At 46.3% G+C, this 72,089-nt stretch overlaps 2 long non-coding RNA genes and 1 pseudogene across 3 annotated transcripts; 2 read left to right on the forward strand and 1 right to left on the reverse strand.

The window, feature by feature from the left end:
• Positions 1-13,587: 13,587 nt before the first annotated feature.
• Positions 13,588-17,889, reverse strand: LOC123061465 (uncharacterized). Of its 2 annotated transcripts, none has more exons than XR_006429049.1 (2): positions 16,971-17,889; positions 13,588-14,501 (listed from the first exon to the last, which is right to left on the reverse strand). It is a non-coding gene; the product is annotated as an uncharacterized lncRNA (long non-coding RNA). The 2 variants fall into 2 exon arrangements; XR_006429050.1 differs by having other exon boundaries at positions 14,931-17,889.
• Positions 17,890-18,686: 797 nt separating this feature from the next.
• Positions 18,687-21,148, forward strand: LOC123061466 (uncharacterized). The gene is made up of 2 exons (XR_006429051.1): positions 18,687-19,382; positions 20,479-21,148. It is a non-coding gene; the product is annotated as an uncharacterized lncRNA (long non-coding RNA).
• Positions 21,149-30,506: 9,358 nt separating this feature from the next.
• On the forward strand, positions 30,507-35,926 carry LOC123061467 (histone-lysine N-methyltransferase 2D-like; annotated as a pseudogene).
• The last annotated feature ends 36,163 nt before the right edge of the window (positions 35,927-72,089 follow it).

Genomic DNA, 72,089 nt, shown 5'->3' on the forward strand with positions numbered 1-72,089 from the left:
GTTTAGTTGATTTGGATCACTTGATCATTTAGATGACTAGAGGTATGTCTATCTAAGTGGGAGTTCTTAAGTAATATGATTAATTGAACTTTAATTTATCATGAACTTAGTCCTGATAGTATTTGCATAACTATGTTGTAGATCAATAGCTCGCGATGTAGCTCCCCGTTTATTTTGATATGTTCCTAGAGAAAAACTATGTTGAAAGATGATAGTAGCAATGATGCGGACTAGGTCCGTGATCTGAGGATTATCCTCATTGTTGCACAGAAGAATTATGTCCTTGATGCACCGCTAAGTGACAGACCTTTTGCAGCAGCAGATGTAGACGTTGTGAACGTTTGACAAGTTCGGTATGATGACTACTTGATAGTTTAGTGCACCATGCTTTATGGCTTAGAAGCGGGACTTCAAAAAATGTTTTGAACGCCACGGAGCATATAAGATGTTCCAAAAGTTGAAATTGGTATCTCATACTCATGCCCGTGTCAAGAGGTATGAGACCTCTGACAGTACTTTGCCTACAAGATGGAGGAGAATAGCTCAACGAGTGAGCATGTGCTCAGAATGTCTGAGTACTACAATCACTTGAATCAAGTGGGAGTTAATCTTCCCGATAAGATAGTGACTTACAAAGTTCTCTAGTCACTATCACCAAGTTACTAGAACTTCTTGATGAACTATAATATGCACGGGATAATGGAAACAATTCCCAAAGCTCTTCGTGATGCTGAAATCAGTGAAGGTAGAAATCAAGAAAAAAGCATCAAGTGTTGATGGTTGACAAGATCAGTAGTTTCAAGTAAAAGGGCAAGGGAAAGAAAGGGAGCTTCAAGAAGAATGCAAGCAAGTTGTCACTCCCATAAAGAAGCCCAAAGCTAGACCCAAGCCTGAAACTGAGTGCTTCTACTGCAAAGGAAATGGTCACTGGAAGTGGAACTGCCCTAGATACTTGGCGGATAAGAAGGATGGCAAAGTGAATAAAGGTATATTTGATGTGTACTTTACTAGTGTTTATAGCAAACCCCTCGGTATTTGATACTAGTTTAGTTGCTAAGAGTAGTAACTTGAAACGGGAGTTGCAAAATAAACGAAGACTAGTTGAGGACGAGGTGACGATGTGTGTTGGAAATGATTCCAAGGTTGATAAGATCACCATCGCACACTCCCTTTACCTTCGGGATTAGTGTTGAACCTAAAATAAATGTTTTTTGGTGTTTGCGTTGAGCATAATATGATTGGACCATGTTTATTGCAATACGGATATTCATTTAAGTCAAAGAATAATTGTTATTCTGTTTACATGAATAAAACCTTCTGTGGTCATACACCCAAGGTGAATGGTTTATTGAATCTCGATCGTAGTGATACACATATTCATAATATTGAAGCCAAAAGATGCAAAAGTTAACAATGATAGTGCAACCTATTTGTGGCACTTCCGTTTAGGTCATATTGGTGTAAAGCGCATGAAGAAACTCCATGCTGATGGACTTTTGGAATCACTTGATTATGAATCACTTGATCCTTGCGAACCATGCCTCATGGGCAAGATGACCTAAGACTCCATTCTCCGGAACAATGGAGCGAGCAACTGACTTATTGGAAATAATACATACTGATGTATGCGATCCGATAAGTGTTGAGGCTCACGGCGGGTATCGTTATTTTCTAACCTTCACAGATGATTTGAGCATATATGGGTATATCTACTTAATGAAACATAAGTCTGAAACATTTGAATAGTTCAAAGAATTTCAGAGTGAAGTGGAAAATTATCTTAACAAGAAAATAAAGTTTCTACGATCTGATCGCGGAGGCAAATATTTTAGTTACGAATTTGGTCTTCATTTGAAACAATGTGGAATAGTTTCGCAACTCACACCACCTGGAACACCACAGCATAATGGTGTGTTCGAACGTTGTAATCGTACTTTATTGGATATGGTGCGATCTATGATGTCTCTTACCGATTTACCATTATCGTTTTGGGGTTATGCATTAGAGACAGCTGCATTCACGTTAAATAGGGCACCACCTAAATCCGTTGAGATGACACCGTATGAACTATGGTTTGGCAAGAAACCAAAGCTGTCGTTTCTTAAAGTTTGGGGTTGCGATGCTTATGTGAAAAAGTTTCAAACTGATAAGCTCGAACCCGAGTAGTGTGTCTTCATAGGATACCCAAAAGAAACTGTTGGGTACACCTTCTATCACAGATCCGAAGGCAAGATATTTTGTTGCTAAGAGTGGATCCTTTCTAGAGAAGAAGTTTCTCTCGAAAGAAGTGAGTGGGAGGAATGTAGAACTTGATGAGGTCATTGTACCTTCTCCCGAATTGGAAAGTAGTTCATCACAAAAATCATTTCTAGTGATTTCTATGCCAATTAGTGAGGAAGGTAATGATGATGATCATGAAACTTCATATCAAGTTACTACCGAACCTCGTAGGACAACCAGAGTATGGTCCGCACCAGAGTGGTACGGTAATCCTTTCTGGAAGTCATGTTACTAGACCATGACGAACCTACGAACTATGAGGAAGCAATGATGAGCCCAGATTCCACGAAATGGCTTAAGGCCATGAAATTTGAGATGGGATCCATGTATAAAGAACAAAGTATGGACTTTGATTGACTTGCCCAATGATTAGCAAGCCATTGAGAATAAATGGAACTTCAAGAGGAATACGGACGCTGATAGTAGTGTTGCTATCTACAAAGCTCAAATTGTCGCAAAAAGGTTTTTGATAAGTTCAAGGTGTTGACTACGATGAGATTTTCTCACTCGTAGCGATGCTTAAGTCTATCCGAATCATGTTAGCAATTGCCACATTTTATGAAATCTGGCAAATGGATGTCAAAACTGCATTCCTTAATGGATTTCTTAAAGAAGAGTTGTATATGATACAACAAGAAAGTTTTGTCAATCCTAAAGGTGCTAACAAAGTGTGCAAGCTCCAGTGATCCATCTATGGACTGGTGCAAGCATCTCGGAGTTGGAATATACGCTCTGATGAGTTAATCAAAGCATATAGTTTTATGCAGACTTGTGGAGAGCCTGTATTTATAAGAAGTGAGTGGGAGCTCTGTAGCATTTCTGATATTATATGTGGATGACATATTGTTGATCGGAAATGATACTGAATTTCTAGATAGCATAAAAGGATACTTGAATAAGAATTTTTCAAAGAAAGACCTCGGTGAAGCTGCTTACACATTGAGCATCAAGATCTATAGAGATAGATCAAGACACTTGATAAGATTTTTCAATGAGTACATACTTTGACAAGATTTTGAAGTAGTACAAAATGGAACGGTCAAAGAAAGAGTTCTTACCTGTGTTGCAAGTTGTGAAGTTGAGTAAAGACTCAAAACCCGACCACAGCAGAAAATAGGAAGAGAATGAAAAGTCATTCCCTATGCCTCGGTCATAGGTTCTATAAAGTATGCTATGCTGTGTACCAGTCCTATTATATACCTTAGCATGATTTTGGCAAGGGAGTACGATAGTGATCTAGCAGTAGATCACTCGACAACAGTCACCATTATCCCTAGAGGACTAAGGAAATATTTCTTGGTTATGAAGGTGATAAAAGAGTCCGTCGTAAAGAGTTACGTCGATGCAAGCTTTTTTACATCGATCTAGATGACTCTAAGTCTTGATCTAGATACATATTGAAAGTGGGAGCAATTAGCTAGAGTAGCTCCGTGCAGAGTATTGTAGACATAGTAATTTGCAAGATACATATGGATCTGAATGTTGCAGACCCGTAGACTAAACTTCTCTCACAAGCAAAACATGATCACTCTTTGGGTGTTAATCACATAGCGATGTGAACTAGATTATTGACTCTAGTAAACCCTTTGGGTATTAGTCACATGGAGATGTGAACTAATCACATCAAGATGTGAACTATTGGTGTTAAATCGTACATGACGATGTGAACTAGATTATTAACTCTAGTGCAAGTGGGAGACTGAAGGAAATATGCCCTAGAGGCAATAATAAAGTTATTATTTATTTCCTTATATCATGATAAATGTTTATTATTCATGCTAGAATTGTATTAACCGGAAACTTAGTACATGTGTGAATACATAGACAAACAGAGTGTCACTAGTTTGCCTCTACTTGACTAGCTCGTTGAATCAATGATGGTTATGTTTCCTAACCATAGACATGAGTTGTCATTTGATTAATGGATCACATCATTAGAGAATGATGTGATTGACTTGACCCATCCATTAGCTTAGCACGATGATCGTTTAGTTTGTTGCTATTGATTCCTCGATAACTTATACATGTTCCTATGAGTATGACATCATGCAACTCCCGAATACCGGAAGAACACTTTGTGTGCTACCAAACGTCACAACGTAACTGGGTGATTATAAAGGTGCTCTATAGGTGTCTCCAATGGTGTTTGTTGAGTTGGCATAGATCGAGATTAGGACTTGTCTCACTCCGAGTATCGGAGAGGTATCTCTGGGCCCTCTCGGTAATGCACATCACTATAAGCCTTGCAAGCATTGTGACTAATGGTTAGTTGCAGTATGATGCATTACGGAACGATTAAAGAGACTTGCCGGTAATGAGATTGAACTAGGTATTGAGATGTCGACGATCGAATCTCGGGCAAGTAACATACCGATGACAAAGGGAACAATGTATGTTGTTATGCGGTTTGACTGATAAAGATCTTCATAGAATATGTAGGAACCAATATGAGCATCCAGGTTCCGCTATTGGTTATTGACCATAAGCGAGTCTCGGTCATGTCTACATAGTTCTCGAACCCGTAGGGGCCGCACGCTTAACATTCGGTGACGATCACTATTATGAGTTTATGTGTTTTGATGAACCGAAGGTTGTTCGGAGTCCCGGATGTGATCAAGGTCATGATGAGGAGTCTCAAAATGGTCGAGACATAAAGATCGATATATTGGAAGCCTATGTTTGGACATCGGAATGGTTCCGAGTGGTTCGGGCATTTTTTCGGAGTACCGGGAGGTTACCGGAACCCATCGTGAGAAGTTATGGGCCTTATGGGCCATAAGAAGGAAGCACACCAGCCCACAAGGGGCTGGTGCGCCCCCCTTGGGCAGGAGGCCGAATTGGAATATGTTTGGGGGGGGGGCTTTCCTTCTCTCCTACTCCTCCTTCCCTTCCTCTCCTACTCCAACTAGGGAAGGGGGGAATCCTACTTCCGGTGGGAGTAGGACTCCCCTAGGGCGCGCCATAGAGAGGGTTGGCCCCTCCCCTCCTCCACTCATTTATATACAGGGAGGGGGGTACCCCATAGACACACAAGTTGATCATTGATCTCTTAGCCGTGTGCGGTGCCCCCCTCCACCATAATCCACCTTGGTCATATCGTAGCGGTGCCTAGGTGAAGCCCTGTTCTAGTAGCATCATCATCACCGTCATCACGCCGTCATGCTGACGAAGCTCTCCCTCGACACTCTGCTAGATCGTGAGTTCGTGGGACGTCACCGAGCCGAACGTGTGCAGATCGCGGAGGTGCCATACTTTCGGTACTAGGATCGGTCGATCGTGAAGACGTACGACTACATCAACCGCGTTGTCATAACGCTTCCGCTTATGGTCTACGAGGGTACGTGGACAACACTCTCCCCTCTCATTGCTATGCATCACCATGATCTTGCGTGTGCGTAGGATTTTTTTTGAAATTACCGCGTTCCCCAACACCATGGAGGAGGAAGCACAAAGGGGAGACCCTCTCCCCCCTCTCTCGGTGGCACCGGAGTGCCACCGGGGGAACCATCGCCGCAGTGATTGTCTTCATCAACATCACCATCTTCATCACCTTCCTCATCTCTTTTACGTGGTCCACTCTCCCGCACCCCGTTGTAATCCCCTACTTGAACATGGTGCTTTATGCCACATATTACGATCCAATGATGTGTTGCCATCCTATGATGTTTTGAGTAGATTTCTTTTGTCTTTTGGGTTGATTGATGATCTAGATTGGTTTGAGTTGTATGTTTTATTTTGGTGTTGTCCTATGGAGCCTTCCGTGCCGCGCACACGTGAAGGATTCCCATTGTAGGGTGTTGCAATACGTTCATGATTCGCTTATAGTGGGTTGCTAGAGTGACAGAAGGTTAAACCCGAGTAAGGGGGTTATTGCGTATGGGATAAAAGGGACTTGATACTTTAATGCTATGGTTGGGTTTTACCTTAATGATCTTTACTAGTTGTGGATGCTTGCTAGAGTTTCAATCATAAGTGCATATGATCCAAGTATAGAAAGTATGTTAGCTTATGCCCCTCCCTCATATAAAATTGCAATAATTATTACCGACCTTGTTAACAATTGACTAGGATAATTCCGCACACCTATCCATTATTATTCCACACTCGCTATTTGTAATATATTGTGATATATTCTAACTTTGTGTTAACAATACCTACTTTTATATTTTAGTTCTATGATATCATGCAAAGCTATCCTCTTCATACCCACAACGTAGTTTTATTTCTCGTTTCTAGATGGAAGTAAACGTTCGGTGTACGTATAGTCGTATCAGTGGCAGATAGGACTTGAGAGAATATTGATCTTACCTTTAGCTCCTTGTGGGTTCGACACTCCATATTTATCATTTCCACCTTTGGAAATTGCTACAATGATTCCTTGCACTTGGGATTGTCAGGTGGACACCTGCGTGAAGGAGTTTGTGCGGTAGAGTAGTCGGCTATCGGGGCGGTCGGGGCTGGACGAACGGGGTGAAAAGCGGGTGGATGGGGAATGGAGAAGGCTAGAACACGAGATAAGGAGACGATACCGACGATGGCCGCAAACCTTTGCGCGACGATGCTGTAAAGGAGAATGAGAGAAAAGAGATGAGATGACAAAGGATGGGATACAGTCAAAGGTGACCAAATGGGCCGGTTTGGGTGTGTCGGCTTGAAATTCCTCTTGCCCGACCCGTGGCCCGTAGGGTTGTGCCCTGGTCGTGAGGCCGGGCACGCATGCCGGCACGAGATAGCTTGTTTATTCTTTTGTATACATCACAATAGCCTAATTATAGGCCCAAAACAGCCTAATAGGGCAAATTCTATATGGGCCAGCGTGCCTAACGTGCTGTCGTGGCGGCCGGTATAATAGGGGTCGTCCATTTTCTGTTTACCGTATACTAGTAACCATGCACGTGCAATGCACGTCTCATTAGAATTCAAAATTCAAATTGTGTATTTTGGATGCATTTGTAGATTTGCATATCGGATGCATCTAACCAACGTCAAAGAATCATAACTGGAGCAATCACTTGTTAGGGGCCTGATCTAGATCGAGAGGGAAGGAGGTAGGTGGGGAATTTCTTAGAGGAGAAGGAGGCCAGGAAGGAGAAGGACAGCTTCTCTTATGAGTATATTCGATTACAATAATTCTCGATGCCTCTCATCGATGCCCAACTGGCTACTTAACGACCGCCAGCCCGCACCCTCCCAGCCGGACCGCTCACGCGGCCATTGAGCCACCCTGCTTCTCTGCCATGGTGACCCCACTCGTCAGTACTGGTTCCATGGCCAGGGCCCGCCTGTTAGTCGTGACATTCCTCCCTCCTTGAGAACCGCCTTGACCCCAAGGCGGTGACGACGGAAACTTCTCTTGAAGCTTCTCCGGATCCTCCCAAGTAGCCAGGTTAGTAGGCAGGTCGCTCCATTGTATTAGGGTGCGGAGCTTCATCTCGCCTTGGAAGCGAACCATCTTGCATTCCAACACCTGGTCGGGAGAGTGAGATGCCTGCAAAACAGACTCAGATGGAGGTAATTCTGCACTGACTGGAACTGTTGCTCCCACCGCTTTCTTCAGCAGCGACACATGAACTACTGGGTGAATCTTGCTAGTTTCTGGCAAGTCGAGGCGATACCCCACTGCGCCTACTTTGGCTTGAATGATGTACGGTCCATAGTAGCGGAACGCCAGCTTCTGAAATGGCCGTCTTGCCACCGAAGTTTGAATGAAAGGTTGTAGCTTAAGTAACACCGCGTCTCCCACCTCAAAAGACCGGTCAGTACGGTGACGGTCTGCCTGTTTCTTCACACGGTCCTGAGCTTTCTTCAGCTGCTGATGTAGATGGTCCAGCAAGATTTCATGCTCCTGCAACCACGCTGCTAGGTCCGGTATAGTACTGTTGTCCACCTGATCGATGCCGAACTCACGTGGCAGTTGCCCACAGATCACTTCAAACGGGGTGCGCCCTAGCACCGAGTGGAAACTGGTGTTGTACCAGTATTCCGCCAACGAGAGCCATTTTGACCAGTTCCCCGGGAAGGAGTGCACCGAACAGCGCGAGTACGTCTCCAGGCACTGGTTGACTCGCTCAGTTTGCCCGTCCGTTTGCGGGTGGTACGAAGAGCTCATCCGCAGTTCGGTTCTGCACAGGCGAAATAGCTCCTGCTACACTTGACTCGTGAAGATGCGGTCTCTGTCCGAAATAATTCCCAATGGCATCCCGTGGAGCCTGTAAATCTCATGCATGAAGGCCTTTGCAATGTCCAGGGCCGTGAACGGGTGCTTCAATGGCACAAAATGTGCATACTTGGAGAATTTGTCGACGACCACCAGGATAGCATTATAGCCACCTGATTTAGGCAAGCCTTCGATGAAGTCAAGGGATATCACAGCCCACGGCCTTTTTGGAATGGGAAGTGGCTGAAGCAACCCGGCCGGTGACACTCTCTCCGTCTTGGCTTTTTGACAGGTCAGGCACTGCTTGACAAACTCTTTCACTTGTTGTTTCATTCCCTTCCAAGCAAACAGGTGTTTAATGCGGTTGTATGTTGCGTGAAATCCCGAATGCCCACCCGTGGCACTGTCATGCAGCGACCTGATGACATGTTGTTGTGTGTCAGTGTCCGGTCCAAGCCAAACACGCCCTTTGAACCTCAGCACTCCTCCTTGGAGCTGATAATCTGGTTCGGCACTCGGGTTCAAAGCTACCCTCGCTAGCAATTCTTTGGTGGCAGCATCCTCTTGGTACCCTGCACGCACTGCTTCCAGCCAGACGGGTTTGCATACTGACAAGGCTGCCAACTCCGCATCCTGCCCTTGTGCTTTTCTGGATAATACGTCCGCTGCTCTGTTCGAAATACCCGCTTTGTATTGGATCACATACTGCAGCCCGAGCAGCTTCGTAAATGCTCGCTGTTGGATGGGTGTGTTCAAGCGCTGGTCGGTCAGATGCAGGAGACTTTTTTGATCTGTGCGCACTATAAACTCTGCGTGTTGTAAGTATGGGCGCCAGTGGTCAATAGCTAGGAGCAAGGCCAAACACTCCTTCTCGTATGCCGACAGTCCTAAGTTGCGAGGAGCCAAGGCTCTACTGAGGTAAGCGACTGGGTGGGAATCCTGCATCAACACTGCACCGATCCCTGTTGCACTGGCATCAGTTTCGACCACGAAAGTTTTGGAGAAATCCGGTAGCGCCAGCACGGGTGCCTCAATCAATGCTTTCTTGATAGCACAAAATGCCGCATCAGTTGTGGGCGTCCAGACGAACACCACGCCTTTGTGCAATAAATCTGTTAGTGGCTTGCTAATGATTCCAAAGTTCCTGACAAACTTGTGGTAGTACCCTGCCAATCCGAGAAACCCCCGTAGCTCTTTCACTGTCTCAGGCACCGGCCAGTCCCTCACATTGCTCACTTTGGTGTCATCCATTGTTACTCCTTGCTCGCTTATAACGTGTCCCAAGTAGCTGATTTTTCTCTGAGCAAAGGCACACTTGGATCGTTTGGCGTAGAACCCGTTCTGTTGCAACAGTCCCAGCACTTGCGACAGCAAACTCACATGTTTCTCCAAGGTTCTGGAATGGACTAGAATGTCGTCCATGAACACTAGGACTCCTTCTCGCAGCATGGGTGACAGCACTATGTTCATGGTACCTTGGAAGGTAGGGGCCCGCCCGTCACTCCATATGGCAGCACCCGAAACTGAAAGTGGCCATGGTGGGTCTTGAAAGCTGTTTTGTGCTCGTCCTCTGGCAACAACCTGATCCGGTGGTAGCCTGCCCTGAGATCCAGCTTCGAGAACCAAGTGGATCCTGCTAATTCGTCCAAGAGCTCGTCGATCACTGGCATTGGATACCTTGACTTGATGGTTATTGCATTGAGGTGTCGGAAGTCAACGCAAAATCTCCACGTCTGATCCTTATTTTTGACCAGAAGTACCGGGGAAGAAAACGGACTCACATTGGGTGTGATAAGCCCCAGTCTCAGCATCTCTTTCACTTGTGCCTCAATCTCATTTTTCTGCTCCGGAGTGTAACGATATGGCCTAAGGTTCACGGGTTTTGTGCCTGCCACCAAAGGAATGGTGTGATCCCATGGTTTCCGTTGTGGCAGTCCTGATGGCTCATCAAACACCACTTGAAACTGGTCCAAGACTCGCTGGATAGAAGCTGGAAGAGCTTCCTGTTGTTCCTCTTGCCCTGACAAACAGAGCATGACTACGCCAACGATTGCATTCTCCTGCTCCATTTGCTCCAATTGTTCCACTAATATCTGTGCTGGTTGCTGAACCTCCTGGCGTAATCCTTGCATCTGTATCAACTGCCCTTGGTGGTGTAACTGCAATGTTTTCTCAGTCCAATCGATCAACATCGGTCCACAACTTTCCAACCAGTCCATGCCCATCACCATGTCATAGCAGCCCAGAGGAAGCACCCGCAGGTCAGTACTGAACTTGTGCTGTTGCGCCTGCCACTAACATTCTGGAATGTATCCCGAACAAGTGAGTTTTCCACCATCTGCCACTCTGACTGTCACGGGCTTCAGTTTGCAAATGCGATGGGCAAAGCGCTCTGCCACTGACTCACTGATAAAGCTATGGGAACTGCCTGAGTCAACCAATATCAGAACTTCTTGCTTGTCAATGCGCCCTAACAAACGGACCGTGCGAGGCGTTGTTTGCCCAGTGGTGGCCAGTTTCGAGATAGACATCAGTTGTTCTTCCTGCTCTTCCTCTGCCACTTGCTCCTGATGATCATTTCCCTCAGCTTGAAGCAAATCCAGTAATTCCTCCACCACATGGAGATGTACCTGGCGGCACACTGGTGGCCTTGACCCCAGCGTTCCCCACATTTAAAACACAGCCCTCTTGCTCTGCGGTAGTTGCGCAACGCCGCCATGCGATCGTCGCCCCGTCCTTGATCCGGTCGCCGATCTGGTGCGTGTGCTCCTTCAACGCCGCGCCTGTCCTCTGCGGCGGCTGGTGGAGGAGGCGGTACGGCACGCCGTGGAGGCGCTGCCAGTGCCAGCAGAGGTCGCTGCTGAGCACGCCCAGGCTCCGGGTGCCTGAATTCCTTGCGAGGCATCGCGTCCACTATCTCCTCCTGTAACAGAGACAAGGAAAAGGCAGTATCCAAATCTTGGGGTCGATGTAACGCAACACCTGCTCTAATTTCCACACACAACCCATCTAAGAATTTAGTGGTGAAATACACTGGATCAAACCCAGAATTGTGGGCTAAAATCTGATGCATCAACTCCTCAAAGCGTGCCATGTATTCAGACACTGTCCCAGTCTGACTAAGTGCTGCAAATTGACGGAGCTGCGCTTGTTACTGGTCGCGTCCAAATTTGCCGCACGGAGCAGTGCAAAGCTCCCCCCAAGTGAAGGATTGTGTGCTTAGTTCGTGCAATTGCAGCCAACGCGCCGCGTTGCCTGTAAAGTGCAGCGGAGCGACCCGCACCCACATCTCTTTGGGAATTTCGTACACATCGAAATACTTCTCGCATTTGGATCTCCAGAACTGTGGGTTTTCCCCGTCGAATTGCGGAAAATCCAACTTCGGAAGGGCCCAACGAGTCTGGTGCGAGTCATGGTACTCCTCCTCCGGGACACGACTCAGCTCTAAGCCGCGGGAAGTAGAATTTACGACAGGAGGAGAGAACGCACCCTTGACCGGAGGCGGTGCCAGGGTGGTGACCACCCCGTGTACCATGCCCCCGGAGTTGTTGATGACGTCGTGGCCACTTGGCCCGTGGTGCCCCGGTTCGGGCGCTGGGGGCTCCTCCCCAGTGAGCGCCGCTTGCCGGAGATCTACTGCTTCCCGAGCGAGATCCACTTCCGCGCTCGCCGAATCTGCCAGCGCGGGGTGGAGGGCGATGCGCCCTACTTGGGTGCGGAGCTCGTCGAGCTGATTCTGCAGGTTCATCACCGTCGGGCGCCATAGCTCGAGGGAGGTCTGGATCGCGTCCAGACGAGCGTCGTTCGCCTCGCGGCCCTCCTTGACCGATTGGATGAGCGCTGCGAGCTGCTCTTCCATGGCCGCCGTCTTCAACGCCTGCTTGGTGGTGTAACGTGGTCGGGGATAAGCCGTCTCCAGGTCACCGGATCACTGGACCTCTGATACCAACTGTTAGGGGCCTGATCTAGATCGAGAGGGAAGGAGGTAGGTGGGGAATTTCTTAGAGGAGAAGGAGGCCAGGAAGGAGAAGGACAGCTTCTCTCATGAGTATATTCGATTACAATAATTCTCGATGCCTCTCATCGATGCCCAACTGGCTACTTAACGACCGCCAGCCCGCACCCTCCCAGCCGGACCGCTCACGCGGCCATTGAGCCACCCTGCTTCTCTGCCATGGTGATCCCACTCGTCAGTACTGGTTCCGTGGCCAGGGCCCGCCTGTTAGTCGTGACATCACTATGCATAAAAGAATTATATGAAAAGTTGGTTAATGTGTTTTGATATACTTGCATGAGAAAAATGTATGATCATTTGTTAGTGTAGTTCCAGAATATACAAAAATGACGTAAAACATGTGTTATCCAAGCTGACCACATGAAAGACTCACGTTTGACACAATATACAAAACTCGGATCATTTTTGACACGGGCAATCTTGTGCATCCATAATTAACAGATCTAATGGCTCTCCATCACAATGTCTCAGGCTCAAGAAAACGTCCCCTCGGCTCTGTAGCCATACCCTCTCTCCCTGGCATTTTCTTTACTTGCAGAGTCTGCCTAATTTAAAATGTGTAGTTAGAAAGTGGAATGTCAAAGTTTATTTTACACTGTTTGTCCTATCAAGAATATAGCAGTTGTATGGTAGAGAAGTACATGGATGAACCCGGGTACATATGAACCCATTTTGAAAACACATTTCTAAATTCTAAAAAAATCTGAAAAAAAATTGCATGAGTACGTCTCCTTGTTTTATATGCGTGCATAAAGTTTCACGGAGAAATAACTTTTTTTATGGCCTGTGCAAAAAAGACAAAACATTATGTCGTGAAACACTATTTAGAAGCACTGAAATTTGTCTTTTTTGCAGAGGCAAAACAAAAAGACATTTTTTCATAAAACTTTGTGCGGCGCACACACATTTGAGAACTTGTATGCGTGATATTTTCTTTTGATTTTTTTGACATTTTAAAACATGCTTAAAATGCATTTTATGAAAAGTGGGTGCATATGCCCATGGGTTCAGATGGTGCCCTCTCCCATAGTTATCCTTCAGAACAAGAGGAAAGAGACTGAAACATATCGGTCTGCTCTATCTTCACTCCCTAGTAAAGTATGCGCAGTCAAAAGCTTCAACAGTATTGCATATGTAGCAGAAATGTGCGGTATGTATAATTCTTTGCACTGGAGGCAAAAGTTCAGTGGTGTGTGGTAGAAGGTAGAGTAAGTGGAAAATACAACATCAAGCTTTGCTGTCCATATAGACATTGTCGATTTCCAAAATTGGTGACTAATTTTATCAGCATCTCCGAGATGTCTGCGGACAAGAAAAAAAATAGTACAAACATCATGATACTCAATGATGCATAAATTAGAAAAAAAAAATCTTGCTGGAAGCAGACCATACTTGATGGTCCAGAGGAATGTTCTGACCCTTGAATTCCAGAAGATGCATACTGGAAGCAGTAGCAGGGGAGATCATTGATTGCTCAAAATGAGTAGGAGAAAGGCAGATAGAAAAAAATCAGATCTTCTCATGTCATTATTCAGTATAGAAGTTAAGGACAAAACGTAAAGCTCTACAACCACTTGGTTTAACATGATATATGTATTCTGAAGATTATTCAGTATTTGAAACTGCAAACATAAATATTTTCTCTCATAAGATACAACTGCCATGCATCTTTTTCAGAAAGTTCACATTCAGCTTGTACACAGTACCTTGCTAGTTGATAAACATCCTTGAGTAAACTCTTTGTATTATTATGTAGAAAAGGTCCCTACTTTATATTAGCCAAACAGAACTGTTGAAGTTGGCACATAACATGCACAGAAATCCGGAAAATAAATAAAAAATAATCACATTAAAAGCAGATGAGAAACATTCCCTAAAAATATACAATAAAATAAATGGATTGACATGAATGGAGAACAATCTAGAGGGATCTGTCTTTATTTGGCTTGGCTAAAACCTGAGTGGTTGTAGAACCTTACCAAGTGAGACTTCTTTAAACGGGGAATACCCTCTCGATCTTGACAAAGAACCGGCCTCCTGATTTTCTATCTGCAAGCAACCATGAAGAATCAGATGACAGATGTCATATAAAATATGCGCCATCCAGTAGACATGGATCTTTGTAAAAATACGTTCTTTGCATGCATTAAACATAACTTCTCATTACAGATTCTTTGCTATGTAAATTCATAGTAATTAAAAAGGCATAACTCTTAGCCCATATTTAGTCATTGCATAGCTAGAAAAAAATAGAACATAATTTCTCATTACAAATTCATTTTCTAGGAAGACATTTTCATCACCATGCCATGTTTTAAAATCTACCCATGCCCAAAGGCTATATACTATACTTCTTGGAGAACATATGAACCTAACTTTGATTCGTCGTGAAAATTAGCAATACTTAGTCATCATCTGACTGGCTGCAGTACCAAATTATCAACCCAACTAACTTAAAATCTAAAATTGGTGCAATACCTATATGTTGGGAAGGCAGTGAAGTCGAATGATTAGCTTCAACATCACTAATCATTGAAATTGTAAACGATGGCCTACTTGCTCATAGTTCCGACCTATTTGCTCACAGTTCCGATGATTAGGCATCTGCGGTAGGACAAAATAGTTCAACTGGGAAGAAATTTGTTAGAATGTATTTGTGAGCTACGGCCGAAAGCTTATCTAGCTCGCTTCTTCGTGCATGCTAGTCTCCCAGAAATCAATCAACATGCCTGCTTCCAAGCACTTGTATGCGCATGTTGCTATGGCTGAAAGCACTCCGCTCCGGGTCCCCCGCGTCGTCCGCTCCGGGCGACTCGGGGGCGATACCCTAGCCGCCCCCAGGTTTCCCTCGCCTCCCCTCCTCCTCCCCCGCCGCCGCCGGCAGCCGCCCCCGCGGCAGTAGGCGACGGCGGGGCTTCCCCGCGCACCCGCCTCGACGTGGAGACGCCCCCTTCCCGCATCAGACGCTGCCGCCCGCCTCCTCAACTCCTGGTGGCCGCCGAACTGCCAGATCAGACCGGAGCGGCCCTGGATCGGGGCTGGCTCCTCTCTGGCGGCTGGTGGGCCGGGGATCGCCGGATCCGCCCGGATCTGGCCGGCGCGGCCCTGCTTCGTCGCCCGGCTAGGGTGTTCGCGGCGTGGTCTCCCTGGTGGCGGCGATGTGGGTCGTTCTCCGTGTCTTGATGGGATGTGCGCGGTGGGTGGATGCCGGGGCGGCGGCCTCGGACGGCGTGGACGGCGTGGCCTCTTGACGGGCGACGGCCGTGGGAGCTGGTGGTCCGCGACTTCGGCTGTGCGGGCGGCGAGGTCTCGGTGGACGTCTACTACGGTGGGTCGGGGTGCCCCGTCACCCGGCGTGCCTGCTACGATGAAGTCCGATGCCTTCTCCGGCTGCGGGCGCTCCCCTGGCCAGGTCTTTGGCCGGGTGGTTGGGACGGGGGCGGGATCGGGGGAAACCCTTGGCCGTCGGCGGAGGCCACGACAATGGCGGCGCCTTGTGGGCGTCGGTTCCCTTCTTGGAGGCCTTGTCGAGGTCCTATCCCGTCTCTCACTGTGCTCTTCATTTGGGCAAAAGCTCTAGTTCCCCTTGCGGGCAACGGCGTCGTCCCTTCATCGCGCTCCTTCTTGAAGGCGTCGCCTGGGGTCCCCGGAAGCACGGTGGGCGCTTCGTGGTGCGTGTGAGGTGTTTGGCGGCGGCAATATGTGCGGCGATTTATCTATTCTACCGCTGATCTTCGTCCTGTGGTAGCGCTCCATCTGCTTGGTGATGTTCTACCGTAGGTGGTGGTCGTCATTCGGCGTCATGGTGGCGTTGATGGCGGAGGGCCTGCCAAGGATGGCACCTCAATCTGCTTGGAGATGGACCAGTGGAAGATGGTGGAGACGACACCTGTGAGTGCGTCAGACCGGTTTATGCCCCAGACCCGGTATGTGGCTAGGCTAGGGATTCCGGCTTTCGATGTTAGGTTTAGGTGACTGGTCTGGGTAGGGGCCCAGCTAGCACCCCTTCATCATATGGATAGGAGTAGCGGCATATGTTGCCTAGTTGGTGGATTCAGGCTTATTGTTGTAACACTTTGTAAGGTCCTCGGGAATAATCAATAAAGTGGCCGTATGCATCTTCCAGATGCAGAGGCCGGGGGTCATCCTCCTTTTCTAAAAAAAAATGGCTGAAAGCACTTCAGACCTACGCCATTCACAAATACATGATCTAAATCTGTTTGAATCAAAAAATCAACTCTAAACATAGTGAAGAGACCTCATGAGGTTATATTTCACTTATTGTAATTAACTCTAAAAATCAGCTAGATTGATTTGCACAGCAAATTGCAAACAAATTACCCAGATCAATCAATAAGTGTAAAATGATGTGGCCAGATTGATTCGTCAGATTTTTATGTTCTGTTAGGATGTGGCCAAATCGGTTCTTCACAAAATAAATTCCATTGCAAAAGGGCACTCGACCCAACAAAGACATGAACGGGACTGATTCTAATTAATAAGTTGTAGCAACCGTACCCATAAAGCGGACTGGCAGCCAAAGATGACGGCAGCCGACGAACACCTATTCAGCTTTTGCTATAACAAAATTCCCACATAACAAACTGAAACAATCATTAGCCAGCAAGAAAATATTGTTTACCCCTAATCTCCAACTACCATAAACATCGGTACAAACTTGAAATAATTTTTTGCTTGACTTCTTGTAGGCATTATAACAAACACTTAAGAGGTCAGAAAATGCTTGTTGAACCTACCACGGCAGCCACTGATGCCATGGGAGAGGGTCACAGCAAGCTAGTAGTGGTGTGTAGGGAAAATATCAGATGCTACCAACACTTAGGTGATACCATGATATAGGCTTCTGGGCCGTTGGATCTCAGATCCGACGGCGCTCTCGAAAGTCTATTGTACCTACGCGAAATTTTAAGACTCCTGGATGACCTTTTTGCAAAATGCTCAAGAACTCCGGGGAGCCGTCGGATCTGAGAAGCTCGTATCATGGTATCACCTAATACATGGTATCACCTGATATCTTCCCGTGGTGTGTAGGAGTGCATGGGGTGGGTGGGGCAGCTTGGCGAGCATGTGGAGTGCGCCTCTCCTTGAGGAGTTGGACGCCGACAAGCTCCTCGCCTCCGGAAGCAGGAGCCTCTCACATGGCGGAGGCGGCCAGTGCACTGCTTCTTCCTCTGCAGCGACATGCGCGCGCTCTCTCGGTTGACCACAACTACGTGCGCTGCTCGTCCTCCCTCGAAAACGACTCCAGCGACTCGTCGTTCTTCAGGCCGCCGTCCCCTCCGGCGCCGGAGGATAGGTCCCCCCGCCTGGGGTTCCACTATAGGAGGTAGCCTGGGCCTGTAGGATGATGACGGGAGCGCGGGGCATGTGTAGGGGAGGCACGGGAGCGCAGCGGTGGTAGGGCAGGGCGGAGGGGACTGCGGAGGCGGAGCGATGGATCTGGAGCATAGAAATTAGTGGGATAATCATCGTGGAATCGTTGCGTAAATTAGGGTGTCATAGGCGGGGCCACGGAGATTGAGGGATGCGGAGGGCGACCGTTCGCAGACAGCGGCGTCTGCTCCGCAGAACATTCGATTTGAGCCGTTGATCTTGGTTCGCGTAATATAAGCTGTAGGATATGTTTAAGTTGATTTAATCGGAAGGTATGGGTAACCCCGTGTACAGTTTATTGTGTGGCTTGAGACAAGATTATGTTTGCTCTTTTAATAGTAGTATAGAAGTATATCTCTATTAATAAACCAGCTATTGCTTCGGGTCGTATGTCGTCGGCGGTTTTGCAAAATTGTCCTTGTGGTTTAGAGTATTCAACCCGCAGTCCATATAAAAGTTAACCGAACCGGTATGAGATAAAAGAAGAGGAAATCCCCTGCCTCCCGATCTCATCTTGACCTCCAGGCTCGAGCGCTTCGCCACCTCCCGCCGGCCGCCCCCCTCTCCCCTCGCCGCCGCGCGCCGCCACCGACGCCGTGGCCATTGGCGGCTCCCCCCGCCCCTGCTACCATGGTGCCGCCGGGACTCCTCCCCGCTGCTGAAATTCCCCATCGCCATCCCAAGGGCCTCGCCCGCTGCGCTCCCCTGGACCCTGAGCGCCGCCGCCCCAGCCACCCTCGAGCCTCCACCAGGTGACCCCAGGCGCCGCTGATCTTGTGTGCTGCTGCTCGAAGATTCCCCTGCTCGCTGCCCTCTCCCTCCCACTCCATGGTGCACGGGGCAGGGGGAACCGGATGGCGGCGGCGGCATGATCTCCGGTAAGCGGTGGGGCCGGGATCCGATGGCGGCGGCAAGCTCCTGTAAATAGGCGGTGATCGAGAGAGAGGGATTGAGAGAAAGCGAGATGCAGGGGAGAGAGATGGGAAGGAAGGAGAAGAAGATGAGCATGGGCAGTGGGGCGTACGAGACACAGAGGGCGGAGGGAAGGAGGATAAGGACAAATGGCAGGGGCGGCCTGTGTGATTGCTTCGGTGATGGCGTCCGGCGTCGGTTCATACCTCGGCGCGCAGCCGCAATCCCTCCCCTCCACCGTCTCCAAGTGGTGTAGGCTGCTGCAATCTCGCTATCTCAGCGATGTCCCAGCTGTGCGCCAGAGCCAGCCAACAAGACCACTATGTAGCTCAGGCCCAGAATTGGTCAATTTTATGCAACTGCAATACACAACGACACACAAAATAGATGCTCCTAGGCTTGATCTTTCAACTGCAACTAAACATACTCGCCCAATACTTATTATCGCACTTTTCTCAACTAAACATACTCTGTCCCGTGAGGAGGATTTCAGGGGAGATCGACTACTGTAAGTCTGCGACGATAACAAGAGGGTGATATTTGAGCTGGACTCTTGCGAACAACAGGTTCAGGAGCTCCAAGCCAACCCGGTCAAAAAAAAACGGCCATTGCCTTGAAAAAGATGTAAGATTTCTACTATCTAGCTTCTGTCACAAGATTTGCTGTAGCCTGTTATTTTGTATGGCAGTCAGTTTTGTTGTAAGAATGAGTAATAGATCTATTGTTCAATTCTTGTTTGAGATAGAATACAAGTTATGTTAAATATTCAATGTTTATTGAACATGACCATAGTGGAAAAGGCTTTAAAGATCAAGAGATGAGATATTTTTTCCTTTAACAGTTCAGTTTCTGAAAAAAAATCAACACAATAGCCAAATTTATTCCAATTTTCACATATAATACTTGCCGCTAAGAACTTATAGTTATAGGTATATGCTTTCACATGCAGGCCTGTCTTTGCTAACACGTATAGTGTCAGTTTAGAAAGACCTACGTAATGTTGTTTTGATTCTTAGCTTCAGGGAAAAAGGGATAGGTTCGAAAAATATTTATCTAGGATAGATGTATATTTATCTACGAGGATAGATGTACTTACTTGCAGAACTACAGTTTGTTGCAGTTGCTAGGGACTGTAAATTACGATTCTAATTCATTCTTTTGCATTTCAGTCTGTCATTCATTGTTACTTGAATGTTTCTCTTTTTGTGATCTCCCGTAGAAGCTTTTTGTTTGTTTTTTCACTGGAACAGCTCTACGCGCCTTGTGAAATTTCTGATGTAGTTTGGAAATATGAGTGAGAACTGCAAGTACGTTGATACTGCCCTCTATGTATCGAATCCAAGGATTTTTTTAATATATATTCTTTTTGTTAATTTCAAGGGAGGAAGAGAACTCCAGTACTATGGTAATGTTCTTGATTCTGATTCTCCATGGTTGATAATGTTGTTTAGGACCCTAAGCTTTGTCATGGCTGATTTAAATAGGCAAAGTTGGTTTAGAAGGAAAGCACTGCTACTAATTTTAGAACTAGGATGTCATTTTTGACAGTTGTCAGGTATTGCTTATTTGCATTGTAAGATCACAATTCTAAGATTAGTCTGTTTAGTTGTGTAGCATTGCATATTTGGGTCCTTGATTTTTTTCCTCGAAGATCAACACATTTGGTCAGATTTGGCTTATTTAATAATTAGCAAACAATAAATATTGAACATCTATGCAGTGCGACATTTCTTATGGATGGTCAGGTCGACACCGGCAACATCGTCTTCATTGTACCAAGGTTCTGCTGCTCCTACAACGGCAACCTTCTACTTCCCGAACATGACCATTGCAGCTATCCTTGTTGCTGTAAATTTTGTTTCTTTTCTTTCCCATAAATTATGGATATATGGGCATTCTGATCAGGTAATGTTCTTCTCTAAGATTTGATATTTGAAGCATGATGTTTGCGATCAGGTAATTTTCCTAGGGTCCTTCAGATGTCGATGTCGATGTTGATGGAAAATACACATGTTGCATACCTTTTTTGAAATCAGAAGTGGATACTAACATTTCACATCATGATATTGTAGTTTATAGTGCTAAGCTTGACTCCTCCATGGATAATAGGGGTGCACTACTTTGTTGGGAGGGAGATAATTGGTTGAACGGATAGCGTCGATGCCTTGCAAAGTTCCGCAGAGAACAAGCTATCTTGGAATTTCTTTCAAATGCAGAAAGTTTCGAGCAAGCAAAACTATACTCTGTAAATAATCTTCCTGAACCAGAGTTCTTAATTTTTCTTTCTATTTTTACCTTTTCCTGTACTGGATTTTAATGTACTGAACACTCTCCTTAATCAATGGGAGCAACACCTGATTGCCTTCATATAAAGAAACACAATGTAAACACATACGAGGCGATGTATAGCCAGCAGGAACAGGAAAAAAATGCTGCTCGAAGGTGAGTGGAAGTGCATGATTTTCTAGAATTATTTTCTTGACAGAAGTTACTATATTCTCAATATACATCACAGTTGTAATCATCTAAAAACAGAAAATCACTTCTAGAGTTGTAGTAATGCAAGTGACTAAAATCCCTTGCTAATTAAAATTGTAGTTTCTTTTATTTCACCGTAATGCTTTTTTGGGGAACGATCATGCATGTTTCTAATACATAGGTTGAAATAAGTAGACGAAGGTTAACTTTGTGTCGGAATATATTTACTCTCTACCAGTTTCTGTGTAAACCATCACTGAATACACGAGTATGACATCCATATCATTTCCAGTAAAAAAGTGTTGAGATATTTAGCTCCCGTACAATCAATATGAATTTATATCTATATGTAAACAAATAATTTCAGGCTGAAGATCACTAGAAGCAGCATGAAAAATTGACCTCTCAAAACATGAAAACAGTGGCTTACTTCAGCAGTCAAGCTTAAGAGATGGTTCACAATTAACAGCTGAGTTCACAAATGTGGCTCAACTTGAATTGTTTTATGTTAGACATTATAATTTTTGTGAGGTTTTGTTGTTCGCCCGTTGCAACGCACGGGCACTTTTACTATAGATATAGAAGTATAGAAGTATAGATATAGATAGGGCCGTGCCTGGCCAGGGAGCCAGGCACACAAGCCGGCCAAATCCTATTCGGCGCCTTAAGCGCCGAATACAGGCCAATCGGTACAGGGCGCACACACCCCCTTACACAGTCTTATAGCGGGCCGGCCCATCCTGCTTTCCTTTTCTTAAGAAAACCATCATTGAATACACGAGTATGACATCCAATCATTTCCAGTAAAAAAGTGTTGAGATATTTAGCTCCCGTACAATCAGTATGAATTTATATCTATATGTAAACAAATAATTTCAGGCTGAAAATCACTAGAACCAGCATGAAAAATTGACCTCTCAAAACATGAAAACAATGGCTTACTTCAGCAGTCAAGCTTAAGAGATGGTTCACAATTAACAGCTGAGTTCACAAATGTGGCTCAACTTGAATTGTTTTATGTTAGACATTATAATTTTCGTGAGGTTTTGTTGTTCGCCCGTTGCACCGCACTGACACTTTTACTATAGATATAGAAGTATAGAAGTATAGATATAGATAGGGCCGTGCCTGGCCAGGGAGCCAGGCACACAAGCCGGCCAAATCCTATTCGGCGCCTTAAGCGCCGAATACAGGCCAATCGGTACAGGGCGCACCCCCCTGTACACAGTCTTATAGCGGGCCGGCCCATCCTGCTTTCCTTTCTTAAAAAACCATCATTGAATACACGAGTATGACATCCATATCATTTCCAGTAAAAAAGTGTTGAGATATTTAGCTCCCGTACAATCAGTATGAATTTATATCTATATGTAAACAAATAATTTCAAGCTGAAGATCACTAGAACCAGCATAAAAAATTGACCTCTCAAAACATGAAAACAGTGGCTTACTTCAGCAGTCAAGCTTAAGAGATGGTTCATAATTAACAGCTGAGTTCACAAATGTGGCTCAACTTGAATTGTTTTATGTTAGACATTATAATTTTCGTGAGGTTTTGTTGTTCGCCCGTTGCAACGCACGGACACTTTTACTATAGATATAGAAGTATAGAAGTATAGATATAGATAGGGCCGTGCCTGGCCAGGGAGGCCAATCGGTACAGGGCGCACACACCCCCTGTACACAGTCTTATAGCGGGCCGGCCCATCCTGCTTTCCTTTTCTTATAAAACCCCCAAAAAATGAGCGTCCACCGCGACTCGAACCCCACTCGTTCGTTCACGTAGCTTCCGCACAAACCAGTTGAACGATCATGCATGTTTCTAATACATAGGTTGAAATAAGTAGATGAAGGTTAACTTTGTGTCGGAATATATTTACTCTCTACCAGTTTCTGTGTAAACCATCACTGAATACACGAGTATGACATTCATATCATTTCGAGTAAAAAAGTGTTGAGATATTTAGCTCCCGTACAATCAATATGAATTTATATCTATATGTGAACAAATAATCTCAGGCTGAAGATCACTAGAACCAGCATGAAAAATTGATCTCTCAAAACATGAAAACAGTGGCTTACTTCAGCAGTCAAGCTTAAGAGATGGTTCACAATTAACAGCTGAGTTCACAAATGTGGCTCAACTTGAATTGTTTTATGTTAGACATTATAATTTTTGTGAGGTTTTGTTGTTCGCCCGTTGCAACGCACGGGCACTTTTACTATAGATATAGAAGTATAGAAGTATAGATATAGATAGGGCCGTGCCTGGCCAGGGAGCCAGGCACACGAGCCGGCCAAATCCTATTCGGCGCCTTAAGCGCCGAATACAGGCCAATCGGTAAAGGGCGCACCCCCCTGTACACAGTTTTATAGCGGGCCAGCCCATCCTGCTTTCCTTTTCTTAAAAAACCATCATTGAATACACGAGTATGACATCTATATCATTTCCAGTAAAAAAGTGTTGAGATATTTAACTCCCGTACAATCAGTATGAATTTATATCTATATGTAAACAAATAATTTCAGGCTGAAGATCACTAGAACCAGCATGAAAAATTGACCTCTCAAAACATGAAAACAGTGGCTTACTTCAGCAGTCAAGCTTAAGAGATGGTTCACAATTAACAGCTGAGTTCACAAATGTGGCTCAACTTGAATTGTTTTATGTTAGACATTATAATTTTCGTGAGGTTTTGTTGTTCACCCGTTGCAACGCACTGACACTTTTACTATAAATATAGAAATATAGATATAGATAGGGCCGTGCCTGGCCAGGGAGGCCAATCGGTACAGGGCGCACACACCCCCTGTACACAGTCTTATAGCGGGCCGGCCCATCCTGCTTTCCTTTTCTTATAAAAACCCCAAAAAATGAGCGTCCACCTTGACTCGAACCCCACTCGTTCGTTCACGTAGCTTCCGCACAAACCAGTTGAATGATCATGCATGTTTCTTATACATAGGTTGAAATAAGTAGACGAAGGTTAACTTTGTGTCGGAATATATTTACTCTCTACCAGTTTCTGTGTAAACCATCATTGAATACACGAGTATGACATCCATATCATTTCCAGTAAAAAAGTGTTGAGATATTTAGCTCCCGTACAATCAATATGAATTTATATCTATATGTAAACAAATAATTTCAGGCTGAAGATCACTAGAACCAGCATGAAAAATCGACCTCTCAAAACGTGAAAACAGTGGCTTACGTCAGCAGTCAAGCTTAAGAGATGGTTCACAATTAACAGCTGAGTTCACAAATGTGGCTCAACTTGAATTGTTTTATGTTAGACATTATAATTTTTGTGAGGTTTTGTTGTTCGCCCGTTGCAACGCACGGACACTTTTACTATAGATATAGAAGTATAGAAGTATAGATATAGATAGGGCCGTGCCTGGCCAGGGAGCCGGGCACACGAGCCGGCCAAATCCTATTCGGCGCCTTAAGCACCGAATACAGGCCAATCGGTACAGGGCGCACACCCCCCCTTACACAGTTTTATAGCGGGCCGGCCTATCCTGCTTTCCTTTTTCTTAAAAAACCATCATTGAATACACGAGTATGACATCCATATCATTTCCAGTAAAAAAGTGTTGAGATATTTAGGTCCCGTACAATCAGTATGAATTTATATCTATATGTAAACAAATAATTTCAGGCTGAAGATCACTAGAACCAGCATGAAAAATTGACCTCTCAAAACATGAAAACAGTGGCTTACTTCAGCAGTCAAGCTTAAGAGATGGTTCACAATTAACAGCTGAGTTCACAAATGTGGCTCAACTTGAATTGTTTTATGTTAGACATTATAATTTTCGTGAGGTTTTGTTGTTCGCCCGTTGCAACGAACGGACACTTTTATTATAGATATAGAACTATAGAAGTATAGATATAGATAGGGCCGTGCCTGGCCAGGGAGGCTAATCGGTACAGGGCGCACACACCCCCTGTACACAGTCTTATAGCTGGTCGGCCCATCCTGCTTTCCTTTTCTTATAAAACCCCCAAAAAATGAGCGTCCACCGCGACTCGAACCCCACTCGTTCGTTCACGTAGCTTCCGCACAAACCAGTTGAACAATCATGCATGTTTCTAATACATAGGTTGAAATAAATAGACGAAGGTTAACTTTGTGTTGGAATATATTTACTCTCTACCAGTTTCTGTGTAAACCATCACTGAATACACGAGTATGACATCCATATCATTTTCAGTAAAAAAAGTGTTGAGATATTTAGCTCCCGTACAATCAATATGAATTTATATCTATATGTAAACAAATAATTTCAGGCTGAAGATCACTAGAACCAGCATGAAAAATTGACCTCTCAAAACATGAAAACAGTGGCTTACGTCAGCAGTCAAGCTTAAGAGATGGTTCACAATTAACAGCTGAGTTCACAAATGTGGCTCAACTTGAATTGTTTTATGTTAGACATTATAATTTTTGTGAGGTTTTATTGTTCGCCCGTTGCAACGCATGGGCACTTTTACTATAGATATAGAAGTATAGAAGTATAGATATAGATAGGGTCGTGCCTGGCCAGGGAGTCAGGCACACGAGCCGGCCAAATCCTATTCGGCGCCTTAAGCGCCGAATACAGGCCAATCGGTACAGGGCGCACACCCCCCCTTACACAGTCTTATAGCGGGCCGACCCATCCTGCTTTCCTTTTCTTAAAAAAAACCATCATTAAATACACGAGTATGACATCCATATCATTTCCAGTAAAAAAGTGTTGAGATATTTAGCTCCCGTACAATCAGTATGAATTTATATCTATATGTAAACAAATAATTTCAGGCTGAAGATCACTAGAACCAGCATAAAAAATTGACCTCTCAAAACATGAAAACAGTGGCTTACTTCAGCAGTCAAGCTTAAGAGATGGTTCACAATTAACAGCTGAGTTCACAAATGTGGCTCAACTTGAATTGTTTTATGTTAGACATTATAATTTTCGTGAGGTTTTGTTGTTCGCCCGTTGCAACGCACGGACACTTTTATTATAGATATAGAAGTATAGAAGTATAGATATAGATAGGGCCGTGCCTGGCCAGGGAGGCCAATCGGTACAGGGCGCACACACCCCCTGTACACAGTCTTATAGCGGGCCGGCCCATCCTGCTTTCATTTTCTTATAAAACCCCCAAAAAATGAGCGTCCACCGCGACTCGAACCCCACTCGTTCGTTCACGTAGCTTCCGCACAAACCAGTTGAACGATCATGCATGTTTCTAATACATAGGTTGAAATAAGTAGATGAAGGTTAACTTTGTGTCAGAATATATTTACTCTCTACCAGTTTCTGTGTAAACCATCACTGAATACACGAGTATGACATCCATATCATTTCCAGTAAAAAAAGTGTTAAGATATTTAGCTCCCGTACAATCAATATGAATTTATATCTATATGTAAACAAATAATTTCAGGTTGAAGATCACTAGAACCAGCATGAAAAATTGATCTCTCAAAACATGAAAACAGTGGCTTACTTCAGCAGTCAAGCTTAAGAGATGGTTCACAATTAACAGCTGAGTTCACAAATGTGGCTCAACTTGAATTGTTTTATGTTAGACATTATAATTTTTGTGAGGTTTTGTTGTTCGACCGTTGCAACGCGCGAACACTTTTACTATAGATATAGAAGTATAGAAGTATAGAATAGATAGGGCCGTGCCTGGCCAGGGAGCCAGGCTCACAAGCCGGCCAAATCCTATTCGGCGCCTTAAGCGCCGAATACAGGCCAATCGGTACAGGGCGCGCCCCCCTGTACACAGTCTTATAGCGGGCCGGCCCATCCTGCTTTCCTTTTCTTAAAAAAATCATCATTGAATACACGAGTATGACATCCATATCAATTCCTGTAAAAAAGTGTTGAGATATTTAGCTCCCGTACAATCAGTATGAATTTATATCTATATGTAAACAAATAATTTCAGGCTGAAGATCACTAGAACCAGCATGAAAAATTGACCTCTCAAAACATGAAAACAGTGGCTTACTTCAGCAGTCAAGCTTTAGAGATGATTCACAATTAACAGCTGAGTTCACAAATGTGGCTCAACTTGAATTGTTTTATGTTAGACATTATAATTTTCGTGAGGTTTTGTTGTTCGCCCGTTGCAACGCACGGACACTTTTATTATAGATATAGAAGTATAGAAGTATAGATATAGATAGGGCCGTGCCTGGCCAGGGAGGCCAATCGGTACAGGGCGCACACACCCCATGTACACAGTCTTATAGCGGGCCGGCCCATCCTGCTTTCCTTTTCTTATAAAAACCCCAAAAAATGAGCATCCACCGCGACTCGAACCCCACTCGTTCGTTCACGTAGCTTCCGCATAAACCAGTTGAACTAGATGACCACATGCCCTATAACCGTTCTTTGTCTTCTCTTTATAATATGCGAAAAAGGAAGCTGTTTTCCCTGTTTCTTTTCCTTTTTTCTATCTTTTTTCTCTTTCTTAAATGGCGTGAACTTTTTCAAAAGCCACCAAATTTTCGCAATATCGGTGAACTTTTTTTCAAATTCTATGAACTTTTTTCAAAATTGATGAACTTTTTCAAAAATCGATGAACTATTTTTCAATTTGATGAACTTTTTTTTAAACTCGATGAACTTTTTTCAAACTCGGTGAACTTTTTCAAAATCGATGAACTTTTTTTTAAAATCAATGAACTCTTTTTCAGATCGATGATCTTTTCTTTCAAAATCAATGAACTATTTTCATTTTTGTGATTTTCTTCAAAATTGATATTCTTTTTATAGGGATTTCACAAAGAAAAACTTTTTTGCGGGAGTTCGATCGAGAGCGAACGTACCTTTTTTTCTATATTACTATTAAACAAGCAAACATTATCTTTCCTAAGCGCACTCCGTTTAACGTACACACAACAAACCAGAACAATTAGAGCCTCACGATCACCTCATTCATTTAGATCTAACCGTTAAGATAACAATCAAATCTCAGCAGAAGTACGTTTAGCAATTTTGAGGAGCGGACGAAAACTCTGCCTGCCATCGAAGGGATGGAAGATTCATTTGGCAACCACGTGATTCTACCCCCAATTAGCGCTAACTTTCCACCGAATCCCACCATAAAATTAGCGCTAACCAAAATTAACCACGCGTCCCAGTTCTCGCCTTCTCCTTCTGCTGCCGCAGGCCGATCTGCTTGGCCCCGATGCGACTCACGCGCCCGGCCGCCGCCAACGCCCCGTCGTCCCCGTTCCTCCGCCACTATCGGCCGCCGCGTCGGCTCCTCCGCTAACGGTACGTGCCCTCACGGATCCCTGCATTGCCGCCACCCACGCCGGCGCGCAAGCGATGGTCCGAGCGCCGCTGCGCCAACCGGGGCCTCGCCTGCCTGCTCCCCGCTGCGCCACGGGCACATGTGCCAGTCCGAGCGCCGTTGCACTACCCGGGTGCAGACCTCCCCGCAGCTCCACCTCCTCTTCGGCTGATTCTTGGGGTCAATCACGACGGACACCTGATATATACAAGTTGCTAAATTTAAAATTTTATTGCGTGTTGCTGTGTTGAGAACTTGAGATTGGGTGCAACAATTTCGCAACTCCGGGAAAAGCTTCTGCAGGATGGCATCACCTGCGGGGTCACCTGCATCCACTTCTTGTCGATCACCGTTCCGAGGATGTGAGACCGACTGGCAAAGCATGGCACCAGTGGTAAGTTCACCCAGTTGGTCCACTCGCCGTTCCCTAACTCTGGACACGTGATGCTTCCCGTGATTTTTATACTTGGCTCAAGGTATGCATGTAATTAACTTATTGTTTCTGTTGAGGTGGAGGCTGTAAATGATTGTCACAACTCAGTCCTGAATTATTCATCGGTCGAGCAGTTGCACGGCCATCTTCCTCCGTGGGACTTCAATGCTTCCTTGCGTTCATCTCTATGAACATGTGCAACTTGTCCAATGAATTGCCCCAAGTGGTTGTATTTAAAACTCCAGAACACTGTTGTAAATTAGTCATTACCATTTCTTTGAAGAGATTTTTGTAAATTCTGATATAGGACTATGCTCATTGATTCATATATATTCCCGAAAGTTTCTTTTGCAGAGATGGAAATAAGTATTTGTGATATTGTTAGGTTCCATTTTTGGAATCATTAACACACACGTGGATTTTTTGCAATTAGAAACATTGTACATTGTATTCTTGAGATAGGTTCTATGACAATATCCAGAAGTTGAAATGATTTAATATATAGACCAAGTCCAGGACATAGTTCAGTGGATGCGATAAAGCGTGTGCTAGAAACCCTTTCATGTACATGACCATGGACAAGAAATAATATGCAAGCAACAATATCTAATATATTTGCTGTTGCTTCTAGATTGCAAGTAGTTACACTCTTTCCTGAAATTGTAGTTCTTAGTGGCTGAGCCTTATGTAATCCGAAGAGTGGCAGAGGCGAGCTTATTGGGTCACATAATTATTATTTATAAGCACCTAGGACATGTCAATAAGTTAACATGGCAGATTTATTACACTAATATGTCTTGGCCATGTATAATTCTGTGCACGATGATGGTCATGATGCTTGCTGACTCCTTTGATCAAAACTATCTTAGTATGTATAGTGCCAAATACAGAGCATGGATGTTGATTCTCAAAACACAATTTTTGGTGCACTTCCATGAGTACATCAAGAATGAAGCTGAAGACAACATCCATGAGAACCGCATAAGCTTATCATGAATACTGAGATAATTACTTGTGTTGTTGCTTGATGCATATAATTGTAAGTTATAGCATTTCTTAAAGCTCATTCATATTATATGTTGATTTGTAGTATTCTTACTGCTATCAAATTGTTTTTCTATGCATGTGATTTCTCACGTCTGATTGTAAATCCGTCAAAACGTGCGTTGCACGTGCAAGCTTACTAGTTTTTTTAGAAAAGAGCGAACATACCTGCGCGCGATGGAGAGCGGTCTTTTCTTTTCCGAGCGAGTTGCGAAGGATGCTGCGCTTTTTTAATGGGCCGGCCCAATTTCTCGTGCGTGTAGGCGCCAGCAACGGGATCGGGCGCATAGAGCGCTGACGAGGAGGTCTCCACGAGCCGGCCCAACACAACCTTGGCGTGCCTTGCCTGGCCGGTATAGCCCAGGCTGTGCCGGGCCATGCCGGGCCGGCCCATCTGGCCAGGTTTGGATGCGAGCAGCGAAGGCCCAACCTAGCGAATTACCGACTGAAAAAAGAGAGCCTCAGAAGCACTGAAACACATTCTTGTCGCTACCAGGCTGAGCGTTTTCTCCTTCCCAGCGCCCGCCGCCGTTGACGGCGCCGAGGCCTATGCTTAGCTCACCGGAGATAGGGCCACCGTCGGAGAACAAGCCGATGATTTCACCACCACTATTCCCTTCCGCAGCACCTCCCCAAGAAACCCCCCAACCTACCACCGCAGATCCGCTGGAGCCAGCCCAATCTGATCACGCCGAGTCGACTCCACCGCCGCATCCAGGCGTCACCGCGACGTCTCCGGAAGCTTACGAATCTACGGTGTCGGCGCCGGTGCATATTGACGGAAAAAAGCGAGAGGCGGGCAGGCCGCCTTCGCTCTCCGCCTCACCTGCTCTCGAAGCCACCAAACCGGAGCAGCACGCTTCGCCTTTGCCGCCGCCAGCGGCCGAGGCTTTCCCCGAGGCAGCGACCACGGAGGCATCGCCTTCTCCCTCGCACCAAATCGTGGCGGCCTCGGTGGTGGAAACTCCGTCGCCGTCAACCCCATCTAGCCCTCCAGCTTCGACCGCAGGCGCCCTGTCGGATGGGTCAGTCGCTGATTCGGCCGCAATGGTGTCCGAGGAAGCCGGCCGGCTACCCGCTGCGCTCGAATCGATGGATGCCAACCGGCCCACTGCTCCTGCACCGCCGACGCTACCATTGAAGAGTGAACCAGAGGGGTTGTTGCCACAACAGCATCGGCGACCACCTTGGCCTACGGTGCTTCCAGGGTGTGAAAATTTCGAGCACTCACAGCCGCCTTCTCCTCGCCCTCCCCAGGTTGAAGCTGCACATGGCTTGCCAGATGCGGCCCAGACCAATGCAATTGCAGTGACCTCGGAAGAGCCTGGCGCGCCGTCAGCATGGAAGAGTGACTCTGAGGGGTCATTTGAAGTAGCAATGCATATACCACTTTCTTCCCCAACGGAGGCTGAACCCTGTTCGCCGGACATGGCGCCTCCCGGGTTTGAGAAATTTAAATTTTCATGGCCGCCACTACCCCCTCCCAACCTGTCAGTCAAAACTGCACACTCATTGCTAAATCCGGCTGTGCCGGAGGGGGTGGCTAAACCACTGCCTGTATTGGAGACTATGGACACAAAGGCAGTTGCTGCACGTAACCTGCCACTGCCATCATCGGAGAGTGGGGCAGAGGAGCCATTGTGGCAGCCACTGCTGAGATCACCTTCTCCCATCACACAAGCTGAGCCCTGCTCACCAGATATGCCACCTCCTGGGTTTGAGAATTTCAAGTTGTCATGCATGCCACTATCCAATGAAAACACATATGCCTCATCCGATGTGATTGCCGCCAAGGCAGTGGCAGTGGCACCTGAGGAGGCGGTGTTACCAGTGCCAACATTGAAGGCAATAGATGTCGAGACAGACAGTGCGTGCAACTTGCTGCCACCATTGGGGAGCAAGTTGGAAGGGTTATTGAAACAGCCATCATTGAGATCAACTACTCCAGTTGCAGAGTCTGGTCCTTGTTCACCGGAGATTGCACCGCCCGGGTTTGAGAGTTTTAGATTGTCATGGCAACCATCATCCACGCCTCCGTCTGGGACTGCATATATCATGCCAGATGCTGCTGTGATGCCATTGCCCGTGACATTGGAGGAAGCAGCTGGATCACCACCTGCATTGGAGGCAATGGATGTGGACATGAATGCCATACATCCACTAACAGTTCCTTTAGAGAGTGGAGTGGAAGGATCGCTGCAAGAGCCACAGCCAAGGCCACCTTCTCCTATTTTGCAAGATGTGCCCAGTTCACCAGATATGGCACCTCCAGGGTTTGAGAATTTTAAGTCATCACGGCTACTGCTACCTTCTCCAGTCTTCTCACAGACTGCATACACCTTACACGATTCAACCACCACTATAGCTGAATATGTGTCGGAGGAAGCAGCTCAGCTATCACCTGCATTAGAAGCAATTGATGTGAAAATGGAGACATCACCGGAGAGTGGAGCAGAGGGGTCATTTACCACAACAACTGCACTGGCGGCCATCTCCTAAGGAGAATAGTACTGCTTGTTCACCAGAGATGGTGCCTTCAGGGCATGAGAACTTGCAGCCTTTGCCATATCCTGCTTTTCTTCCTCAAGCTCAGACCCCAGATGTAGTTGCCACTGGGGTAGTCATAGGGGCATTGGACCAAGTGCGTCATCCAGCGCCTGTACTGGGGACAATTGAAGAGGGCACATCACCCATTCTGTCACCACCGTTGGAGGGCGGGTCATTGCCACAGCTAGAGCCACAGATGAATTCTGTTACGGCACATGTTGTGGACACCCCGACGCATGTACCTACTACAGATTGTGTTGCAGTTAACTCAGAGGGAACAGTTCTGCCACCGCCTGCATTGCAGGCGATGGTTACAAACATGGACAGTGCAACTACATCGCTCCCGCGATTGGAGAATGGAGCAGAGGGGTCATTGCCCCAGCTAAGGCAGCAGTCATCTTCTCCAAATGTTCAGGCCGCACCTTGTTCATTGGATGCGGTGGAACTTCTGCCACCACCACCACCTCCTTTCGTTAACAAAGGTTACTAATGTTCCATTTCATTATTTTTTGGCTGCATTTCATGTATATTACAAAATTACCGTGTATCTTAGCTAGTACCCCCTCTGTAAACTAATATAGGAGCGTTTAGATCACTACTTTAGTGATCTAAACGCTCTTATATTAGTTTACAGAGGGAGTATTTAATGGTCATCTATGGAGTTCTTGGCGGTGATAATGATTGGATATGAGTGCTGCACAATTAAGATATTAGTATATAAAGACATGAACACGATGAAAAGCTCCAAAAATTTTTTCCATGCGATCCAGATTGGATCGGGTTCCACTATCAATCAGATAATGGAACAAACAAGGTCCATCGCGTCCACAGCGCAAAACAGGCAACAAACGAAAAGGCCCCAGAGAAAACATGATTCTCAGAAGGAGGCCAAACTGCTGCAAGCACCGCTAGGGAGGGAGGGGGCGGGGGGTACAAGTTCATAGCAAACTAAAACAAGACGCTAACGAAAACAAACACAGTTCTAGAGACACTCCAAAGGCCCCTATTCTCAACCCAAAAGGGGGAGAGAAACAAAAGGTTCGAAGCACACGCAGGTGCGCACAAAAAGCTTCCTCCAGGAGGCCAACCAAACTCATCTTGCTTCAGGCCGTTTCATCGGCGTCTTCATCCATTGCATCCTTACATCTTCATCCTGTTGTCCTCCACCATCACCCAGCATGAGAGTCTCTCTTGCATTTGCCCTTGGACTGCTATCATGAGCCTCCAGTGCTGTTCTTGAAATTTATTATCGTATTTACTCGAAATGGTTACATGGTTGTGGGTGTTTACATACATGTAACCTTGCCATTTGAAAGTCAATGAAATGGTGGGGTTTGGTTGCCTAGCCTCCTTCGGTACCTGATCTGATAACAATGTTCAAATTCAACAAGGAAAACCCAGTTATAATATATTGTATATTTAAGAACAGCAATAGACAGAAGAAATTGTGTTGCACACATGCACAATCCAGATTTACGTGCATTCATCTTACACGTAATATCCATAAACGATAACAAACTTCTCATCTGGGCTGTTATAGTAGCAAACCACATGCAGTTCTGAATTAAAGAAGCCAACTGTACCTACATAGAAATCAAGGGTGGCAACCTTCATAACAATGTTCGATATGTTAACTTTGTGCAGAAGTAGGTCAAATGGTGTGTGGAAGCTGCCGTGAACTTATTGCTTATCCTAGAGGTGCTGTTCATGTACAGTGTGCTGCCTGTGGGACAATAAACCTAGTATTGGAAGGTACATACCATTTCTACTTTGTTCAACAGTTCTCTGCTTTCCCCATTTTCTTGTCATTCATTTTGTTCCTGTATTTTTTTAAACCGCCAGGGAGGGTAAAAGTCCCCAGTTTCATTTTCACTCATTTTCTGTATTACCGATCCAACTTTTTCTTTGGTCATTGAACATCACGTCTTGTCTCTTATTCTTTATTTCCCATACAATAGTTTTAAGGCTGCCCCTTTTCTCCCCAGTTCTTCTATCATGGTCTAAAACTTTATGGGGGTCCTCTATATCGACACTAGCTCACTTGACAGAGATTTGAGGATTCCAAGTTGCTACTCTGCTAGTTCTGGATGGCCATCGGCTCAAATATATCTAAATTAAATATCTTTTGAAACATGGACGCCCTTAATGTTTCATTTTATACAAAAAAAAAATCTTGTAGCATGATTTTATCCATGTGCATTCTTACCCTCGCATGGGTGTTGAAACATAGCACCTTCTTATGCTTCCAAGGGTATCTTACCTTATATTTGTGTTGCAGCACATGAAGTTGGGAATGTACACTGTGGACGATGTGAGATATTGCTGATGTATCCTTTTGGGGCTCCTGCTGTTAAATGTTCTTTGTGTCTTTTTGTCACTGAAATTGGAGTAAGTGAACTATGACTACTCATGTAATTTATTTGGCACACGTGCTTATTTGTGTTATATTTCCGAGCAAGGAAAATTTTATTGCCACTGAAGAAAAATAAAATAGCACCAATTGTCTATGCATGCACCTGTGTGCCAGCTCCTTTAATAAACATGCTGCCATCCCTGAATCCCAGCCAATATAAAAAGTTTTTCTCTTCCTCTGTCTTTTATAATCAACCATAGCTTTGTTGTAGATATGATGCTTTTCTGCTCTAGATCTCTGTGATCGTTATTATGTTAAGGCTTTCCTATCTGTAGGATTACAGCAATGGCAGTACACTCATTCTCTTCAATTTCCTTATTTCAGGAGCGGAACGTTCGTCGTCGGATATCAGTCGAGCAGGTTACACCTCACCAACAAGAGCTGGCTAATCAGGTCTAGGTGAAGTTAATCAATATTGGTCCTGTATACCTGGTTTACTGTAATCCCAAGAAACTTCAAACGCCATCTATAAAAACAAAAGGAAAACTTGAAATGCTGGTGTGGAAATTCTTGCAGTTTTTGGCATGGGCATTTTGCTCTCCTGGAGTCAAACAAGATAGATGCCTTTATTCGAAATGGAGGCAAAAGATTTGCCCCATTCATTTTTTTTTAGAAAAGCCCCATTCATTAATTAAGGAGTTTGAATAAAGTTATAAGAGCAGAAGAGCCCAAAGGCAGGGAAACACCATTACAAGGTCTACTCTCCCGGCAAGATTTCACCCAAAAAATTTGCGCCCGCGATGGCCCAACGCGTGGCCTCTTTCTTGATGTTATGTAGGAGGATAAACGGTGGAGCAGCAATGTTCCGAAAAACATGAGGCCCCGCTTGGATTCCCTGTAAAGTTTTACAAGTGTATATTGATTACCCCTGTAAATTACTGGAGATCAGTAAAATACAACCGGATATACAAGGGGAGTCTACAGCGCGCTTGGTTCGTCTTGTTTCTCACTTGGTTCAGGGAGTGTTCCCATGCGTTGTGTCCCCATGCGTTGTGTCGTTGGCGGCGGGAACACAATGAACTGCAAGGCCGGCGGCCGACGGTGCCAACTAGACGCCCCCACCATGCCCGTGTTCCTCGGCCCTCCTTGTGGCGGAGCGGGGCCACGACGGCTGCGGGATACGGCTGCAGTGCCGGCGCGCGGAGGTGCTCCGGCGGCGGTGCGAGAAGGCGCTCCGGCGACGTCACGGACGCGGCGGCAGCGTCAGCCCGAAGCTCGGCGGCGATGTGGCAGGACTGCAAGAGGCGACGGGCTGACGGCCCTTGAGTTTGACAGTGGTGTCTCCGGTGAAAGGCGGCGGCTGCGGAGCTTGCTTTGGTTGCTGATACGAGGAAAAACGACGGAAGGAGCAGTGTTTTGGAAACAGGCGGATTACCAGCGGATTACAACTGTAACGTAAAACCAGGGGTAAAATTTACAATGCGGAAACGACAATCCAAGTACTCCGGAGGTATTTCGTTACGGAGGTATCTTTTCCACGTGTAATTGGCTGCAAAACGACCAACCAAGCGGGGCCTGAGAGTTACGCTCATCCCGAATCGTCTTAGAAACTAGCATGGTTATAGTAGGCAGAGCTCTCCCGTGGATCCTTTGGGCGGAAGCCATCTGAACCCACCAATCTCGGATGCTCGGCGAAATAGCCCAACCGAAAGTATCAACGTCGATGAGTTGTAGCCACTCCTTGACCAGAGTCCGGAGCCTCAAGGTGTAACGACACTTGAAGAAAAGGTGCTCGGCGGATTCATGCTCCCTTTTATAAAGCGGGCGAAGGCCACGGTTTCCAAACAGACGGAGGTCCAAATCCTATTTCGGATGGTAAGCTAAGCAAAAAATTTAACTTGCAGGGGTGCCTAAGCTTTCCAGACGGTCTTGCACATGTTGATGCGGGTGATAGTCAATAAGTGCACTTTATAGGTGGATGACGTAGAGTAGGTCCCATCCATCATGTATTTTCACAGGGTCTCGTCCTCCACCTCCTTGGAAAGGGTAACCCCGTGAAGAGCATTCCACAATGTGACAAACTGGCAAAGGTGCTCCAGGGTGAAGATGGTCATGATGTTGATTTTATTGATCCAGGCGCCATTATGTAAAGCCTCCTTTATCTTCCAATTCTTTCTCTTGGAGGCCTAAAAATTTAGCAACTCGATGTCCTTAGGCTTGCAACCATCCATCCATGGGGAGTTTCGGAAAGGGGCGCGAGCCCATTGCCAATGGTGATAGTAGTGGAGGCATAAAAAAGCCTTGTCATTCTCATCGCATGGGTTACTCAATCCCACCCACAGCCGCCCGGGCTCTTTCCATTCGTACCATAACTACCGCAAATGAAGAGCTTCACTAAATTTATCGAGGTTTGGCACCCCAAACCGTCCTAAATCCTTGGGTCGATAGACTTGTCCCAGCCCACCTTACATTTGGCACACCTTGTTTTGTTGGAGCCGGCTGACCAGAGGAAGGCTCTCTCCATTTTGGTGATGTTGTTGAGGGAACCAGATGGAATGACAAGGGACATGGCAGTGTACACCACTAGAGTGAGCATCGACGTGACCAACGCCATCCTGCCAGGTGCAGTGAAATACCTCCCTCCCAAGGCACTAACTTAGCCGCCACTTTGTCTTCAAGGTATTGAAAGTCAAGGCGTTTGAGCTTCCACACTGAGAGAGGGAGGCCCAAGTACTTCATTGAAAAAGCGGACACGAAGTAGGAAGCCCCTGAAGGATGGTGTCGAGGTCCAGGTTCTGGCAACAGATGGGGGCAATGGAGCTCTTCTGAAAGTTGGTGCGCAGCCCGGTGACCTCGCCAAAACATTGCACAATATTGGCGAGATTGGCGACACCCTTTTTTTATAGTGGAAGCCATTGCTGTTAAGTGTGGAATGAACCTATCCCGAACTGTTGGATGCAGTAAGATTGAGATTAAGTCAGATAGTGCGGAGGTAGCTCCAGCCTTGAAAGATGGCAATTCTTCCTCATTAGCAAGTGCCATATTTGTTGACTCTTATTTCAGGGCCTTAGATTTATTCATGTTATCTATGCTCATTGTAATAGAGAGAATAATCAAGTAGCTCATGAACTGCCTAGGATAGCTAGATTTTCTCCTCCTAATCTGTGGATGGATTCACTCCTAGTGATATCTATAATTGTAAGGTGCTACTGTTGGAAATATGCCCTAGAGGCCATAATATTTGTTTTTTATTTGTATTTCATATTCATAATTATAGAGTTTCTATTCTATGCTATAACTGCTATGATCCTGGCATATGCGATTTAGTGGGAAACTCATAAGCACGTGTGGAATGATAAACAGTTAAATAAAAGGTACCTAGCCTTGCCTCCAAGACTAGCTCAAGTGTTGTTGGTGATTAAGTTTTCCGGATTTTAGGATATCATTAAGAGTAGTGATAGCCCTAAAACAACATTGAGATTATGGCTTTAGAAGAACGATCATATTGAATCGACCCAATCTTATATGCTATGAGTTGAGTTAATATTGTTTGTAATAACACAGAGTATTAACATGTAATTTTGCTTCTTAGACCATGAGAGTATCGTAGTCACTTCTTATCATATGATGGGCTTTGGGGTTGCTCAAACATCACTTATAACATGGTGATCATAATGACACCTTACGGGTTTATTGGAAAGTTTGACAAGGGACTAGATAGCTCGAGAGTGGGATTTGCTCCTCCGACAATGGAGAGATATTCTTAGGGCCCTCCCAGTGTGACGACATCAATCATCGTCTGGCCAGACACATGTGTCGGATTTCGGGTTCCGGCAGACCCTTAAGGTTCGAACTCTCGGGTGCGCACAGAGATCTTCCCCCTACCGACTCGCGCCTCTATGGCTCGCAAGGAATCTAGGCTGGAAAGAAGAACACACAGAGGACACGAGGTTTATACTGGTTCAGGCCACCGATGTGGTGTAATACCCTACTCCAGTGTGTGGTGTGATGGATTGCCTCAGGGGCTGATGATGAACAATACAGGGGAGGAACGGCCTCGCGAGAGGTGTTCTAGAGCTGCTGTGGTATGTTCTACTTGGTCCGGATCCCCCTCTCTCTATGGTGGCTAGTCCTACTTATAGAGGCCCTGGTCCTCTTCCCAAAATGCGAGCGGGAAGGGCGCCAACAATTGGCCATTTTGAAGGGGAACATCTAGTACAAGTTATCCTGACCAAAGGTGGTCTTCGGCTATCAAAAGCACTGGTGATGACGTCGTCTTGGGCGCCATGATGACCTCTGTCCTGCCGCTCTGCTGGTCTTGGTCTCGTTGCACCGGAATGGTAACCTTTGCCCGATGCCTTGGGATGTGCTTGTTCCCTTTGCACCGAAGGGGAAACAAGGACACTACACAGGCCGGTGCCCGCCTGACGCCCGTCTGATCTGGATCGTCATGGCTTGCGTCACGGGCTCCTCGCGAGGTACCCCTGCCTTGATCTCTCCGCCTCCTCGCGAGCCTGCCTGATGAGGATGCTCCTAAGGAAGCTTCCCGTCGTCCGCCCCGCAGGGCTTGGCCCCTCGCGAGGGTCTTGAGTTTGAGCAGATGAAGCTGGGCCGCACTGGGCCCCCACTCGTGCCACGCCGCAGGCAGGCAAGTCTGGGGACCCCCGTTCTCAGAACGCCGACAGTAGCCCCCGGGCCCGAGGCGCGCCCGGGCTGGGCCTAGCAGAGAAGCGAAGGGGCAAGCGCGAAGCGCCGCGGGCCCCAATAGCCTGCGGCCTTGGGCGCCGCGTGGCGACAGGTTGGTCGTGGGCGTATGCGCTTCCCCACGACGCCTTGGCAACCGCACGACTTGGCAGGTCCCTGCATGCAGAGAAATGGGTCAGGATTACCTACGATCGTGGTGGTCGGCGGTTGGCCTTCTCCAGCTATAAGTACAGGACTGTGCGAGCCTCGTTAGCGTATCCCTTCCTGCTACTCCTTTTCTTCTTCTTGGCTACTCGCCATTCCCATGGCTCCGCCGAAGAGATTCTCGGCCGCGGAGAAAGGAAAAGCTCGTCCGGCAGGGCCAGACTCCCCACCGATCAAGCGCGACCGGGGCCGCCCTCGCAAGCACCCCGCGGTCCCCGTAGTGGCCTCCTGTGGCCATGAAGGCGGTTCCCTGCGCGGTGGTGAGCGCCCGATTACCGATGGGAGGCACGACGTGGCCGCGAGGCCCCGCAGGCTGCGCTTTCGCTCGGCGGAGGTGCTGCCGGAGTTCGTCGTGTGGTCGGCGGATCCGACCAACACCTGGCTCCAGCTCCCCCGTTTCTTCGTAGGTGAACTGCCGGCCGGCGCTCGGGGCGGCCTCTGGCTTCAGGCAGATGGTTGCTGCAGCAGGGCCTCCTGGGCTTCACTGGAGGTCTCCGCTTCTAGGGATGCGGCCCTGACCCGCGGCTGGCAAACATTTTCCCGTGCGCGCGGCCTGAGCCGGCAATGCACCCTGCACTTCAAATTCGATGGCGACGCCACCCTCTATGTGAGGGTGTTCGGGGAAGACGGTCGCCGCGCTGGGTGCTGCCCCGAAGACGATGACCGCGGCTTCCTGCCCAGCCCCGGTGCTGACCAGGATGAAGACGGCGGCAGGCGTGTAGGCGGCGGCGCTTGGGGCTCGCCAAGCTTTGGCGACTCCTTCTTAGGCAGCAGCTCCTCCAGCGGTGACCGCGACCAGCCCCCGCACCTTCGCGCCCGCCTGGGTGAAGGTAGCGGGTCAGCCCCCCGTCGCGCCCCGGTGAAGTGAGAGGAGGGATCCGCTTGAGCCCCCTGAGGCAGCTCGAGCTTTCGTCGCAAGTTGGTGCCGGGCAGGTTGTGCCCATTTTGTCTTTCTTCTTTCCCCGCGCAAAAAAAAGAAGGTAGTATAGGGCCCTACGGGGGCGTGTTAGAACTGTTGCTGTTAATCATTGTGCTGATTCTGCTATTTCTGCGTTATGTTTCCGAGCCGCGTGCCCATGTGCGAGAATTATTTAGCTTAGTGGGGCTTGACGCGGTCCTCGCCTCCCGAGGCTGATGCCTCGCCGCGCGCTTCATGTCCTGCAAGGATTAGCAGGAGGAGTAGCCTTCGGTCTGGTTGCGAGGGTAATCAGCCCAGGTCCCGCGCTCGTGTCGCGATGCCCGTGGGGCATGGACTGGGAGGGGTGCTCCCGCAACGGACCCGGACAGGAAAGCTTCAAACGATCAGGGCAGAAAACACTCGTGAGGGCGCCCGCGAACCTCCCTCGTGAGATTTGCGAGAGAAAACGAGGCAAGTGAGTGAAAAGGACAAAGAATCACAAGCCTGGGACAGCGACAGCTCTAGTAAAACTTCAAACAGGAACGAACAAGCCAACTACAGAAAGCAAATGAAAAAGCCGCGTCCGGCACCTATTCTAGTCTTCGACGTCTTCTCACCAGCGCGGAGCTAAGTGTTGCCACTGGGCGTGGGCGGCACTCCGGAGACTCCGGGGCGTGTACAGCCCCAGTCATTATTATGTGAGAGTGTCACGGGCGGCGAGCTTTACAGGCATTGGCCTTCTTCACAGGCACCGGGCCTTTTCCAAAACGCGGCGGCTTCACAGGCACCGGGCCTTTTCCAAAACGCGGCAGCTTCACAGGCATTGGCCTTCTTCACAGGCACCGGGCCTTTCCCAAAATGCGGCGGCTTCACAGGCATTGGCCTTCTTCACAGGCACCGGGCCTTTTCCAAAACGCGGCAGCTTCACAGGCATTGGCCTTCTTCAAAGGCACCGGGCCTTTTCCAAAACGCGGCAGCTTCACAGGCATTGGCCTTCTTCATAGGCATCGAGCCTTTCCATAGACGCTAGGCCTCACTCAGGGATAGAACCTCCGGAGATGTTGAATGTTCCACGCATTCTGGACGGGTACTCCCTCCGGGGTCTCCAAGCGCGCGGAGCCAGGCCTGGAAACATGAACAACCTTGAATGGGCCCTCCCACATGGGAGAGAGCTTGTGCAGTCGCTCCCTGGAGAGAACCCGTCTGAGCACGTGGTCCCCTACCTCAAGAGTTCTGTGGCGGATGTTGCGGCAGTGGTATCGCCGCAGCGCCTGTTGATACCTTGCCGCTCGTAGCGCGGCTTCTCGACGGTGTTCCTCCCCCAGCACGAGATCCGTCCCCCACATGGCGTCCTGCTGCGTCTCGTCGAACGCCAGGACCCATGCGGAGTGACGCCTGACCTCGTGAGGGAGGACAGTTTCTGCTCCGTAGACGAGGAAGAACGGGGTCTCGCCAGTCGGCTTGGCCGCGGTTGTGCGGATAGACCACAACACGGACTGGAGCTCTTCGTACCAGCCCCTGCCGCAAGCCTCCAGCTTCTTCTTGAAGGTCCTGGCTTTGAGGCCCCTCAAGACCTCCGCGTTGGCCCGCTCGGCCTGGCCGTTGCTCCGGGGGTGCGCCACCGAGGCGTAGCATATCTGCGTTCCAAGGTTAGCACAGTACGTTTTGAAGAGATTACTGGTGAATTGCGAACCGTTGTCGGTGATGATGCGGTTGGGCACCCCAAACCGGCTCACGAGACCCTTGATGAACTTGACTGCGGAGCCTGCTGGGATGGTGCGGACAGCTTCAACCTCAGCCCACTTGGTGAACTTGTCCACAGCGACGTAGAGGTAGCGATAGCCCCCTGGCGCCCGAGGGAATGGGCCCAGAATGTCTAGCCCCCAAACTGTGAATGGCCACGAGAGGGGTATAGTCTGTAGACCCCCCCCGCCAGCTAATGGATCTGCCTAGCATGGAACTGGCAGGCCTCGCAAGCCTTCACCAGCTCAACGGCGTCGCTGAGTGCTGTGGGCCAGTAGAATCCACTGCGGAATGCCTTTCTGACGAGGGTTCGCGATGATGAGTGGTGCCCACAGTCTCCGCCGTGTATGTCCGCCAGCAGCTCCTTCCCTTGCTCCCTGGAGATGCAACGTAGGGACACGTCATTTGGTCGCTTCCGGTAGAGCTCCCCATCCTTGATGCAGTAAGCCGTGGCCTGCCGCGCTACACGCTCTGCCTCCTCCTCGCTCTCCGGCAGGGTCCCTTGCATCAAGTAGTTCTTGAGCTCTGCGATCCAACACCCTTCCTGAGGCTCTAACGCCAGGAGCAGGCGTGCCCCTGAAGCCGGGCCGCAGGCCGGAGCTCCCGAGGTAGGCGGCTGAGGGAGCTCCTCCCTTGGTTGCGCCGTGCTCGATAGTGACGGTGCCGCCGAGGGTTTGAAGAGCCGCTCCTCGAAGACGCCAGGCTCCTGAGGCAGCCGCCTGGATGCCCTCTTGGCAATGTCATCAGCCTCTTGATTGGTGCCGCGAGGCACATGCTGCAACTCCAGCCCCCAGAACTGTTTCTCCATCTTGCGAACCTCAGCGAGGTAGGCTTCCATGTGCTCATCCTTTGGTTCGTATATCTTGTTGGAGAAGTTGACGAGGAGCTGCGAATCGCCCTTGATGATGAGGCGCTTTACCCCTAAGGCGATTGTGGCTTTCAAGCCTGCTATCAGGCCTTCGTACTCTGCTATGTTGTTGGAGACCTTTTCTCCGTGCTGGAAACAGAGTTGCACGGCGTAGTAGAGTTTGTCCTGGGTAGGGGATACGAGCACTGCGCCAGCTCCCGCGCCGTGTCGGGAGAATGCCCCATCGAAGTACATGACCCAGCCGTCTGGTGCCTCACTTCCCGGGGAAAGTGATCGGTCCTCGCCTGCCTCGAGACCCGGTGCTTCTGCCCATTCTGCCACGAAATCCGCAAGTGCGGCTCCCTTGATGACTCTGGTCGTACTGAATTCTAGCTGAAATGCCTGTAGTTCGATGTTCCATTCAACGACTCTTCCAGCTGAGTTGGGGCTCCTGAGTACCCTTTCCAAGGGGTATGCTGAGACGACTTTGATGGGATGGCCTTGGAAATAGTGTCGCAGCTTGCGTGAGGCCACTAATAGCGCGAGGAGGAGTTTTTGAGGCATGGGGTACCGCGCCGTTGCGTCCCGTAGCACCGTGCTGACGAAGTACACGGGATGCTCGACGAGGTTGAGGGTGCTGGCGCAGCTTGCATCCTCGAGAGGTCGAGGCGTCTCCTGAGATGGTGGAGCCCCCAGTGCTTGGTCGCTTGAAGAGGCCTCTCTTGCCCGGGTGCGTTCTCCTGCTGCGGCTGTTCCACTCGGGCTGCGGTCGTGGTCCTCGCGAGGCCCTCTTGGCTTTGCTTTGCTTCAGCCCAGACGATGGCTGCGGCCTTGGTCCGGCGCTCCTCCCTAACCGCCACCAGGGCTGCGCTAGCGGAGTAGGGGGTGGCCGCAAGGTAGAGCACCAGGGGCTCCCGTGGACGCGGAGCTACCATCACTGGTGGGCTGGTAAGGTACCTCTTGAGATCTTGGAATGCCTTGTCGGCCTCTTCAGTCCATTCGAAGGGGCCCTTCTTCTTCATCAGCTTGAAGAAGGGCAGTGCTCGTTCCCCCAGCTTGGAGATGAAGCGCCCTAGCGCGGTTACACGCCCGGTGAGCTTCTGCATCTCTCTGAGGGTCCTTGGCGGGCTCATGTCTTCGACTGCTTTGACCTTCTCTGGGTTGGCCTCGATGCCCCTGTGGGACATGAGAAAACCCAGGAGCTTGCCCGAGGGGACCCCAAACACGCACTTCTCCGGGTTGAGCCGTAGGTCCACTTTGTTGAGGCTCGCAAAGGTTTCTTCCAGGTCTTGTATCAGGGCTTTTTCCTCCCGGGACTTCACCACAAATGTCGTCAACGTAACCTTCAGCGTTCCTCCCGAGCTGCCGGCCTAAGGCGATGTGCATCAGCCGCTGAAAGGTTGCGCCTGCGTTGTGCAACCCAAATGGCATGCACGTGTAGTAGTACACTCCACACGGGGTCAGGAAAGCCGTTTTTCCACGTCTTCTACCGCCATCTTGATCTGGTGATAGCCTAAGAAGGCATCTAGGAAGCACAATAGGTCACACTCTGCGGTAGAGTCGACTATCTGGTCAATGCGGGGGAGCGGAAATGGATCCTGTGGGCAGGCTTTGTTGAGGTTGGTGAAGTTGACACACATGCTTTCCTTTCCTCCCTTTTTCGGCACAACGGCCGGATTAGCCAGCCAATCAGGGTAACGGACCTCGCGGATAACTCCTGCCGCTTCTAGCTTCTGGGTCTCCTGAATGATGAAAGCTTCTTTCTCAGTGGACTGTCGCCTCGCCTTCTGCTTCACGGGGCGCACGTTGGGGCACACGTTAAGGTGATGCTCAATCACACCCCTCGGGACCCCTGCTAACTGATCAGGTTCCCATGCGAACACCTTCTTGTTCGCACGCAGGAACCTCACCAGGGCCTTCTCCTGCTCGGGCTCGAGGTTGGCTCCTATGGTGAAGGTAGCGTCAGTGGACCTGTCCTCGTTGACCGGTACCTACTTGGTTTCCGCCTTGTCTTGGGTGAACAGCTGCTTCTTTTTAGCTGGCGCAGCCCCCTTGGGCTCAAGGGCGTCGGTGCTGGTGGGCTGCGCCACCGCGGCCGCCCTGAAAGTAAGCTTGAGCGCCTGCAATGCATCCCTTGTGTCTCCTGACACAGTAACGATGCCGCTGCTCCCGGACATCTTCATGAGATTGTACGCCGGGTGAGTTGCTGCCATGAACCGGTCCAAGGCCGGATAGCCGAGGATGGCAATGTAGGGGAGGCCGATGGGGGCGATGTCGAAGTCGATCAGCTCTGTGCGGAAGTTGTCGTGGGTGCCGAAGGTCACCGGGAGGCGGATCTATCCCAAGGAGGCGGTGGAACCGACTCCGACACCCGAGAAAGGCCTGCTAGGCAGAAGCCGGTCTAGCGGCACGTGGAGGAGGCTGAAGGCCTCCACCGAGAGCACGTTGAGGCCGGCACCGCCATCGATGAGGGTCCTGGTGACGGCCACCTAGGAGATGGTGGGGGTGCACAACATCGGGAGCGCGCCCGAACCGATGGGGTTGAAGGGGTGATCATCCAAGTCGAAGGTTAGATCGGCCTCGGGTGCCACCCAGCCCCAGGGGAGGGGGGGGGGCTTCTCGACGCTTGGAGGCGGTGCTGATCCGGCGGGTGAACGACTTGACGTGGCGGCTCGAGGGTGGTGCCTGTGAGCCACCCAGGAGAGCTGCGACGACGGGCGGCACTGGTGCGGCATGGCGGGCGAGGAAGAGGTTGCGCAGCTCCTCCCAGGAGGTCCCAGAGGCCATCGGCAGGTGGGGGAGCCATGCATGCGGGTCATCGGCGAGGGCCATGGGGAACCAGTTGGCCATCACTCGGTCGTCGCCCTGGCTTCGAGGACGGCCTCCTCATACGCCAGCAGGAAAACCAGCGGATTCGTCGCGCCGTTGTAGCGGGGCGGCGTCTCAGGCTTGAATTTGTGCGGCCACTGCACCTATCGCAAGGTGGGGGCCAAGGCTCGGAGCCCCCCGGCCCCAGTGCCGGCATCGGTTGCAGGAGCGGGCGGCGCGTTGTCCGCCATGAGGGCGAAATGCGATGTTGGTGGAGAGTGGGTCGCCGAGAGGGAGAACTCCGGCGCACCCCTACCTGGCGCGCCAAATGTCGAATTTCGGGTTCCGGCAGACCCTTAAGGTTCGAACTCTGCGATGCGCACGGAGATCTTTCCCCTACCATCTCGCGCCTCCATGGCTCGCAAGGAATCTAGGCTGGAAAGTAGAACACAAAGAGGACACGAGGTTTATACTGTTTCGGGCCACCGATGTGGTGTAATACCCTACTCCAGTGTGTGGTGTGGTGGATTGCCTTAGGGGCTGATGATGAACAATACAGGGGAGGAACAGCCTAGCGAGAGGTGTTCTTGAGCTGGTGTGGTATGTTCTACTTGGTCCGGATCCCCCTCCCTCTATGGTGGCTGGTCCTACTTATAGAGGCCCTGGTCCTCTTCCCAAAATGCGAGCGGGAAGGGCGCCAACAATTGGCCATTTTGAAGGGGAACATCTAGTACAAGTTATCCTGACCAAAGGTGGTCTTCGGCTGCCAAAAGCAATGGTGATGACGCCATCTTGGGCTCCATGATGACCTCTGTCCTGCCGCTCTGCTGGTCTTGGTCTCGTTGCACCAGAATGGTAACCTTTGCCTGATGCCTTGGGCTGTGCTTGTTCCGTTTGCACCGAAGGGGAAACAAGGACACTGCACAGGCCGGTGCCCGCCTGGCGCCCGCCTGATATCGATCGTCATGGCTTGCGTCACGGGCTCCTCGCGAGGTACCCCTGCCTTGATCTCTCCGCCTCCTCGCGAGCCTGCCTGATGAGGCTGCTCCTGAGGAAGCTTCCTGTCGTCCGCCCCGTAGGGCTTGGCCCCTCGCGAGGGTCTTGAGTTTGAGCTGATGAAGCTGGGCCGCACTGGGCCCCCACTCGTGCCACGCCGCAGGCCACAGGCAGGCAAGTCTGGGGACCCTCGTTCCCAGAACGCCGACAACATGTGACTTCGTCATGAGGATGCTGGAACACAATAACGAGAAAGAAGAACAAAACCGGTAACGAGGATTTCGGTATAGTGAGCATAGTGATGAATCAGGAGCATACCGATGCATCCCAAGTTTTGTTAAGTATCATGAAGCAAAGGGAACATCACATGATAACCAGAGGTTCACTCTAATATCATTCGTGTGCTCATAGGGATCGATATGGACGTCCACGGTCTCGCTATCGATCATTGAACGAACGGTTTCGTTCATGTCTATGAGTTACCGAACCTACAGGGTCACAAGCTTAAGGCAATCACGATATGTTGAGTGTTAGTAGGACGAGAGTGATGAGAATATATTTGTGGAATTGTTTCATTAATATTCAGAATAGTTCCAAGAGGATCTGTAAGCGTTTCGGGGTCACCGGAAGGGTTGCGGTGAATATCGGGTAATACCGGGTATTACCGATAAATATATATAGGTGAAAAATGTTTCCAGTGATGTCAAATTATATATAAAATGGTATGAAAGTATTTATAACTATTTTATATTTAATTTAATATCAAGGGGTCTAAAAAAGAGGTGGAAGGCAAATTGGGCCACAAAGGTCCAAGTGGGGGCGACGCCTCCTTCCTCCGAATTGGAGGAGGGTGTAACACCCCGGTAGTTAAACTACAGTAACCACACGCTAATGGTGCCATGTCATCACGATTTATTTTCCAAACCTCACTTTGATCCAAACAAAATTCAAATTTAAATTTAAAAATAATGTCAAATTATTATTTCTTCAAACATGCAAGAAAAATAGTTCATAGTGTAGCAATTAATCACTGAATAATTGTTGTGTAGAAACCAAATTTTTATAGTGGATAAATGCCCTGAAACAATTAAAAAAATAGTGGCTAAAGCAACCACTTTAATCCATTTGCTTTTATTCAAAAAATCAAATGTTTTTCAAATATTACTTCAAGCATTTTACAGCAGTGCCAAATATTGCATGGTATTGAGCCAACTCCCATATTTTACAAAGCCAAATAGTGGCTAGAGATTATACAAAACAGTATAGAAATAAAGAAAATAGAACATATATATAGTGATACTATTCATCACCTAGGGTGCAGAATAAGTTATTCTTTATCAGAGGTAATCTTTTGATCATTTCATAATTAAATTACGTTTGGAATTCAAATAGTTACATTCCTATTGATTCACTACGTAAATTTGGCATAAGAAATAAAAATATAGGTCATAAGACAAAACCAATTTGCAGTTTATGTGTATTTTACACTATATTTTTGCATTTGTAATTTTACATACTATAAAATATTTTTTACGACAATTATATATTTCCTTACGGTCTATTTTCACGCCGGAAATAAGACAAAATTTACAGAACGTAAAATTACGGTGCATTGATGGTAACCTCTCTCAGTTTCGCTCGTGCCCGAGACACAACTGCCGCCACCTCGTCGATCCCGCAGCTGCCGACCTCCCCTCGTCGCGCCAAGGCATCCAGGAGCTGCGCCACCTTCCCCTGCTTCGACTACGAGCATCGGCCCGATCTAGGAGAGGCCGCGTACACTCGCCATCGACATCGTCTTCGCTCACGGCCGCCGCATCGTCGTTTGCTTGGGAAATAATATTGCCTCCAAAATGTATGATTGCAGTCTTGGTATGTAAGGTTGCAGAATCAAAACATTGCTGCTGCTGCTGCCTTGTAAGCATACCCTTGTAACTTCTCTTGGAAGGAAAAGTATCCTTGCAAGTTGCAACATTGCTCCCAAAATACATATGAGGTGCACACATATAATCATCATTTTCGGTAGCTTGTGATCAACCAAATTGCTCAAAGATTTTGAAAGCAACATAAACTATCTGTATTTGTACAAAGATTAGTATTAATTACTCCCTCCGATCCAAAATAAATGTCATGGTTTTAGTACAACTTATTTTGGACCGGAGGGAGTAGTTTTTTGTCTTCGGATTCGTCGCGTCCTGGTCACCCACGACCTCCCAACCTCATCCACGAGCATCGAGGTGAGCCCCTCTGCGGATTCCCCGCCTTTCCCCTTCAAATCCCTCGCCGTAGAAGCCCCCACCCGAGCTAGGCCGTCGCGGCCGGAGCTTCGCTCTCCACGCTCCTGGCTGCACTCCCGCGAGCCCTGTCCGCATCTGGCCACACCCCTGCGGCACCCCCGCGCGCCCGCCCGCCCACCTAGGCCACACCCTGCCTCGCCCTGGAACGAGCTCGCCACGCCCGCAGCCGCCCGCCGTCCCGCTCCCCTACTGCTCCCGCTAGCTGCTCCCGCTTTGAGATACAACTGCTCTCCTAGACTCCTACGCTACTTGCTGCTTCTGCTGTGTCGGCCACCGTAGCTGCTCATGGTGCCACTGCTTTCACTTTGCTGCCGCTGCTTCTTACTACCGCCGCTGCTTGTTGTGCGCTACTGCTGTTGATGCTACTACCGTTGCTTGCTATTAGTGATGCCACTGTTGCCTCTAGCTGCTGCTGGGTAAATTTGACAATATTGTTCTGAGGATGAAATCATTTCACAAAATGAACTGCTCCTAAAAAAATTCACCCAGCTGACCTTTTTGAGTGGCGCCTGACACGAAGGCGCCACACCCTATGGTGCAGCTCCTAGCATGTAGGCGTTGCACTTCTGTCCAGCGTGCCAGCCCCTGGGCCCGCACCGAGCACTGCAGCGCCTCAGAGCTAGGCGCCACACATGTAATGTGCAACGCTTAGCCCGTAGGCGTTGCACTGCCTGTTACTAGTTGACTGGCTGGCCCCCCTCCCCCACCCCCACACACCCCAACCTCCAAACCATCCTCACCCGAGATTTGCCCCCTCCCACCCTCTCTCCCCCTCTCAAATCCTTCTCCAAATCTTCCAAATTTGAAGATTTTGTTCATGGATTTCGAACGCAATCCCTCCCTCAAGGTAATCTTCTCCGATCCCCTTGTTTTGATCAAGAAATGTTAACAAATTGCTCATTTGTTGCTAGTTTGGGGAAACCCTAGTTTTTAATGGATCTAGAGATTTGTATGGAGATACATGATAACCCACAAGTATAGGGGATCGCAACAGTTTTCGAGGGAAGAGTATTCAACCCAAATTTATTGATTCGACACAAGGGGATCCAAAGAATATTCTCAAGTATTAGCAGCTGAGTTGTCAATTCAACCACACCTGGAAACTTAATATCTGCAACAAGGTATTTAGTAGCAAAGTAATATGATAGTAGTGGTAACAGTGGCAAAAGGTAACGGTAGCAAAAGTAATATTTTTGGGTTTTATAGTGATTGTAACAGTAGCAACGGAAAAGTAAATAAGCGAAAAACAATATACGAAAAGCTCGTAGGCATTGGATCGGTGATGGAGAATTATGCCGGATGCGATCGATCATGTAACAAACATAACCTAGGGTGACACAGAACTAGCTCCAGTTCATCAATGTAATGTAGGCATGTATTCCGAATATAGTCATACGTGCTTATGGAAAATAACTTGCATGACATCTTTTGTCCTACCCTCCCATGGCAGCGTGGTCCTATTGGAAACTAAGGGATATCAACGCCTCATTTTAATAGAGTACCGGACCAAAGCATTAACACATAGTGAGTACATGAACTCCTCAAACTACGGTCATAAACGGGAGTGGTCCTGATTATTGTCACTTCGGGGTTGCCGGATCATAACACATAGTAGGTGACTATAGACTTGCAAGATAGGATCAAGAACTCTCATATATTCATGAAAACATAATAGGTTCAGATCTGAAATCATGGCACTCGGGCCCTAGTGACAAGCATTAAGCATAGCAAAGTCATAGCAACATCAATCTCAGAATATAATGGACACTAGGGATCAAACCCTAACAAAACTAACTCAATTACATGATAAATCTCATCCAACCCATCACCATCCAGCAAGCCTACAATGGAATTACTCACGCACGGTGGTGAGCATCATGAAATTGGTGATGGATGAAGGTTGATGATGACGATGGTGATGGATTCCCCTCTCCGAGCCCCGAACGGACTCCAGATCATCCCTCCTGAGAGAGTTTAGGGCTTGGTAGCGGCTTCGTATCGTAAAACGCGATGAATCCTTCTCTATGATTTTTTCTCCCCGAACACGAATATATAGAGTTGGAGTTGAGGTCGGAGGAGCACCAGGAGGCCCACGAGGTATTGGATCAGTGATGGATAATGATGTCGGGTGCGATTCCTCATGCAATAGTTATAACATAGGGTGACACAGGACTAGCTCCAGTTCATGAATGTAATGTAGGCATGTATTCCGAATATAGTCATATGTGCTTATGGAAAAGTACTTGCATGGCATCTTTTGTCCTAACCTCCCGTGGCAGCGGGGTCCTATTGGAAACTAAGGGATATTAAGGCCTCCTTTTAATAGAGTACCAGACCAAAGCATTAACACATAGTAAATACATGAACTCCTCAAACTACAGTCATCACCGAGAGTGGTCCCGATTATTGTCACTTTGGGGTCGCCGGATCATAACACATAGTAGGTGACTATAGACTTGCAAGATAGGATCAAGAACTCTCATATATTGATGAAAACATAATAGGTTCAGATCTGAAATCATGGCACTCGGGCCCTAGTGACAAGCATTAAGCATAGCAAAGTCATAGCAACATCAATCTCAGAACATAGTGGATACTAGGGATCTAACCCTAACAAAACTAACTCGATTACATGATAAATCTCATCCAACCCATCACCGTCCAGCAAGCCTACGATGGAATTACTCACGCACGGCAGTGAGCATCATGAAATTGGTGATGGAGGAAGGTTGATGATGACGATGGCGACGGATTCCCCACTCCGGAGCCCCGAACGGACTCCAGATCAGCCCTCCCGAGAGAGTTTAGGGCTTGGCGGTGGCTCCGTATTGTAAAACACGATGAATCATTCTCTCTGATTTTTTTCTCCCTGAAAGTGAATATATGGAGTCAAGGTTGAGGTCGATGGAGCGTCAGGGGGGCGCGCCCCCACCCTCGTGTGGATAGGTGGAGGCCCCCCTGACGTGGATCTCTCTTCCAGTATTTTCTATATATTCCAAAATAATTCTCAGTTGATTTTCAGGTCATTCTAAGAACTTTTATTTCTGCACAAAAATAACACCATGGCAATTCTGCTAAAAACATCGTTAGTCTGGGTTAGTTCCATTCGAATCATGCAAGTTAGAGTCCAAAACAAGGGCAAAAATGTTTGGAAAAGTAGATACGACGGAGACGTATCAACTCCCATAAGCTTAAACCTTTGCTTGTCCTCAAGCAATTCAGTTGATAAACTGAAAGTGATAAAAAAAACTTTTACAAACTCTGTTTGCTCTTGTTGTTGTAAATATGTAAAGCCAACATTGAAGTTTTCAGCAAAGATTATGAACTAACCATATTCTCAATAACATTTAGGTCTCATGTTTACTCATATCAATGGCATAATCAACTAGCGAGTAATAATAATAGATCTCGGATGACAACAGTTTCTCAAAATAATTATGATATGATATAACAAGATGGTATCTTGCTAGCCCTTTCTGAGACCGCAAAACATAAATGCAGAGCACCTTTAAAGATCAAGGACTGACTAGACATTGTAATTCATGGTAAAAGAGATCCAGTCAAGTCATACTCAATGTAAACTAACAATAATGGATGCAAATGACAGCGGTGCTCTCCTACTGGTGCTTTCTAATAAGAGGATGATGACTCAACATAAAAGTAAATAGATAGGCCCTTCGTAGAGGGAAGCAGGGACTTGTAGAGGTGCCAGAGCTCGGTTTTGAAATAGATATGAATAATATTTTGAGCGGTATACTTTCATTGTCAACATAACAACCGAGAGATCTCGATATCTTCCATGTTACACACATTATAGGAGGTTCCCAAACAGAATGGTAAAGTTTATACTCCCCCTCCACCAACAAGCATCAATCCATGGCTTGCTCGAAACAACGAGTGCCTCCAACTAACAAGAGTCCCGGGGGAGTTTTGTTTGTAGTTATTTTGATTTGATTTGCATAAAGCATGGGACTGGGCATCCCGGTGACCAGCCATTTTCTCGTGATTGAGGAGCGGAGTCCACTCCTCTTGAGAATAACCCGCCTAACATGGAAGATACAGACAACCCTAGTTGATACACGAGCTATTCGAGCATACAAAACAGAATGTTTATTTGAAGGCTTAGAGTTTGGCACATACAAATTTACTTGGAATGACAAGTAGATACCGTATATAGGTAGGTATGGTGGACTCATATGGAACAACTTTGGGGTTTATGGAGTTGGATGCACAAGCAGTATTCCCGCTTAGTACAAGTGAAGGCTAGAAAAAGACTGGGAAGCAACCAGCTAGAGAGCGACAACAGTCATGAACATGCATTAAAATTAATCAACACCGAATGCAAGCATGAGTAGGATATAATGCACCATGAACATAAATATCATAGAGGCTATGTTGATTTTGTTTCAACTACATGCGTGAACATGTGCCAAGTCAAGCCACTCGAATCGTTCAAAAGAGGATACCACCCTATCATACCACATCACAACCATTTTAATAGCATGTTGGCACGCAAGGTAAACCATTATAAGCTCCTAGCTGATTAAGCATGGCATAAGCAACTACAATCTCTAATTGTCATTGCAAACATGTTTATTAATAATAGGCTGAATCAGGAACGATGAACTAATCATATTTACAAAAACAAAATAGGTCGAGTTCATACCAGATTTTCTCATCTCAATAAGTTCATCATATAATCATCATTATTGCCTTTCACTTGCATGACCGAATAATGTGGATAATAATAATAGTGCACGTGCATTGGACTAAGCTGGAATCTGCAAGCATTCAATTCAAGAGAGAAGACAAGGTAATATGAGCTCTTTGTTAGATCAACAATAATGCATATGAGAGCCACTCAACATTTTAATCATGGTCTTCTCCTCTCGACCCCCAAAGAACAAGAAAAGAAATAAAACTATTTACACGGGAAGCTCCCAACAAGCAAAAGAAGAACGAGAAATCATTTTGGGTTTTCTTTTTAACTACTACTACTACATGCATGGAAAGTAAGCTAATTAAAAGCTACAACTATTTTTTTTGGTTTTTCTTCAGGTTTTTCAAACACACAAGAAGAAAGCATAAAAAGAAAAATAAACTGGCATGGATATTACAATGAAAAAGTATGAGCATCGACAACTAGCATGAGTGTGTGAACATGAATGTAATGTCGGTGAGAAATACGTACTCCCCCAAGCTTAGGCTTTTGGCCTAAGTTGGTCTATGGCCACGGCTGGCCTGGCGGATATCCAAAGTTGTAGCTGGGGTCGTACTGAGATGCAGCGGCAATTACCTAATGAGCTGCAGCTTGGAGGTGAGCTATCTCCGCCCTCCTCTCATACTCGGTCTCCGCCTCCCTGGTTATAACATATCTCCCTTTTGCCTGAAAGTCAAAGAAAGTAGGAGCAGGGAGAGCGACGTGATAGGTGCGTAGTCTGTCAAAGATTAGTCGGTACTGGAGGAACCGATGGTTCCTCTCAACAAACTGATGACGAACCATAGCATCATAATCTAGATAAGAAGGAGGCAACTCAATATCATCTCCACGTATGTGTATCTCAAGAAAGTTAACTATACGAGTTGCATAAATTCCACCAAAGAAATCTCCATGAATACGATTATTATGCAACCTACGTGCAACGATAGCCCCCAAGTTGTATTGTTTATCTCCTAAAACAGCGCTCCTGAGAACGCTAAGATCAGACACACACATGTGACATGCTTCATCTTTACCATCAATGCATCTACCTATGAAGAGAGCAAAATAATGTATAGTAGGAAAATGAATGCTCCCTATGGTAGCTTGCGTCACATCCCTAGATTCCCCCACAGTTATACTAGTAAGAAAATCTCTAAATTCAGACTTGCGAGGTTCACTAACATCACCCCACAGTGGGAGTTTATAAGCAATGCTAAAATTTTCTAAGTCCATGGTATAAGATTTATCATAAATATCGAACAGGACAGTTTGAGAATTGAGTGATGATGAAAATTTAAGCCTTCTCACAAATGAATCAGTTAAATAGAGGTATTGACGGCACTTATCTGCCTCGAAGCTCTCAAGATCAGCATTACGCACATAAGCTTCAAATTCCTCCTTGATCCCTGCTCAAACCATGAAGTCCTCCGATGGCCATTCACATGGCCGCACTTGAGCATCCCTTGGTGGTTCCTCGTCCGCATAGCGTATTGCGAGTCTGGGTCCTTGCTTCCTTGAAGAACCACCTTGGTACATTTTCCTAAACATATTTCTTCCTCTAAAAAATTTCTGAAATTTTTAGTAACTCAAAATAAAAGTTAACTAAACTCAACAACATTGATAGCAACTACTCCTACAAGTGCCTAGAGGCAATATCATGCATCAAAACTACTTTTGACCACATAAATTTGACATGCAAGCTCAAGAACAGGGTCACCTAAGCAGCCAAAATATGCAATGAATAAAGCATTAGAACAAAAACTAGTTGGACCATTGGAGGAGTCACATACCAAAGAATAATCCCCCAAAGCAGTTTTGTGAATGGAGCTTTGAGCAAGGAGATCGAAAATGGCAGCAAGATGAGCTTGGACTCGGGTTTGAGTTGGATAGTGATGTTTTTGGGAGGAAGAAGGAGTGTGTGGTAGCTGGAATAAGTGGAGGGGAGCCACCATGGGCCCACGAGGCAGGGGGCACGCCCTGGACCCTCGTGGCCAGGTGCTTGCTCCCCTTGCTGTGTTCTCAGTGCCACATATTCTCAAATATTCTAGAAAAAATCATATTTAATTTTCAAGGCATTTGGAGAACTTTTATTTTCAGGGTATTTTTTATTGCATTGATAATTTAGAAAACAAACAGAAAATACTATTTTTTGCTTTATTTAATAGAAATAACAGAAAGTAAAAAGAGGGTACAAAGAGTTGTGTTTTCTAACTTCATCCATCTCATACTCATCAAAAGGAATCCACTAACAAGGTTGATCAGGTCTTGTTAACAAACTCATTTCGAATAACATGAAACCGGAGAATTTTTGAATAACACTAGGTTACCTCAATGGGGATATGTGATGTCTACTACACAACCTTCTTCTTGTAGACGTTGTTGGGCCTCCAAGTGCAGAGGTTTGTAGGACAGTAGCAAATTTCCCTCAAGTGGATGACCTAAGGTTTATCAATCCGTAGGAGGCGTAGGATGAAGATGGTCTCTCTCAAGCAACCCTGCAACCAAATAACAAAGAGTCTCTTGTGTCCCCAACACACCCAATACAATGGTAAATTGTATAGGTGCACTAGTTCGGCGAAGAGATGGTGATACAAGTGGTATATGGATGATAGATAAAGGTTTTTGTAATCTGAAAATATAAAAACAGCAAGGTAACTAATGATAAAAGTGAGCATAAACGGTATTGCAATGTGTTGAAACAAGGCCTAGGGTTCATACTTTCACTAGTGCAAGTCCTCTCAACAATAATAACATAATTGGATCACATAACTATCCCACAACATGCAACAAAGAGTCACTCCAAAGTACTAATAGCGGAGAGCAAACGAAGAGATTATGGTAGGGTACGAAACCACCTCAAAGTTATTCTTTCCAATCAATCCGTTGGGCTATTCCTATAAGTGTCACAAACAGCCCTAGAGTTCGTACTAGAATAACACCTTAAGACACAAATCAACCAAAACCCTAATGTCACCTAGATACTCCATTGTCACCTCAAGTATCTGTGGGTATGGTTATACGATATGCATCACACAATCTCAGATTCATCTATTCAACCAACACATAGAACCTCAAAGAGTGCCCCAAAGTTCCTACTGGAGAATCACGACGAAAAAGTGTGCCAACCCCTATGCATAGGTTCATGAGCGGAACCCGCAAGTTGATCACCAAAACATACATCAAGTGAATCACGTGATATCCCATTGTCACCACAGATACGCACGACAAGACATACATCAAGTGCTCTCAAATCTTTAAAGACTCAATCCGATAAGATAACTTCAAAGGGGAAACTCAATCCATTACAAGAGAGTAGAGGGGGGAGAAAACATCATAGGATCCAAATATAATAGCAAAGCTCGCGATACATCAAGATCGTATGACCTCAAGAACACGAGAGAGAGAGATCAAACACATAGCTACTGGTATATACCCTCAGCCCCGAGGGAGAACTACTCCCTCGTTGTCATGGAGAGCACCGGGATGATGAAGATGGCCACCGGAGAAGGATTCCCCCTTCGGCAGGGTGCCGGAACGGGTCTAGATTGGCTTTCGGTGGCTACGGAGGCTTCTGGCGGCGAAACTCCCGATCTATTGTGCTCTCGGATGTTTTTAGGGTATATGGAGATATATAGGCGGAAGAAATATGTCAGGGGGGCCACGAGGGGCCCACGAGGGTGGAGGGCGCGCCTAGGGGGTGGGCGCGCCCCCTGCCTCGTGGCTTCCTCGTAGATCCCCTGACATGCACTCCAAGTCTTCTGGGCTTCTTCTGATCCAAAAATAAGTTCCGTGAAGTTTCAGGTCAATTGGACTCCGTTTGGTTTTCCTTTTCTGCGATATTCTAAAACAAGGTAAAAACAAAAACTGGCACTGGGCTCTGGGTTAATAGGTTAGTCCCAAAAATGATATAAAAGTGTATAATAAAGCCCATAAACATCCAAAACAGTATATAATATAGCATGGAGCAATCAAAAATTATAGATACGTTGGAGACGTTTCAATATGCATGTCCCCAACAATAAGAATATCATATTTCTTCTTGACAGTAGGAAGAGGAAATTCAAAACCTCCAATAGTGATTGTTGAATTTTTTTCAATAGAATTGATACTGTGGACTTGAGGTTGTTTCCTCGGAAAGTGTACCGTATGCTCATTACCATTAAGATGAAAAGTGACATTGCCTTTGGTGCAATCAATAACAGTCCCTGCAGTATTCAAAAAGGGTCTTCCAAGAATAATAGACATACTATCGTCCTCGGGAATATCAAGAATAAAAAAGTCCGTTAAAATAGTAACGTTTGCAACCACAACAGGCACATCCTCACGAATACCGACATGTATAGCAGTTGATTTATCAGCCATTTGCAAAGATATTTCAGTAGGTGCCAACTTATTCAAATCAAGTCTACGATATAAAGAGAGAGGCATAACACTAACACCGGCTCCAAGATCACATAAAGCGGTTTTAACATAGTTTCTTTTAATGGACCATGGTATAGTTGGTACTCCTGGATCTCCAAGTTTCTTTGGTATTCCACCCTTAGAAGTATAATTAGCAAGCATGGTGGAAATTTCAGCTTCCGGTATCTTTCTTTTATTAGTAACAATTTGTGATGGCCTGGCTTATTAGGGATGATAGACTACTCATATCAATAAGGAATTCCTTATTTTCCGGAAGCCCATTCAGATAGAACTCCAAAGGTAAGCGTGCTCAGCTTGGAGTAGTGTCAGGATGGGTGACCGACCCGGAAGTTGCTCCAGGGTGCGCATGAGTGAGGACAAAGTGCGCAGAAAAGACTAGTATTGATCCGTGGGGCCAGTCTAGATTCCGCCAGAAGTAACGACCACCGGCGGGTGTGTCCGGGGCGTTACAAGTTGGTATCAGAGCCGACCCTCGCGGTTACACGGATATTTGCGGATAGGTGCGCGGTCATGTTGTTCATGACGTTTGTGACCCGTCATGGCACATGGCATGGCACATGTACCGGACTGGATGCATAGACGTATGTGCCAAGAGGGAACGTTCATGTGGCCCGACGAGGACGTCGGTTCCTCTGAGTGGGGGTGTATGTGATGGCCTGGCTTATTAGGGATGATAGACTACTCATATCAATAAGGAATTCCTTCTTTTCCGGAAGCCCATTCAGATAGAACTCCAAAGTTAAGCGTGCTTAGCTTGGAGTAGTGTCAGGATGGGTGACCGACCAGGAAGTTGCTCCCGGGTGCGCACGAGTGAGGACAAAGTGCGCAGAAAAGACTAGTATTGATCTGTGGGGCCAGTCTAGATCCCGCCAGGAGTAATGACCACCGGCGGGTGTGTTTGGGGCGTTACACAATTTCCTTCATATATTTAGCATAAGGATTCATTTTAAGCATATCAGTCAAACGCATACGCAAAAAGATAGGTCTAATCATTTCAGCAAAGCGCTCAAAATCCTCATCATCCTTTTTCTTGGATGGTTTAGGAGGAAAAGGCATGGGTTTCTGAACCCATGGTTCTCTTTCTTTACCGTGCTTCCTAGCAACAAAATCTCTCTTATCATAACGTTGATTCTTTGATTGTGGGTTATCAAGATCAACAGCAGGTTCAATCTCTACATCATTGTCATTACTAGGTTGAGCATCAACATGAACATCATCATGAACATTATCACTAGGTTCATGTTCATTACCAGACTATGTTTCAGCATCAGAAATATAAATATAATTGGGATTCTCAGGTGTGTCTACAAAAGGTTCACTAGAAGCATGCAAAGTCCTATCAATTTTCTTTTTCTTCCTTTTAGAAGGACTAGGTGCATCTATATTAGCTCTATGAGAATCTTGCTCAATTCTCTTAGGATGACCCTTATGATACAAAGGTTCCTGAGTCACTTTACCTCCTCTAGTTGCAACTCTAATAGCAAAGTCATTATTTTTACTATTCAATTCGTTGAGCAAATCATTCTGAGCTTTAAGTACTTGTTCTACTTGAGTGGTAACCATAGAAGCATGTTTACTAATAAGTTTAAGTTCACCTTTAACACTAGCCATATAATCACTCAAGTGTTCAATCATATAAGCATTATGTTTCAATTGTCTACCAACATAAGCATTGAAGTTTGCTTGTTTAACAATAAAATTATCAAACTCATCTAAGCATTGGCTAGCAGACTTATTACGAGGAATATCACCTTCATCAAATCTATAGAGAGAATTTACCTTTACTACCTGTGTCGGGTTATCAAGACTGTGTGTTTCTTCAATAGGTGATGAATTAAGGCCATGTATTTCTTCAACAGGAGGTAAATTCTTAACATCTTTAGCTTTTATACCTTTTTCTTTCATAGATTTCTTTGCCTCTTGCATATCGTCAGGACTGAGAAATAGAATACCCCTTTTCTTCGGAGTTGGCTTAGGAGTTGGTTCAGGAAGTGTCCAATTATTTTCATTAGTCAACATATTATTCAATAGCAATTCAGCTTGATCAACGGTTCTTTCCCTGAAAACACAACCAGCACAACTATCCAGGTAGTGTCTGGAAGCATCGGTTAGTCCATTATAAAAGATATCAAGTATTTCATTTTTCTTGAGAGGATGATCAGGCAAAGCATTAAGTAATCGAAGAAGCCTCCCCCAAGCTTGTGGGAGACTCTCTTCTTCAATTTGCACAAAATTATATATTTCCCTTAAAGCAGCTTGTTTCTTATGAGCGGGGAAATATTTAGCCGAGAAGTAGTAAATCATATCCTGGGGACTACGCACACAACCAGGATCAAGAGAATTAAACCATATCTTCAGCATCACCCTTTAATGAGAACAGAAATAATTTAAGGATATAATAGTAACGAGTTTTCTCATCATTAGTGAATAGGGTAGCTATATCATTAATTTAGTAAGATGTGCCACAACAGTTTCAGATTCATAGCCATAGAAAGGATCAAATTCAACCAAAGTAATTAACTCAGGATCAACAGAGAAATCATAATCCTTATCAGTAATAAAGATAGGTGAAGTAGCATAAGCAGGGTCATATTTCATTCTAGCATTCAGAGTTTTTTCTTTCAGCTTAGCTAATAATTTCTTAAGATCACTTCTATCATTGCAGGCAAGAAAGTCTCTAGCTGTTTCTTCATCCATAACATAACCCTTAGGAATAGACAATTCATATCTAGGGGGAGAATCTTCATCATCACTTTCATCAATATTATCAGTTTCAATAATTTCATTCTCTCTAGCCCTAGCAAATTGTTTATCAAGAAATTCACCAACTGGCACAGTAGTATCAAGCATAGAAGTAGTTTCATCATAAGTATCATGCATAGCAGAAGTGGCATCATCAATAACATGCGACATATCAGAATTAATAGCAGAAGCAGGTTTAGGTGTCGCAAGCTTACTCATAATAGAAGGTGAATCAAGTGCAGAGCTAGATGGCAATTCCTTACCTCCCCTCGTAGTTGAGGGATAAATCTTAGTTCTTGGATCTTTCAAGTTCTTCATAATGATAAGAAGATATAAATCCCAAGTGACTCAAAGAATAGAACTATGCTCTCCGGCAACGGCGCCAAAAAATGTTCTTGATAACCCACAAGTATAGGGGATCACAACAGTTTTCGAGGGAAGAGTATTCAACCCAAATTTATTGATTCGACACAAGGGGAGCCAAAGAATATTCTCAAGTATTAGCAGCTGAGTTTTCAATTCAACCACACCTGGAAACTTAATATCTCCAACAAGGTATTTAGTAGCAAAGTAATATGATAGGAGTGGTAACGGTGGCAAAAGGTAACGGTAGCAAAAGTAATATTTTTGGGTTTTATAGTGATTGTAACAGTAGCAACGGAAAAGTAAATAAGCGAAAAACAATATAGGAAAAGCTCGTAGGCATTGGATCGGTGATGGAGAATTATGCCGGATGCGATCAATCATGTAACAATCATAACCTAGGGTGACACAGAACTAGCTCCAGTTCATCAATGTAATGTAGGCATATATTCCGAATATAGTCATACATGCTTATGGAAAAGAACTTGCATGACATCTTTGTCCTACCCTCCCATGGAAGCATGGTCCTATTGGAAACTAAGGGATATCAAGGCCTCATTTTAGTAGAGTACCGGACCAAAGCATTAACACTTAGTGAATACATGAACTCCTCAAACTACGGTCATCAACGAGAGTGGTCCTGATTATTGTCACTTCGGGGTTGCCGGATCATAACACATAGTAGGTGACTATAGACTTACAATATAGGATCAAGAACTCTCATATATTCATGAAAACATGATAGGTTCAGATCTGAAATCATGGCATGTGGGCCCTAGTGACAAGCATTAAGCACAACAAAGTCATAGCAACATCAATGTCAGAACATAGTGGATACTAGGGATCAAACCCTAACAAAACTAACTCGATTACATGATAAATCTCATCCAACCCATCACCGTCCAGCAAGCCTATGATGGAATTACTCATGCACGGTGGTGAGCATCATGAAATTGGTGATGGAGGAAGGTTGATGATGACGATGGCGACGGATTCCCCACTGCGGAGCCCCGAACGGACTCCAGATCAGCCCTCCCAAGATAGTTTAGGGCTTGGCGGCGGCTCCGTATCGTAAAACGCGATGAATCCTTCTCTCTGATTTTTCTCTCCCCGAAAGTGAATATATGGAGTCAAGGTTGAGGTCGGTGGAGCGTCAGGGGGCCCACGAGGCAAGGGGCGCGCCCAGGGGGTAGGGCACGCCCCCACCCTCGTGGATAGGTGGAGGCCTCCCTGACGTGGATCTTACTTCCAGTATTTTTTATATATTCCAAAATAATTCTCCGTTGATTTTCAGGTCATTCCGAGAACTTCTATTTCTGCACAAAAATAACACCATGGCAATTCTGCTAAAAACAGCGTCAGTCCGGGTTAGTTCCATTCAAATCATGCAAGTTAGAGTCCAAAACAAGGGCAAAAGTGTTTGGAAAAGTAGATACGACGGAGACGTATCATACACTACTGCAGTATGTTGCTAACGCGACACTACGATCTGAGACCCTTCGACGAAACTGTGTGCGATGCAATAATCGCAAACGATGGTGTAAAAAAACCGTCAAAAAAGATGCAAAATGTTTGCGATGGAGGATGCATGAAACACAGTTCAGATTTTAGTTGCGTGTGCGATGTAGGGCATACAGTTCAGTTTAATTAACTGTTTGCGATGAGGAGGAACAAAAGAAACGGGCAGCCATATGAAGGTGTGTGCGATATACATCATACAGTTCACTCGGATGAACTGTTTGTGATTAGGCAACACAAAAGAAACGGTCAGCCAGATCAAGGTGTGTGCGATATATGGCATGCGGTTCACTCGGATGAACTGTTTGCGTTGAGACAAGAGAACAGAAACGGTTCAACTTAACAAGATGTGTGTGATACGCGGCAAACATGTCTGTAATCGGAAACATGTGCGAAGACCGATAACAACACAGACGATTGCTGCTAACAAGCCGTGTGTGTTGTGAGCAAACGATTGCTGGTATACAATTGTGAGTGATTGATGAAAACATCACCGACGGGTTCCATTGTTTAGTCCGTGTGCAATGTGATTTTCTTTGTCTGCACAACATCTAAGCATCCAATTACACAAGTGACTACACACATAACATTTCCACACACCAAAGTAAGCAATTACATGCATACTAAACTAGGAGAAACGAGGATCTAATCATCTACTTATTGTTGCGATGATGCTTGCCATTGCTCTGCTTCCGGCTGGATCCCTGTCCATTTTGGGGAAGGAGGCACTTCCTCATGTCAACGATCCGCCTGTACATGTCGTAGCTCGTGCATGCCTCCTTGGCCGCATACACGACGTGAGCTTTGTCGAGTTTCTCCATCCAGCCGAGTGCCAGGCACGCTTCTCCTTGTTGCACGAAGCATTCATGTCTGTGTAGTAGGGGTCGATGATGGCCTCAGTGAGGTGAACCCGTGAGTCCTTCTCATGCTCCTTGCTGCCCAAGATCTTGTATTGGCCCTGGATGTCGACAAGATTCTGGCAGGCGATACCCGAATTCTTGAGTGCCTTTACATCGTTGGTGATGTCCATCGTAGCGAACATGTAGTGGGGGATGTTGACAAACCTAGCGAAACGCTCGCAAGGCCTTGTGGCCAGGCAGTAGTGGTAGATGAGGACGCGGTGGCGCACACACATCTGGGCGACGACGACCTTGGGACGAGACCCGACACGAGCGTGGGTGTACTCGAGGTCGAACCTGACGACCTTGTACTTCTCCTCGGCAAGCAACAACTCCATGATGTGGATGGAGTGCTCCACCTAGACCGGGTCATTGGTGTACACCACGGAGAGGTCCATGAAACTTCTATGGGTGTCCACCATGGCACGCATGGTGAACTACTGCTCGTCGTCGGCAACCGCTCGGAGCGCCATTGTAGCCGTGCAGGATACCCTCTAAGAATTTCTCATGGTGGGTGTGCTTCTTGCAATGGTGGGGCGTGATCGAAAGGTTGAAGAGACACAAGGGTTAAATGGCCGCTGTAATAAATGGGGGACGGTCGGTCTGTAATCGTCATGTCTTGTCATGGCATTCATAGCGGAGGATTCCAGTGCATACTTGACAACACCGCACCGCACGAATGGGCTCGAAGAGGTGCCAAATGTATCGTCGGTGCTGTTCCCGTGCTACCGCGCAGTTTACCGCACAAGCTTCCCGCTCGGCTACTTTGGCCACGCGTCGGCTAGAAGAGGGACAAATACTGGGTGTTTATTAGCAAAAAGCTTTGTAAAAATGAAGTGTGTGGAATGACTTCGGTCATAAGTTTACCCGTGGGTGATGAGGTCAAAGTTACACAGAAGGGTGATGATGGACACTCGAGTGCGATAATTAATTCTGCGCTCTACAGGGCACATGGTGGAAGAAACCAACTGTGTGCAATAATGTCGAAGATCGCAGTTGAGTTAGCTATACAGATTGTGTGCTGTGAGATCAACAAGGTAAACAGATTTGAGAATGGTTAATAAAATCTAAGACTATTGCATATTAAGGTCAAAATAGTGCTACCAATATATGAGTCTCATACGCTGCCATTTCAACGATTGTACCACAAAAGCTCGAAATATTACAAGGTTCAAATTCCAAAGTTATATGGCTCAAATTCGAAGATTACAAGGTTCAAACTAATATGAGAAATGAAATTCAGCTCATCAGCTGCAAACGCTCACGTTGATCTGCTGAACATGGATATCAGAGAGGTTCAAACTAATATGACCACTTCTAAGTCTGGTTTCAAAACCTCACAATTTTTGCAAAGGGGCCAGCCACTGAGAAGTCATGTATGGGGTTGACACGATGACTTCCGATTACTCTGTCATCTGAAGTTCCAAAATGAAATTCATCATTTTTGGAGCCTATTCCATTCTGCCGCAGGCGCCGGCGCTGATCAACAAACCATTCATTTTTGTGAAATAAATGTAGGGCAAACCTCATTACCTTCAGCACCCTTGCTCTGAGAACAAAGAACCTGGCGAATATAATCTCTGGTAAGGTCCCTCGGTAGGAGTTCAAAGTAATTCCCGAGAGAAGCAAATCTAGGCATTCGACGTGATTGTTATATTGTATCACATTATCCACCACTGGGCCTAATCTTATCTACAAAAGAAGAAAACGTGTTAGTGCCTACATGCAGTTTTGAACATTACTACATGCCTATTTGGTTTGTAGGATTTGTAAAATGCATTAACATGCCATCTTCAATCTGACATGATTAACATGGGCATTTGATTACATTCTAGAAAAATGTAGCCTTCTTCACAAGAGGTTGGAGTGGATGAAAAGTTCCCTAAGAAAACTAGTACAGATGAATCCAAAGGAGAAATGCTTATTGATTGTAACCGTATGGATCAAGCAACCAATGGGGGGGGGGACATGTATGTACTGAAATCCTCCAAAAGAATCCTTCAGAAATCATAGTACATTGTCATTGTAAACTTGGAAAAAGATGTCACAAATTTAACTCCCTTATGGTTAACATTTAATAGGAAAGGAACATCACCTCGATATATAGCTTCTACAGGCATGGAAAGCATCTTAGGAAACTGACAACTTGCTCCAGGTTGGGGCCGATAGATTCTAGTGCCAAGACCTTCACTGTGCACAGTTTCGGGGTCAAGCTTATCGAAATCATTTTATGAATGACAGATGAACAAACATCTCCAAAATTAGAAATAATGTTAATTTGTAGAAGGAGAGGTAGAAGGCAGCTTTGTACCTGAACGGGTGTGGATCCAATAACAAGTTTGGAGTATTTGTCAGACGACTAGCCCACCACTGTCAATTTCGGCGCAGAAATGACATTGATTCTTGTTGGACCTTCTTGATCAACTACAAGTAATCTCTCAAGTGCAGGTGTGTTCTCATTGACCATACCGTGGTACGCATCTTGTGATGTCTTCCTGCCGCACCAGCAACACACATAAATAGTCCGGAGAGTCATGGAGGTGATGTGGAAGGTACTCAACCCATTGATCGCCTGAAGACGAAGGTATTCGAGTGCATTATAGCCACGGAGCAGGCGCTCCATGTCACCATTTGAGAGGCAGACGACGACGAGCTCGATAATAGCGGGCACATCATCAAGGGGGATGGCAGTTCCTGAACTTGGCGAAGCACAACATGGGCGTGAGGCGGAGTGCAGATGTTGGCAGCGACCACATATGCCCATCATCAAAAGTGAGCTCCTTGAGCAGATCTAGGGCGGGGATCGGAACCAGTCGTCAAGCTTGGCTCGGTCCTTGCTGTTGGAACGAAACTTGCCCATTCTAAGGCCTCTGGTTGGGCCAAGGTGACTGCCGAGGATCTTGGAGAACACATCCAATCTTTTGCGATAGCCATAATTTCAATCAATTTTCCTAGCATCATGACAACAATTGTTTCTTATAAAAATTCTCATGTTATAGTGGCAACCAATTCACATGTTAAGGTTCAAACAATGAATTCTCTTGAAACCCAACAACCTATGTTCTTTGTCACCAAGCAATTGCAATTCAACTTATTCAACAGAGTTTAAGTAAGAGCTCGACATACTCAACCATCATATAGTATTCTATGATTGCTAGCACTAACCGTGTACACATGAGCAAAACGTTTCAACCGGACACATAGAAATATAGGGGCTTATTGTTTTGCCTCCCAACTTATTCACCTCAAGGGTGGTGTCAACAATAATAACTCATGCTACCCATATTTAACTCGACATATGTGCCTAGATCTTTCCTCACCACATGATGTTTGCCAAAAGAGAAAAGTAAAAAGGAATAGAGAGAAAAACTTTGACTCTTTGCATAAAAGTAAATACATAAAAGTAAAAGATAGGCCCTTCGCAGAGGGAAGCAGAGGTTGCCATGCGCTTATTTGTTTGTATGCTCAACCCCTTAGTGCAAAAGAATGTCACGTTGTATTTCCTCTTATGATAGAAACCTTTATTATGCAATCCATCACTTTTATTACTTTTCCATCACAAGTTCGTACAACGCTCAATTTTCTCTTACACTAAATGATCTCACACTTTTAGAAGCAATTTTTATTGCCTTATTGCACCGATGACAACTTACTTGAAGGATCTTGCTCAATCCTTAGGTAGGTATGGTGGACTCTTGAAAATAAGATTTGGGTTTGAGGATTTTGGGATGCACAAGTAGTATCTCTACTTGGTGCGAAATTTTTGGCTAGCAAAGATGGGGGGCAAGCACCACATGTTGAAGGATCTATGACAATATAACTTCTATGTGAATATGAACAAACATAAATCATTACGTTCTCTTCCTTGTCCAATGTCAACAATTTTGGCATATAATATTTTGATGGGGGCTCACAATCACAAAAAATTTCCATGATAGTGTATTTGCATGTGAAAGTTCTCTTCCTTATACTAATTATTCATGAATTGCTTGTATGTCCAATATTGTGATTGTCAAGCCTCAAAATATTTCACTTTCTAAACCCAATGTGAATCTACCACTAGGCATGATATGATTTCAACTTCATGACATTCAATTTATTCAACAATTTACTTATAGGATATAAGTGAAGCACACGAGTAAATGTCATGGAAAAGAGCTTCGTTGACGGGATGTGAATGCCACTTACCTAGCCTCCCTGGTAACTATTTGAGGACTTTATTTTATTTAAAAACTTTCAGATCTAAGTATTTTATTAAAACAACAAGCAAAATGAAAATAAAATGACATTCTAAGAATAGCACAACACATGTGAAGAAGCAAAAACTTAGGCTCAACCGATACTAACCGATAATTGTCAAAGAAGAAAGGTGGATGCCTACCGGGGCATTCCCAAGCTTAGATGCTTGAGACTTCTTGAATTATTATCTCGGGATTCCTTAGGCATCCCCAATCTTGAGCGTTTGTGTCTCCTTAATTCTTCTCATATCACGGTTTTCCTAAATCTCAAAAGCTTCATCCACACAAAACTTAACAAGGACTCGTGAGATAAGTTAGTATAAACCAATGCAAAAACCTTATCATTCTCCACAGTAGAAAATCACTAAAATTATTATTCAACATTGCATACTAAATGCCTCTTCATATTTAATACTCCTATCCTCAAATAGAATCATTAAACAAGCAAACATTTGCAAACAATGCAAACAAAACAACAATCTGCCAAAATAGTATAGTCTATAAAGAATGCAAAAGTATCAATACTTCTTAAACTCCCAAAATTATGAAAATTTTACAAACTGTAGAAAATTTAACAGAGCTCAGTTTGAAAAAAGTTTCAACATTTTATCACATTCTGAATTTTCTAGGGAATTTTTGCAACATCGATCAACTTTCTGTTTTGAAACAGCAACAAGTAGACTTGCAAAATAAGCATAGCAAAGGTTAAACTTGATATTTTTATTGAAAAGAAAGATGCAAAATATTATTCTAAATAACATAAAGCAAATCGTAATAAAATAAAATGAGCTCCAAGCAAAACACATATCATGTGACGAATGAAAACATAGCTCCAAGTGAGGTTACCAATAATGTTGGAGACGAAAGAGGGGATGCCTTCCGGGGTATCCCCAAGCTTAATTGCTTGGATCTTCCTTGAATATTACCTTGGAGTGCCTTGGGAATCCCCAATCTTAGGGTCTTGTCACTCCTTATTCTCCTCATATCGACGTCTCACCCAAAACTTGATAACTTCAATCACACAAAACTTAACGGAACTTTGTGAGATAGGTTAGTATGATAAAGAGCAAACCATTTCACTTTTGGTACTGTCAAAGACAAGATTCATAATTGTTCTCACACAATGCCTACTGTATCATATCATTTCTACACTTTATATTGAGTAATATAAGCCATAGAAACCAGAAAACAAGCAAACTATGCATTGAAAACAGAATCTGTCAAAAATAGAATAGTCTATAGTAATCTTTACTCAAACGATACTTCTGATACTCCAAAAATTCTGAAAAAGTAGGAAAACCTGGGTAATATGTGTATTAATCTACTTAAAAAATAATCAACATTTTATCATGCTTCTGTTAAAAATGAGAATTGTTTTCCTGAGCATAGAAGTTTTTGTTTTTCAACAAGATCAAATCAACTATCACCGTAAGCCATCCCAAAGGTCTTACTTGGCACTTTATTGAAACAAAAGCAATAAAACATGATTACTAGAGTATCATAATCATGTTAACACACAAAAACAGTAGGTAAAAATGTTGGGTTGTCTCCCAACAAGCGCTTTTCTTTAATGTCTTTTAGCTAGGCTTGATGATTTCAATGATGCTCTCATAAAAGATAAGAATTGAAACACAAAGAGAGCATCATGAAGCATATGACTAGCACATTTAAGTCTAACCCACTTCCTATGCATAGGGATTTTGTGAGCAAACAATCCATGGGATCAAGAATCAACTAGCATAGGAAGGCAAAACAAGCATCACTTCAATATTTTCAACACATAGAGAGGAAACTCGATATTATTGCAATACCTACAAGCAAATGTTCCTCTCTCATAATAATTTTCAGTAGCATCATGAATGAATTCAACAATATAGCTATCACATAAAGCATTCTTTTCATGATTCACAAGCATAGAAATTTTATTACTCTCCACATAAGCAAATTTATTCTCATTAATAGTTGTGGGAGCAAACTCAACAAAGTAACTCTCATTTGATTGGAAATTAAAATCATGATGACAAGTTTCATGGTTATCATTATTCAATATAGCATACATGTCATCACCATAATCATCATATGTAGGAACTTTGTTGTCATAATCAATTGCATCCTCCTCCAAAATAGTGGATTCATCACTAAATAAAGTCATGAACTCTCCAAATCCACTTTCATCATTATAATCATCATAAATAGGAGGCACGCAATCATTATGTTGGCGTTCTGGGAACGGGGGTCCCCAGACTTGCCTGCCTGTGGCCTGTGGCATGGCTCAAAGGGGGCCCCAGCACGGCCCATCTTCACCAACACAGACCCAAGACCCTCGCGAGGGGCCAAGCCTCGCGGGGCGGACGACGCGGAGCTTCCTCAGGCACGGCCTCATCAGGCTGGCTCGCGAGGAGGTGGAGAGATCAAGGCGGGGTACCTCACAAGGTGCCCGTGATGAAAGCCATGACGACCAAGGGCGCCAGGCGGGTGCCAGCCCGCGCAGTGTCCTCCTTTCCCCTTTGGTGCAAAGGGGGCAAGTGCAGCCGCAGAGTACTGAGGCATCAGGCAAAGGTTGCCATTTCGATGCAACAAGACCAGGACCAGGAGGACTGCAAGACGGAGGTCATCGTGGAGCCCAAGACGGCGTCACCACCAGAGCTTTGCGCAGGCGAAGACTACTTTTGTCAGGATAGCCGGTACTAGCTGTCCCCCTTCAAATTAGCCCGCCATTGTTGGCTCCCTTCCCGCTTGATATTTGGGAAGAGGACCAGGGCCTCTATAAATAGGACCAGCCACCCACAAGGGAGGACAGAGGTTTTAGGGAGATCGAGATCAACAACCGGGAAGAGAGAGAGAGAGAGAGAGAGAGAGAGAAGGGTGACTGAACTCCTCCCAGCAGTTCATCGCCCCAGCCAAGAACAGACCCTCGCGAGGCTGTTCTTCCTTATACTGTTCATCATCATCAGCCCAAGTGGCAATCCACCACACCTCACACGGGAGTAGGGTATTACACCACAACGGTGGCCCGAACCAGTATAAACCCTGTGTCTCTTGTGTTGTTCTTTCCATAGCTTAGATCTTAGCGAGGCGGAGGGGTGCAGGTAGGTAGGAGGCGAAATCTCCGCGCGCACCCCAGTGTTCGAACCTCAAGGGTCTGCCGGAACCCGAAATCCAACATTTGGCGTGCCAGGTAGGGGTGCGCCGGAATCCACCTTCTACCGCTTCATGCCCCGTCGCGTCGTCATCACCATGTCCGGCGACCAGGCGGGCAACCCAGATCCATGGGCGGCGTGGCCCGCCCGTGCGGAGCCGCTCGCCTCGGGCAATCCGTGCCCCAGGCAGCTCGCGGTCCGTAGGGCGCTGCGGGCCGCGGGCGACGCGGACAGGCTTCGACAGCTCCCACACCGCGACAGGCGCGGTCGGCAGCAAGGGCCTCCAATCACGTCGTGACCACGACACCATACACCCGCCGGGAGCAGGCGAACTCGAGGGCCGCGCTCACGGTGGCCCGAGAGCTGCTGCAGTGTAGGCTGCTGGAGGGCGGCCGCGACGTGCTGCTGGAGCGGGTGGTAGAGCTCCTGGGCTTCGCCGCCTCGGGGGCTCACCCCTTCTACACCCAGCTCCCATCTCAAGCCCAGGGCGGCCCGCGCGGGGGCTCCGTGCGCGCCCGCGGGCTCCGAGGCTACTCCAACGCCAGCGAAGCTGTCAGCGCCGGACCAGCGGCGGCGCTGCCCCCGCTCCCGGTCCGCGAAGAAGAAGGACTCGATGTGACCTGCGGCCCCAGTGGACTGCCGCGCT

The sequence above is a fragment of the Triticum aestivum genome, chromosome 3A (genome assembly GCF_018294505.1).
Source record: "Triticum aestivum cultivar Chinese Spring chromosome 3A, IWGSC CS RefSeq v2.1, whole genome shotgun sequence".
Taxonomy (NCBI): Eukaryota; Viridiplantae; Streptophyta; class Magnoliopsida; order Poales; family Poaceae; genus Triticum; species Triticum aestivum.